Source organism: Pistacia vera, unplaced genomic scaffold, assembly GCF_008641045.1.
Source record: "Pistacia vera cultivar Batoury unplaced genomic scaffold, PisVer_v2 Contig160, whole genome shotgun sequence".
Lineage (NCBI taxonomy): Eukaryota > Viridiplantae > Streptophyta > Magnoliopsida > Sapindales > Anacardiaceae > Pistacia > Pistacia vera.
In genome coordinates, this window is record NW_022195685.1 from 1,146,862 (window position 1) to 1,205,047 (window position 58,186).

At 39.2% G+C, this 58,186-nt stretch overlaps 2 protein-coding genes and 1 pseudogene across 2 annotated transcripts; 1 reads left to right on the top strand and 2 right to left on the bottom strand.

The window, feature by feature from the left end:
- Nucleotides 1-3,874: 3,874 nt before the first annotated feature.
- On the bottom strand, nt 3,875-18,789 carry LOC116125102 (probable disease resistance protein At1g61300). Its single transcript, XM_031410825.1, has 3 exons — nt 16,796-18,789; nt 16,184-16,705; nt 3,875-4,197 (listed from the first exon to the last, which is right to left on the bottom strand). Exons 1-3 carry the CDS (start codon nt 18,780-18,782, stop codon nt 3,875-3,877), a joined length of 2,832 nt encoding a protein of 943 aa, XP_031266685.1. The 5' UTR covers nt 18,783-18,789.
- Nucleotides 18,790-22,358: 3,569 nt separating this feature from the next.
- Nucleotides 22,359-38,199, top strand: LOC116125103 (annotated as a pseudogene).
- A 464-nt stretch (nt 38,200-38,663) lies between these two features.
- Nucleotides 38,664-41,677, bottom strand: LOC116125104 (probable disease resistance protein At4g27220). Its single transcript, XM_031410826.1, has 3 exons — nt 41,649-41,677; nt 39,001-40,599; nt 38,664-38,681 (listed from the first exon to the last, which is right to left on the bottom strand). The coding sequence occupies exons 1-2, from the start codon at nt 41,675-41,677 to the stop codon at nt 39,027-39,029; spliced, it is 1,602 nt and encodes a 533-aa protein (XP_031266686.1). The 3' UTR covers nt 38,664-38,681; nt 39,001-39,026.
- Nucleotides 41,678-58,186: the final 16,509 nt, after the last annotated feature.

Sequence of the window (58,186 nt, forward strand, 5' to 3'; positions counted from 1 at the left end):
TAAAGCCATCTGGGCAGTTTGAACCCTTGTACAAAACAACCTTAAGTGTGTAGGTGCATCATCTATTATAGCTAGAATTTGCTAAATATCTTTTCTAGATTAACTATTCTCAGTCCATTATTTTTGCTTGAAAGGATGGGGAATTGCTAGTTCTTCCACTATCAGTTTATGGAGCCGTTGCTATGGCACATAGTGAAGTCTCTGAGGAGTAGTCAGCGCCATATCAGTTTTTCTTCTATCCATACGATAAAAGAAATGTGAGTGATTGTAGCTCTTTGTTAAAACCATTATTAGAACCCAACTCTTTTTACTTTATTTTATTTGTTGGTACTGTGGAATGAAATTGGTGAATAGAAGCCTAATTTTATTAATTGTATCATACAATATGTCTTATCATTGTCCTTCTTTTTCTCCATGCTCTTGGATTTCCATCTATCCAAGTTATGACTTACATTGTTATTTACCTCTTTTGTATGCTGGTCTAGGGTGGATTTCCTTCCATCCAAGTTATGACTTATACTGTCTTCTTCTGTTGGCTGGTTTGTTGTTTGTGGCGGGGTGGTGGTGGTGGGGGGTGGTTTGTGTGTGTGTGTGTGTGTGTGTGTGAAAAGGATACAATTCAGTTTTTGGGTAACATCTTTAACCTTTAATATGTTTATATAAAATGCCACAAGTTTTATTATTTCAATTTTTTGGTATGGAAGAATATTTATGCTTGTCTTGTGTCTTGTGTCCAATTTTGATACACAGATACTAGGAGTGTTCAAAAGAATCGATCTAGGGGTGTTCAAAAGAACCGATTAGAACCAAAACTGATAGTTACACGGGATTTGGTTCTGGTTCCTACCCGGAACCGGCTGTTAATGGATATGTTTTGGTTCCAAATTTTGGGAACTGTCACTGTGTGGTTTCGATTCTTACAGTTAGAAACCGGAACCGAGACCAATATGAAATAAAAACTAATATGAATATATTTATATTCATATTAGTTTTTATATTTGTGTGTGTGTGTGTGTGTGTGTGGGTTAGTAAAAACTTTTGTAGAAAAACTAATATGAATATATTTATATTTATATTTAATAACATTTAGGGGGCGTTTGGTTAGCGGTTGTGTGTGTGTGTGTGTGTGTGTGTGGGTTGGGTTAGTAAAAACTTTTGTAGAAAAACTAATATGAATATATTTATATTTATATTTAATAACATTTAAGGGGCGTTTGGTTGGCGATAATGTCAGATTATTGGGGTAATGTCATCTTATATTACTTAATTACCACGTTTGGTTGTCAAGTAATATAAGATTCCGATAATCTTCAAATACCAATAGTAGTTACTATTGATAATATTGGAGGTAATCTAATTACCTCTATTTTCTTAGGTATTCTGAGATTACCAGGGTTATCTTTTTTTGTTACAATTTTATCCCTTATTAATGAAAATTTTGGACAATAATGCTTTCATTTTAAAATAAATTTACATTAATATCCTATTTCAATTTTACCCTTGTTTAACTAAAATTTTGGACAATAATGTCCTTGTATTTAAAACAATTTATAGACCACTGTCACTCAGCCACCACCACCACTGCCACCTAGCCACCATCGTCGACAGCGGCCAACCACCACGGATCACCGCTGAAAACTCGTCAAAGTCCCTAAAAAAGAATGAGTTTCAGTGGGAGCCTCCGGGAGGCATCGATATTGTCGTTTCCGGTCATATTGATGGCCGAAAACGGCCATATCAAGCCAGATCTGGCCGAAAATGGCCAGAATGTCTGAAACGGCCATATCGAAGCCTCTTGGTCACAGTGAGTTGCTGATGGGGACTTTCAGAGACTTCTGGTGGTGGTCTGCGGTGGCGGCAGGAGGTGAGGGTGATTTCGTAATAAATTAAAGTTTTATATAAGCAAGGGTGTTTTAACTAAATCTGAAATATTGGGAGTTAAAAGAAATTATTCAAAAATTAATAATAAAAATAATATTATATTAATATTTATAAATGAGACAATTTAGTAATTTAAATAACATACCTACCAATTTATTCCCCATAACCAACCATATTAATATAACATACCCACCAACTAACCAAACACATTTTCTTAAAGATTAATCTTCCAAGGTAATCTATCTTTCCAATAATCCAATATTCCCAGTAATCTAACATTCCTGAACCAAACGTCCCCTTAAAGTAAGTTGGTTTGACTTTTGAGAATCTACATTTACAAAGTAATAGAGTTTGTAATTTTGAATTTATAATTTATAATTTTATTTTTGTCAACAGGGGGGTTATTGTAAGTTTTTAAGGGATTTTTTTACCATTTTAAAAACTTTTGGGGGCTAATTGTAATTTTATAGGGTACCCGAAACCAGAACCGTTGTTACAGGTCTCGGTTCTGAATACCCAGGAACCGGAATCGTTTGTTCCAATTCTGGGTACCTAGTAACCAGAACAATCGATTCCAATTCCGGTTCCGAATTTCAAGGAACTATCGATTCCGGTTTCTTAAAAAAATGTAAGGTACTCGAAACCGAACACCCCTAACAGATGCACGACAATGCAAAGAAAAATTCTACCAGAGATAATAACAGGGAATGTGATTCTGTCTGCAAAGCTAATTCAAGGTCAAATAAGAGTTGATATGTTCTCTTACAAAATTAAGTTTCATCTTCCATTCCATTTTTGTTTTTTTATTTGATTTTTGTTGTAATTTGTATTGATTTTCTTGGTGCAAGTTGTGTTGTTAGATTAAATGTTGTTTGTATTCATTTAACCATCTTTGGCTATTGTAGTCTTAACTCCAAACACTTTCAATGGTAAAACTTTCACATATTTGTTTCTTCATAGTACAGTGAACTAAGCAAAACACACATATCTATTTTTCATAGTAGTGAATTAAGGAAAAGACATCGATAAACAAATTTTACATTACAAAAGATAGTAATAAATATAGAAGAAAAAGACTTTGCGCAAGGAATAACTAGTTAGCTAGCCCTGCCTAGTGTAACCAATCCCACATTGGAAACGTATTGAAGAGGTCTTGGGTTTATAAATGGGAGGAATCCCTCCACCTAATAGATTAGCCTTTTGGGTGTGAAACTCCCAGTCCATGACAAGTGGTATCAAAGCAGACCCAATCCGTCTTTCGATGTCCCGCTAGGCACCCACGCAGGGGCGTCCACGTGTGATTGTGGGTCCACATGAGAGTGAGGTGGATGGGTAGGTAAGGAGCCCCACCTGTGACGAGGGCGTCACAGGATTGGGTGGGAGAGAATGTAACCAATCCCACATTGGAAGCGTATTGGGGAAGTCTTGGGCTTATAAATGGGGGAAGTTCTTTCACCTAATAGATTAGTCTTTTGGGTGTGAAACTCCCAACCCATGATACTGGGAAAATTGGAATAAGAAAAATAAAATAAGCATCAAATGATGAAGAAAAAAATAAAATAAATAAGAGATACAAAGTGAAAGTGAAAGAAAACTTACTATGAGTGTTCGTGACACTACTTAGAATGATGGCCACAATCTCTCTGTGAATTACAAATAGTTACGATAAACATTAATTTAGTAAACCAAAGTTGTTCAATAAAAATCTTGCAAAAATTCTTACACTTCTAAAGACTTTTCATAAATTGCTCTTAGTTGTTCTTTGTTCATTGATGGACTGTAAATGTTAAGCCCAAGTTATTATTAAGTGAGGCCATTTAAACTTAATTCATTTAGAATTTATTATCTAATTAAACAAAGAACCATTAATGTAAATTTTATAAATTCAATGAAGAAGAGATGAATAAGGAAAGTCGTAAAAATCAATTTAAATCATTGTTATAAAGAGATAAAATAAAAACTTAATTTTAACTAACCTTGTAATCAACTTATTTTAACTTGACTTCAGAAGGAAGGGTTCAAGGACATTCTTCGTGTTGGGATGGCTCCATTCCAGTGAATTCCAGTGCTCTATTGGACGAACTATGAGAATTTCAAGGGAGGCGGGAGGAGATGGCAGCCCATTGTCAGGTTGCGGAAACAAGGGAGAGATCGTCTTCAGCTTTGGACATTCGACTATACAAATGCTTCTAAGGGAATCACAATGGATTGCGTAACAACTCTTACAAAAGCTCCTCAATTCCGGTAGATTACTCAAAAATATAGATCTTAAATTTGGAAGAGAGAGTTTGATAGAATTCTTACTTGCTTCCTTATCTTCTTCTTCTTCATCACTTGATGTTGCTACTATTTCCACAAGTCCTGAGCAACGCCAAACTGTAATTTCTTTTAAGTTTTGTAGGTTTCGCAGCAACTTAGGTGGGAACAGTCTCTTCAATTTTGGACAAACCCATATCGAAACTCTTTTAAGACAAGAGAAGATTCCAGGTGTCATTGGTGTTGGTAATGTGGATTTAGCTCCGTCTATTTCTTCTCTAATAATTGCAATTAAATTATCCAATTCATAAAGGAATAGATGCTCAAGGGTATGAAGTTCGGTTGTGTAAGAGGACAAATAATAGAAGCACTCTATCTGTTTGCACAAATAAAGCCAGAAGATCCACCAGTCAGTTGCATCTTTTAAAGAAGAAATATCGCTTACCGTTCTCAAATCATCACAGCAATCAATGAATAGCTTCTGAATGTCAGTCGGTATCTTAATGGAGTCTCCAAAGTTTGTCAAGCCAACAATTCTTACCGCTTTTTCCCATCTTCCTACTAGAGAAGAACGCTCCAATCGTGCAGAATTAAAAGAATAGTAATTGAGGCATCTTTGTTGTTTTAGAGAAAAGTAGATGTGGTATTCTTGCAGATTTCTGAAATGAATACCTAAGCATTCCAACTTGCTCAATCTTTAAACTTCTTCTGCTTCTGCAACTGCATTATCTAACCTCAAGTATTGAAGACGGAAGAGTTTTGGTAGTATTCCAGCAGGCATCTCTTTTATACCGTATGCATAAAGATCAAGATGTCTGAGATGTACCAACATATCTAGTCCATCAGGAATGGCTGTAATACCCGTCCCACCAAGATCCAACTTCTTCAGAGCCCCAAGTTTTGCCAAAGAAGGCACATGTTCTAGAAGAGAACAACCGTTAAGCAACAATGCAGTGAGTTTTACCAAGCCAGAAATAGAATTTGGTAGATTTATGAGACTTTCACAACCAGAAAGATCAAGAACCTGTAGCTCAATCATGAGCTTAAAGACAGAGTCATCAATCTCTTCTAAAGATGAATTAACTTGCAAAAGGAAGGTCGATAGTGCTGTAAACTTAGGAAGTGTCATATCTAAGCGAAATTTTGAAATGTTGTTGAGCATTAAAGAAACCTTCTGAAGATCTTCAGTCCATTCATGCTCAGTTGGTAGCTCTCTCAATTGCATCCCAGCTTTTACCAGATATCGAGGACTCTGACTAGTAATGTACAATGCCATGTCTCTCACCAGATCATGCATCTTCACACTTTTCCCATGATCCGCGCTTTCTAATAAACAATTTTCTTCTAGTCTCTTCAAATTAGCATGGCCTTTGTTACACATAGCTTTTCTACTCTCCAATTCATCGATAAATCCTTCAATCCAATATTCTATCAACTCCTCCTTGTCAAATACAATATCTTCAGGATATAAAGCACAACATAAGAAGCAATCTTTGATTTTTGGATCTCTCAAACGATCGTAACTAAATTTCAAACGTTCAAGTACCTTATCTACCATATCCTCAACACTTCCTATACGTGCTTTCAATTCATTTAATGCATTCTCCCATATACGAGCATCACGCTCTCCTTTCATGCTGCTGGCTAGCGTAACAATTGCTAGAGTCAAACCACCACATTGCTCCACAATTAGTTTCAAAGTTGATTGTAAAGTGGGAATATCCAAAAGCTCAGATCCAACTTTGCTCAAGAATAAATCCAATGCCTCCATTTCTGAAACTTTGATTTCCTCACAACCCATGGATCGAACCACCTCCATGGAACGGGTTGTTAAAACTAATTTGCATCCATCCATTACAGCTGGTTCGGGGATTCCAACTTCCTCTAGAGAAATTTCCTTCCACACATCATCTAAAATTAGCACTTATCTCTTTTTCCCTTTCAACATCTCTTGTAACACTGCAGCCCGCATGGTGATATCATTATGTTTCAACAAATCTTCCCCCAATGCAATTGCAATGTCTTGTTGCAATTTAACAACAGCATACTCCTTGGATACGGTTGCCCAAATTACTTTATCAAACTTATTTCTTTCTTTTAAGAGCTGATTATGAATGTGTTTCATGATGGTTGTTTTACCAACCCCTCCCATTCCACAAACACCTATCTTGCATACCTTATCACCAATCAAGAGTTTCAAAATTTTTTCCCTTACACTAGCTTCACCTACCATTTCTGATGCTGGTAATTGCAATCCAATGTCATCAGGAGCATCAATTACCAAACCAGCAGGAAAAACACCTTGATCATAAACTCTTTTCACTTCTTGAATCTTTTCATCAACAAGTTTTCCTCGCCAACCACGCAAAAAATAGTTGCCTTTTCTGAATTTATCTTCAATTCTTTTTGTCTCCTCGAAGATCTTTTCTGCTTTTCTCAACCAACTTTCCACTTCTTTGTTTGTTACTTTATGATAACGAAGTTCCCCATTCAATCTTTGTTGTATAGTTTCCATGCGGATACTAAGATCCTGTCTCTCTCTTTCCAGAGAACTCAAGAATTCATTAAACTTTCTATGGTACTTCCAGTATCTACAACCGGGAGGAGCTATCCACTTTATAACTTCAATAATTGTCGCAGGATCCATTGACAATTCCCCTGCATTGTATTATATAAATGGTGATAAGGAATTATGTTTAGTAGCAGACCAAAAAAGTTTTAATTATCATATCATTTATAAGCTATAATTTTTATCTTCTTTATCTATCCAATCTAAATGAAGTCTTAAGACAATCAAAATGAACAAAGAAATTAAATATAAATAAATTAAAAAAAGAAATTGACCAGACAATGACTTAGGCAATTTTGTAGATGAATTTACAAATCTATAGGTAAAAAATAATAATAAAAGAAATAAGCTCCAACAATGACAAAATTTTAGAACATTACTTTCCAAAATCTTATTTTATAAAACAAAATCAAACAATGAATTCTGTTTTCAAGCTTCAAGTACTGGTGATTTGTCATGTTTACTAGACTAGTTAAACCTTTATCCTCTCATAATGCTGTTTGTCATGTTTAGGGCCAAAACCAATAATTTATTTTTGAGAGAATAATTCTTATACTCGAATTTTGAATGCAAGTTTAATAGTACGAAAATAGTTTGTTAATTAAATAAGAATGATACAAATAATGGTTGTCTAATGATATATGAGAGAGAACAAGATCAACAACCCCTTAAAATAATAATCCATATATTATTAGACAACCATTATTTGTATCATTCTTGTTTAATTAACTAGTTGGAGCTCCTTATGCTTTGTTTTTGTTCTTCTGAAATTTGTTTGTTTTCAATGTATTATCAACTACTTTTAAGTTGTAATTTTGGTCTGATTGAACATAATAATTTCAATGTATGTTTATATTACATTTTTATTATTATTATTATTATTTTAATGTAGACTAAATAACATATTGGCATTCAAGAATGCATAGAAATGATGACTTGAACTGTTTTTTTTTTTTTTTCCTCAATTTTCTGGTATTTTATTTTTAAGGTTTATGTTATATTTCCAAGTTTGTTTACACAAAAAATCATATAGTGACGTAGTGAGTAGTGTGGACTAATTCTTCCATATTTAAAACCTGAAAATATTTTTCAGATCAATTTTTTACTTTTAATAATTGTTGAGATGTTACTAAATACATCACTTTTATTTCATTTATCTCTATGAAACAATCTCAGTGATTAAATGGCATAAATCATAATTATGAATATTTAAAAAATGAAAGCTGAAATAAGTTAGAAAGGGGCATTACTTTAGTAGTGCTGCTATATGAAACTTTTGAAGATTGGTTGGGTGTATTTTATTAAATAAACATTTGTATGTAAGATATAAGTTAATTGTTGGTTGAGTGTTTGTATTTGTGTATTTGTTTTCTATATGCTTGCTAGTCTTAAATTTATGAGAAATTGAGTACCTTGTGAACTTTTGTGGTGAATTTAATTGAATTTGGAGTATTTGATTGTAGGGGTGTAACTGTAAAATATTAAAACTACAAAAATTGTGGGGGTGTACCTACCCGCATAGGGTAGGGTGTGGGTCCAATATTTTGGACCCGTTTAGATCGACCCCTTGGATCCATACCCGTTTGGGCCTGACACGTACCCAGTCCACCTGACCGTTTTGCTAGGTCTAGTACTAACTCAACAACGAACACCTAAAACTCCACCAATTATAAATAATAATATTCTTATCATTATCATTCAAAAAACCATTCGGAATAATAATAACAACATCTATAAGAACAAAGACAAACTTTATTCACTATGCAAACTCCCCAAAAAGGAAGAATTCACATAAGGGAAGACAATGTTCGCAAATGAAAGCATTTAAAGAAAAACCCAATCATACATTATGGGCTACATTACTTATAGATCAGCCCACTAGAGAATAAGACCCAAAAACCATATCAACAAAATTTTGAGCCTAATCAATAATAAGTCAGTCCACTTAAACATTAAACCCCTTTAATTCAGTTAGCCCATCAATTTAATTAAGCCCGCCAATTAATAAATAAAACCTAATAACCCAACAATCAACTGGGCCTCAATAAAACAGCTGGCCCTTTTAAACAATAAAACTCAACAGCCCAACTATTTCAATTAACCAAACACCATTAAGCCCATTTACATAAATCCAAACACCATTAAGTCCGATAATTTCAATTAAATCCAAACACCATTGGACCTAATTAGTTCCATTGAACCCAAACACCAATTTAATTAAATCTAAAGTCTTATATCCTCCAATATCCATCAATTCATGGACTCCATAAACATATTAAAATACATATACAATAGATAAAAGAACTTTCTTTATTATAACAATTCCACCAACAAAGGGAGTCTAACTTGAGAATTTATAAACAAGCCAAACATTTGTCTCTCACCCATTCTTTCCAGTTCCATAAAGACAACCACAGCAGACAACGCCCAAAAATTTCACCCAACAAGCAAGCTGTCCATTCTTTAGTTAACCAATTCTTATTTCCCACTCAAAACAGAATGGGTGTTTGATAGATTATCTGAAAAATGTTATTCTAAAAAAGTATTTTAAGTTGAATTGAGTTTGATTAAATCAATTTGGATCATATTATGAAAATGATAGAATATTTGAAAGGTATATCAGAGTTTGATAAAATACTAAATAGTTGTTTGATATATTTTTTTAAAATAGAATAGTTGTCCGGTACATTTTCTGAAAATGTTTAAGATTATTTTTTTAACCTCTACATTTTTTAATTTAGCTAAATATTCCCACGATCAAAGTTTAAAAATTAACTAAAGCATCCCAGCCATCCAAGAAGACAGCCAGCCACTACCACTGGACAGCAGTTGACTGCCATCGGAATGGTGTACGATCCGCTGGATCTGGCCGATTGTGCGCCGATATGGCCATTTCCGGCCAAATCTATGGCCAGAGATATTTTCGGCCAAATCTCAGCCAAAATCTAACCGTCAATAGCTAGATCTCTAGCCATAGATCTGACCGTTTCTGGCCAAGTCTGTGATGGATTTGACCAAAAACGGTCAGATCGACGCACGACCGGTCATGTGCTTTTCCAATCAAGTACAAGATATAAAAATACTTATATATACATACCAATTTAACTCCATATATATAAGAAAGAGAACCAAAATAAACCATCAAAACAAAGACAAATAACAAGCATTTTTTAGATAACAACTTTTCCCAAACTAAAGCTCAACTCAGCCAAAACATGGAAAACATCTCACTCAAAACACAACCCCACGCTTCTAAAGTTCAACCAAAGCATAAAGAAAAGACAATTTTAAACAACTTCACAATTAAGTCAAATTTCATCAGAACATTAAATTAAAAATCATAACTTCACATGCAAAATAGAGATTTAAGCTTTTGGTGGAAGATTCTGTTTGATCCACTCACCTCGCTAAGTCTTCTTCTTTCTTTCTCCCACTCTTCCTCTCGGCCCAACTCCCTTCTTCTTTTCTTTCTCTTCTTCTCTCCTCTCTTTCCTTTCTCCTTTTTCTTTCTCTTCGTTTCTCTCCCCTTTTTTCTCTCTTCTTGTGCTCCTTTTTCTTTCTTTCCTCATCTCTTCTTATTTTGAGCGAACACTATTCATCAAAATATCTGGCAAATTACCTTCAGTCCCCTCTCGTTTCGGATACTACATATACCCCCATAAAAGTTTTAATTATTTACACTAGACCGCCAAAAATCACAAAATAAAATTTGAAAAAATTCCGTAAAATTACAGAGTATTACAACTCGATCCAAATAAGGTCTGAACAGTTGGAACCAAAGCAGGAAAGAAAGCGTAAACACTGTGGTGTTCCCTTCTAAGCGACCTTGGCCGAAGAGGTCTCCCGTGAGCTTGTGTAGGTAACGCTGGGGCTGCTAAGACGCACGTTAAACAGTATGAGGAGTGGTCTCGTGTGCCATAGGCAGAAGCTTGTATCTTTGGAAAGTTAATTTAATAAGGTTGATAAAGTGGCTTGGGTAGAACTCAAGCCCAAAAGCTAGCTCAAGAGAGGAGTGAACCAAATCACTTGTATATACTATAACAGCCTACTATTGGAGTGTTGTGAGATAAATTCAACTTTTAACACTCTCCCTCACGTTTGACGTGCAAGGTCGGGGTCCAAACCCATCATCGCCCCAACCAAAGAGGGGAGAAAAACAACCGTGACTCTAATACCATGATAAAGTGAGCTTGGGTAGAACTCACTCTCAAAAGCTAGTTAGAGGGAAGAGGGAGCACAATCACTTATATATACCATAACAGCCCAATATTAGGGCGATGTGGGACAAATTCAACTTCCAACAAACAAATGAAACTGAAAAGATAGGAAAATAATGAAAAGACTATTCTACCCTTAATAAACAATAAAACAAAATAACCCTATATTTCTTACCAAATACAACTTATATAAGGATGCGAATTCTATTAGGAACATAATTAGGAGAGTCCTATTAGAAAATATGAATCTGATAATAAATAAAATATCTCATATACTAATCTGGGGGGGTGAAAACCAATTCACAGTTATGAGTGGATGTGAGAACACAAGGTATTGGATATAAATGTTTGTGCAGTTGTGTACTCTAGTATGTTTTGCTCATGAAACTATAATAAATTTTTCTTATTCATGGATGTAAGCAAATTATGTCAAACCACGTTAGATATCGTGTTCTTTGTGTGTGTGTTTTCAAGCTTACCTAAAGCCAACTGTCATTGTTTAAGCTCTAAGGGTGCGCGCTCCAAATAAAGTCTTGACAATTGGTATCAAAGCAGGAAAGTAGGCATAAGTACTACGGTGTTCCCTTCCAAAGGTAAACCATGAAAGCACATTAGGGAGGTCTTAGATCTATAAAGAGATGAGTTTCTGCATTTAATAGGTTAGTCTTTTGATTATATATATATATTAAATCTATGTTATTTATAAGAGAACTAATATATGCGATCAATCAAAGCATAAAGTCAATTTCATGTGCAACCCTCCAACAGTTTAATACTAAATGGCAAAAGTTTTCGGATTTAAAAATTCAATTAAAGATATTACAAAGAAAATAAGGTTTAGAGTTAAAATTATAAAATAAACCCTTTCACATGAGAAAACATATCAATCAAAAAGAGCCATTACTAGAAATATCTCAATTCATATCAAAAAAATAAAATAAAAGCCTAATTTTATTAATTGTATCATACACTTCTTAACATTGTCCTTTTCCTCCATCCTCTTGGATTTTCATCTATTCAAGTTATGACATATATTGTTATTTCCTTCTTCTATAGGCTGGCTTAGGGGAGCTATCTTTCCCTGAAGGGCAATTTCAGTTTTTAGGTAACATCTTTAACCTTTAATAGGTTTACATAAAATGCCACAAGGTTTATTAATTAAATTTTTTTTGGTATAGAAGAATATGTATGTTTGTCTGGTGTCCTATTTTGATACATAGATGCACTGACAGTAGGAGAAAAATTCTGCCACAGATGAAACCTGGGGATTTGATTCGATCTGCAACGCTAATTCAAGGTCAAAATCGCCTTGTTTTGTTGTTTTTGCTACCAATTACCGTACCTCTTCTGTTGTTTCCTGCTAATGCAGATTGCTATTTGATTTAGAAAAGTTTTCTCCATTGCTATTGTTTTCTCAGAAAGAACACATAATCGGAAGTATTATCTTGTTAAATTCATTTACTTCTGAAACCTTAAACTCTTCTCTTCATTCATGCCATTATTTTTTTTTCAAGTAGTTTTCTTTATTTTAATACATTTCCCTTCTGTTCTTTTCTCCTCTTGTAGAGCGGATATTATGATTCCGAATGGATAATTTTCATTCTTCCGAATTCAGATAGTAACGGATGAAAAGGATTCTATACTCGCTAGTATCCCAACGGATCTAAAGGAAAGGGGTTCTGAACTGTATGCATCACTCATTGATGGAACGTATAAGACTTTAATCTGAAAGAAGAAATTGAAATTGACTTTAGAAAAGAAAAACAACCCGATTCATATTAAATCTTCTTCTATTTGCCATGACTCATATGCCCTAACTACTGCTAGTGCTAGATTGACTGTGAAAAGATTATTATATGAAGATCTTAGTTAGGTCGTTTGACTATTACAAGCATTTTAGATATTCCTTCTACTCGTTTTGATGTGCATTTTTGGGGGTCAAGTCTACTTGGTATCCCTTTCAGATATGCAGTTGGACTAATTCATAGGTGCATGACCTGAAAACAGCATCCTATCACTGAAGAACGAAAACTTTCTTATTTCTTTTTTATTTTAATGCATCTCATTTCATGGCTTTAGTCTGCCTGGGAATAATGTCTTGACATGGCTTTAGTCTGCCTGGGAATAATGTCTTGAAAATCTAATATAAGACGCCACAAAATCTTCATTTTACAGGGTCATTTCTGAACCCACTGGAATGATATTTCAGTTTTCTCTTTTCAATAGGGTGGATTGCAAGCACTCCTAAACTCTATTAAGGATCAGGACCCAGATAAAGTATCAGTTGGCCTTGCGGCATCTCTGATACTGTTGCAGAATTGGAGTTGCTACAGGCAAGTGCAGTTGTTCTGCTAATAGCATATTACATTTCCGATGCATGAACAGCATATATATTTGATAAATGAATTGTCATAATTTCTTTAAATTTTAACCACTTCATTGATAATATTTATCTGCGATAAATTTGCCATTAAATTCAGTAATAGCAAGTAGAAATTTAATTAGGACTATGTGAGCATGTTAAATATCTCACTGATTATTGGTTACAACAGGCTCCTGGGTTGTCCTTTTTGTTGCCTGAGCAATACTTGAAATATCCAAGGTCAGTCATCTCCAAGAATGATTTGTTTATTTTTTAGTCTCTATTTCAATGAGCATTGCTATATGCATATTATGGAAACTGGTGTTATTGTAACTATTTATTCCTATACTGGAACCTTTTTAAATTACCATTCCTTTCAGTGCTAGAATTCTAATTTGTTTCTTTAGCTGCTCTGTGATAAAAAATTGACTTATTTGATTGAAACGTGATGAACTTTGTTGTGAAAGATAAGTAGACCTTTTGTTTTTATCATCTGTCCTGAAATTTGAAACTGATGCTCTTTCATTTGTAGGCTAACAGGGCGAGGAACTGTTGAACTTACCATTGAGAAAGGAGATGGTTCATCATTTTCCCCAGAAGCTGGGGGTGAACAGAGGAAAACCGCCACAATCCAGGTATGTTTGCGCGTCATTTCATTTCTTCCTTTACCTTCTCCAAAAACTTACATGTAATTATAACTAGGTAAGTAATCAAATTCTCAAAAAAAAGCTTTGTTATTGACTTGGATCTTTTTGTTGAGGATTAATCAATGGATTTCTTCTAATGTGCTGAACTTTTCCATGGAATTCTGGTAGTCCTGCTGATACCATGGTTAAAAGACAATTTTTTTTTGAATTTTTCTTTTTCTTTTCCTAACAAGGAAAGCTTAGAATTATTGGACAATACATTCTCTCTTGATAGAATAGGCAAATTTTCAGGTGATTGATGGAGCATATGACGGGACAAGACGAAGTTGCACTGAACAAGCCATTCTGACGGACAGCGGTCTTGAAAGGAATAGCGGTGATAGTGTTCCTTTGGAAATAAAGCCATCTGGGCAATTTGAACCCTTGTACAAAACAACCTTAAGTGTGCAAGTGCATCATCTATTATAGCTAGAATTTGCTGAATATCTTTTCTACATTAACTGTTCTCAATCTATGGGGAATTGCCAGTTCTTCCACTATCAGTTTATGGAGCCGTTGCTATGGCACATAGTGAAGTCTTTGAGGAGTACTCAATGCCATGTCAGTTTTTCTTCTATCTATATAATAAAAGAAATGTGAATGATTGCAGCTCTTTGTTAAAACCAGTATTAGAACCCAGCCTTTTTTTTTTTTTTTTTTAACTACATAATGAAGATGGTGAATAGAACCCTAATTCTATTAATTGTATCATACACTCTGTCTTATAATTATCCTTCTTTTTCTCCATGCTCTTGGATTTCCATCTATCCAAGTTATGACTTATATTATTATTTACTTCTTCTGTAGGCTGGTTTAGGGGGGCTATCTTTCGATGAAGGGCAATTTTAAGTTTTTGGGTTACACCTTTAATATATTTATATAAAATGCCACAAGTTTTTATTTCAATTTTTTGGCATGAAAGAATATTTATGCTTGTCTTGTGTCCTATTTTGATACACAAATACACGACAGTGGGGAGAGAAATTCTGCCACAGATAAAAACAAGGGATGTGATTGGATCCGCAAAGCTGATTCAAGGTCAAAATTGCCTTGTTTTGTCAAATGAGAGTTGACATGTTCTCTTACAAAATTAAGTTTCATCTGTCATTCCATTTTTGTTTTTTTTTAATTTGTATTGATTTTCTTGGTGCAAGCTGTGTTGTTAGATTAAATGTTGTTTGTAACTTTGTATTCGTTGACCATCTTTTGCTATTGCATTCTGACTCCAAACACTTTCAATGGTAAAACCTTCACATATTTGTTTCTTCATAGCACAGTGAATTAAGGAAAACACGCATACTTGTTTCTTCATATTACAACGAATTAAGAAAAACACATCGATAAACAAACTTTACATTGCAAAAGATGGTAATAAATATAAAAGAAAAAGAAATTGCGCAAGGAATAACTAGCCTGCTAGCCCTGCCTAGGAAAATTTAAATAAGAAAAATAAAATAAGAATTAGATGATGAAGAACAAAAAAATAAAAAATAAATGAGAGATACAAAGTGAAAGTGAAAGAAAACTTACTTTTTAAGTGTTCGTGACACTGTCTAGAATAATGGCCACAATTTCTCAGTGAATTACAAATGGCTACAATAAACATTAATTCAGTAAGTAAACCAAAGTTTTTCAAAAATAATCATGCAGAAATTCTTAAACTTCTAAAGACTTTCCATAAATTGCTCTTAATTGTTCTTTGTTTATTGATGAACTGTAAAAATGTTAAGACGAAGTTGTTATTAAGTAACTTAATTCATTGAAAACTTATTATCTTAATGTAAATTTTATAAATTCAATGAAGAAGGCATGAATAAGCAAAGTCCTAAAAAACCCATTTAAATCATTGTTATAAAGAGAGAAAATTAAAACTTAATTTTAACTGACCTTGTAATCAACTTATTATAACTTTACTGAAGGAAGCGTTCAAGGACATTCTTCGTGTTGGGATGGTCCCATTCCAGTGAATTCCACCATTCTTTTGGAAAAACTATAAGACATTAAAGGGAGGAGGGAGGAAGTGACTGCCCATTGTCAGGTTGCGGAAACAAGGGAGAGATCGTCTTCAGCTTTGGACATCCGTTTATAATAATACTTCTAAGGGAATCACAATGGATTGCGTAACAACTCTTACAGAAGCTCCTTAATTCCGGTAGAAATTGCAAATTGATAGATCTTAAATTTTGAAGAGAGAGTTTGATAGAATTCTTATCTTCTTCTTCTTCATCACTTGATGCTGCTACTATTTCCACAAGTCCTGAGCACCACGAAACATCAATTTCTTCTAAGTTTTGTAGGTTTCGCAGCAACTTAGGCCGGAACAGTCTCTTCAATTTTGGACAACTGACTATCTGAACAGTTTTAAGACAAGAGAAGATTCCAGGTGTTATTGGTGTTGGCAATGTGGATTTAGCTCCGTCTATTTCTTCTACAAGAATTGCAATTAAATTATCCAAGTACTCAAGAAACAGATACTCAAGGGTCTGAAGTGCAGTTGTGTAAGAGGACAAATAATAGAAGCACTCCATCTGTTTGCACGAATGAATCCAGCAGGTCCTCCAGTCAGTTGCATCTTTTAAAGAAGAAATATTGCTTACCCTTCCCAAATCATCACAGCCTGCAATGACTAGCCTCCGAATGTCAGTCGGTATCTTAATGGAGTCTTCAAAGTTTGCCAATCCACCAATTCCTACCGCTTTTCCCCTTCTTCCTCCTGGAAAATAATCTCCCAATCCTACAGAATTAAAATAATAGTAATTGAGGCATCTTTGTTGTTTTAGAGAAAAGTAGATGTGGTATTCTTGCAGATTTCTGAAACAAATACCCAAGGATTCCAACTTGCTCAATCTTGAAACTTCTTCTGCTTCTGCAACTGCATAATCTAACCTCAAGTATTGAAGACGGAAGAGTTTTGGTAATATTCCACCAGGCATCTCTTTTATACGGTATGCATAAAGATCAAGATATCTTAGATGTACCAACATCTCTAGTCCATCAGGAATGGCTGTAATACCCGTCCAACCAAGATCCAACTTCTTCAGAGCCCCAAGTTTTGCCAAAGAAGGCACATGTTCTAGATAACCACAACCGTTAAGCAACAATGCAGTGAGTTTTACCAAGCCAGAAATAGAATTGGGAAGATTTCTGATACTATAACAAAGAGAAAGATCAAGAACCTTAAGCTCAGTCATGAGCGTAAAGACAGAGTCATCAATCTCTTTTAAAGATGAATTATATTGCAAAAGCAAGGTCGAGAGTGCTGTAAACTTAGGAAGTGTCATATCTAAGCGAAATTTTGAAATGTTGTTGTGCATTAAAGAAACCTTCTGAAGATCTTCAATCCATTCATGCTCACTTGGTAGCTCTCTCAATTGCATCCCAGCTTTTACCAGACATCGAGGACTCTGACTAGTAATGTACAATGCCATGTCTCTCACCTGATCATGCATCTTCACACAATTCCCATGATCCGCGCTTTCTAATAAACAATTTTCTTCTAGTCTCTTATAATTAGCATGGCCTTTGTTATACATAGCTTCTCTACTCTCCAATTCCTCAATAAATCCTTCAACAATCCAATATTCTATCAACTCATCCTTGTCAATTGCAAAATCTTCAGGATATAAAGCACAATATAAGAAGCAATGTTTGATTTTTGGATCTCTCAAACGATCGTAACTAAATTTCAAACGTTCAAGTACCTTATCTATCATATCCTCAACACTTCCTATACGTGCTTTCAATTCATTTAATGCATTCTCCCATATACGAACATCACGCTCTCCATTCATGCTGCTGGCCAGCGTAACAATTGCTAGAGGCAAACCATCACATTGCTTCACAATTAGTTTCAAAGTTGATTGTAAAGTGGGAATATCCAAAAGCTCAGATCCAACTTTGCTCAAGAATAAATCAAATGCCTCCATTTCTGAAAGTGGCTCAACTTTGATTTCCTCACAACCCATGGATCGAACCACCTCTGTGGAACGGGTTGTTAAAACCAATTTGCATCCATCCATTACAGTTGGTTCGGGGATTCCAACTTCCTCTAAAGATATTTGCTTCCACACATCATCTAAAATTAGCACATATCTCTTTCTTCCTTGCAACATCTCTTGTAACACTGCAGCCCGCATGGTTATATCATTATGTTTCGACAAATCTTCCCGCAGTGCAGTTGCAATGTCTTGTTGCAATTTAACAACAGCATACTCCTTGGATACGGTTGCCCAAATTACTTTATCAAACTTATTTCTCTCTTTCAAGAGCTGATTATGAATGTGCTTCATGACGGTTGTTTTACCAACCCCTCCCATCCCACAAACACCTATCTTGCATACCCTATCACCAATCAAGAGTTTCAAAATTTTTTCTTTTACACTATCTTCACCTACCATTTCTGATGTTGGTAATGGCAATCCAATGTCATCAGGAGCATCAATTACCAAACCAGCAGGAAAAGCACCTTGATCATAAACTCTTTTCACTTCTTGAATCTTTTCATCAACAAGTTTTCCCCGCCAACCACGCAAAAAATAGTTGCCTTTTTTGAATTTATCTTCAATTCTCTGTGTCTCCTCGTTGATCTTTTTTGCTTTTCCCAACCAGCTTTCCACTTCTTTGTTTGTTACTTTATGATAACGAAGCTCCCCATTCAATCTTTGTTGTATAGTTTCCATGCGGATACTAAGATCCTGTCTCTCTCTTTCCAGAGAACTCAAGAATTCATTAAACTTTCTATGGTACTTCCAGTATCTACAACCGGGAGGAGCTATCCACTTTATAACTTCAATAATTGTCTCAGGATCCATTGACAATTCCCCTGCATTGTATTATATAAATGAAGATAATTTTATGTTCAGTAGCAGACCAAAAAAGTTTAAAATATCACATCATTTATAAGCTATAATTTTTATCTTCTATATCTATCCAATCTAAATGAAGTCTTAAGACAGTCAAAATGAACAAAGAAATTAAATATAAATAAATTAAGAAAGGAAATTGACCAGACAATGACTTAGGCAATTTTGAAGATGAATTTACAAATCTAAAAGGGGGAAAAAAAAAAAATAAGCTCCAACAATGACAAAATTTTAGAACATTACTTTCCAAAATCTTATTTTATAAAACAAAATCAAACAATTTCAAGCTTCAAGTACTGGTGACTTGTCATGTTTACCCGAGTAGTTAAACCTTTATACTCTCATAATGCTGTTAACTTGTCATGTTTAGGGCCAAAACCAATAATTTATTTCTGAGAGAGATGAAAAAAAAAAAAATGAAATAGTATTGTCTTATACTCGAATTTTGAATGCAAGTTTAATAGTACGAAAATATTTTCTTAATTAAATAAGAATGATACAAATAATGGTTGTCTAATAATATATGGATTATTATTTTAAGGGGCTGTTGATATTAATTTTGTAGAAAATAAATTATTCTTTTATCTTTATATATTAAAGGTTTTTATTTTTTATGAAAAATTATATTTACCCTTTGTTTGTTAGTATTAGACTAACGTTGTTAAGTTTAATGACGTTTTTGTTTGTTAAAATTAAAAATATCCTTGACTAAGTAGACTAAACACCCTAAGGACTAAAATAATTAATTCACATGTGAACAGATAAATTTCGTAAAACACCAATGCATCTTAATTCCAACGAGATTGAAACAATTCTGATTTGGACAAACAACCAATAACAGCCTGCAAAGTCTACAAAGGCCAGTATTGAATATTTACCAACTAAACCTGGCAAAACAGGTTCATACCCACGGGAGGACCCATACCCGTGCAAAAAAAAAGGGCACGGATCCTCCTTTACAGACCCGTTTAAAATAGACCCGTACCCAGCCCTACCTGTTTTTCTGGCGGGTGGGCCGACTTAACCTGCGAGTACGCACATAAATTAAAAAAAAAAAAATTCTATAACAATTAACACTCTATTGTCTCTATAGAGTCTAAGAGCTACAATTACGATTTAGGGATTTAGGGACTTAAAGATTTCGTTTTGGTGAGACTGAGAGTTACGATTACGAGTCGTCAGCCGTTCCTCGCTTCCGCCGTCAGCTGCACAGCCCACCATCAGTCAGTCTCCTTCTCGCATTCTAGAAACCAAGGTATTTGGGAAATGAAAACTGGGTTTACAGCACAATAGAACTGGGTTTTTAGTTGTCTATTGCAGCTTTTTATTAATACTTCCTTTCCCATTGTATGCAACTTCGTTTTGTTTGTTTGATTTGCTTTTTATCTGTTGTTAAAGCTACTTTTTTCCTAGTAATTGGTTAATTGCGTGTGGTCTACTTTTAAGTTGTAATTTTGGTTTGATTGAATTTTATTCCCTCTATCTCTATGTGTTACTGTTTGTTGTGGATGTGTGAAAAGTAGTTTAAGGGCAGTTGAGCTTAAGCGATGGTGTCTATATTTATATTTTGTTAATTAATGTTGTATGGTATAATGAATTAGTAGAATATAGTGAAGGGGTGAGTAGATTACTGGACATATAATGGCACCTTTATTGTATCTAAGATTTTTCGAGAAGTAATAATAATGATTATCAAGTAATTTAGCACAATAGTATAAACTTCATGAATCGTGAAGGAAGCAAGTATTCGTTGAGATATCATGCAACATTCATTCTTTTATCATTTGAACATAATAATTTCGATGTATGTTTATATCACAATTTTATTATTATATTTAATGCAGACTAAATAACATATTGGTATTCAAGAATGCATAGAAATGATGACTTGCACTGGTTTTTTCTCTCAATTTTCTGGTATTTTATTTTTAGGGTTCATGTTATATTTCCAAGTTTGTTTACACAAAAAATCATATAGTGACTTAGTGAGTAGTGTGGACTAATTCTTCCATATTTAAAACCTGAAAATATTTTTCAAATCAATTTTTTACTTTTAATACTTGTTGAGATGTTACTAAATACATCACTTTTATTTCATTTATCTCTATGAAACAATCTCAGTGATTAAATGACATAAATCATAATTATGAATATTTAAAAATGAAAGCTGAAATACAGGGTGAAATAAGTTAGAAAGGGGCATTACTTTGGTAGTGCTGCTATATGAAACTTTTGAAGATTGGTTGAGTGTATTTTATTTAATAAACATTTGTAAGTAAGATATAAGTCAATTGTTGGTTGAGTGTTTGTATTTGTATTCGTGTACCTTGTGAACTTTTGTGGTGAATTTAATTGAATTTGGAGTATTTGATTGTCGGGGTGTAACTGTAAAATATTAAAACTGCCGAAATTGTGGGGGTCTACCTACGGGTCCACCTGTACCCGCATAGGGTAGGGTATAAATCCAATATTTTAGACCCATTTAGATCGACCCATTGGATCTGTACCCGTTTGGGCCTGACCCGTACCCAGCCCACACCGTTTTACTAGGTCTAGTACTAATTCAACACCGAACACCTAAAACTCCACCAATTATAAATAATAATCTTCTTATCATTGTCATTCAAAAAACCATTCGGAATAATAATAATAACAACATCTATAAGAACAAACATAAACTTTATTCACTATGCAAACTCCCCAAACCGAAAGAATTCACGTAAGGGAAAACAATGTTCGCAAATGAAAGCATTTAAAGAAAAACCCAATCATACAATCTGGGCCACATTACTTACAGATCAGCCTACTAGAGAATAAGACCCAAAAACCCAATCAACATAATTTTGGGCCTTATCAATAATAAGTCAGCCCACTTAACAATTAAACCCCTTTAATTCAGTTAGCCCATTAATATAATTAAATCTACCAATTAAATTAAGCCCACCAATTAATAAATAAAACCCAATAGCCCAACAATCAACTAGCCTGAATAAAACAGCCTGCCCTTCTTAACAATAAAACCCAACAGTCCAACTATTTCAATTAATCCCAGTTACTTAAACCCAAACACCATTAAGCCCGATTATTTCAATTAAATCCAAACACCATTGGACCCAATTGCTTCCATTGAACCCAAACACCAATTTAATTAAATCCAAACCCAAGTCCTATATCCTTCAATATCCATCAATTTGTGGAATCCATTAAACATATAAAATACATATGCAATATATAAATAAAAGAACTTTCTTTATTTATAAGTTATAACAATTCCACCAACAGGGGAGTCAACTTGGGAATTTATGAACAAGACAAACATTTGTCTTTCACCCATTCTTTCCAGTTCCACCGAGACAACCACAACAGACCAACGCCCAAATTTTTTACCCAACAAGCAAGCTTTCCATTCTTTAATTAACCGATTCTTATTTCCCTTCTTAAAACACAATACAACTTCAACAACTCACATACTTTATTCATCAATTAACACTACATGAAACATGCCAAACTCTAATTTGATCACATATGCAGGTAATATAATCAAGTATATAAATACATATATATACATAGCCAAGAATTTAACTGCATATATATAAGAAAGAGAAGCAAAATAAACCCATCAAAACAAAGACAAATAACAAAACTTTCCCCAAACTCAACTCAACCGAAACATGCAAAACATCTCACTCAAAACACAAATCACACACTTCTGAAGTTTAACCGAAGCACAAAGAAAAGAGAATTTTAAACAACTTCACAATTTACTCAAATTTCATCATATCATTAAATTAAAAATCACAACTTAACATGCAAAACATAGATTTAAGCTTTTGGGGGAGGATTCAGTTTCATCCACTCACCTCACGAATTCTTCTTCTTTCTTTCTCCCACTCTTCCTCTCGGCCGAACTCTCTTCTTCTTTTCTTTCTCTTCTCTCTTTTCTTTTCTTTCTCCTTTTTCTTTCTTTTCTTTTCTCTCCCCTTTTTTCTTTCTCTTCTTGTCCTCCTATTTATTTCTTTCCTTATCTCTTCTTGTCCTTGTCCCCACTTATTTTGAGAGACACTGTTAAACAAAATATCTGGAAAATTACACTTCAGTTCCATCTCGTTTCGGATATTTCAATGTACCCCATAAAAGTTTCACTTTCTTACACATACCCCCAAAAATCACAAAATAAAATTTGTTAAAATCCCGTAAAAATACAGAGTATTACAGCTCTAACCAAATAAGGTCTGAACAGTTGGAACCAAAGCAGGAAAGAAGGTGTCAACACTGTGGTATTCCCTTCTAAATGACCTTGGCTGAAGAGATCTCTCGTGAGCTTGTGTAGGAAACTCTCAGGCCACTAAGACGCACGTTAAACGCTGTGAATGGTCTCGTATGCCATAATGTGAATTCTATTATGAATGTAATTAGGAAATATGAATTCTATTATAAATAAAATATCTCATATACCAACATAGGGGTGAGAACCAATTCACGGTTATGAGTAGATGTAAGAACACAAGGTATTGGATATAAGTGTTTATGGTGTTATGTACTCTAATATGTCATGTTCATGAAATTATAATAGATTTCTCTCATCCGTAGATGTAGGCGAGTTATGTCGATCCACGTTAGATATCGTGTTCTTTGTGTGTGTGTTTTCAAGCTTACTTAGAGCCAACTGCCATTGTTTAAGCTCTAAGGTTGCACGGTCCAAATAAGGTCTTGACAATTGGTATCAAAGTAAGAAAATAGGCATTAATACTACAGTGTTTCCTTCTAAAGATAACTCATGAAAGTGCATTAGAAAAGTCTTGGACTTATAAAGAGAGAAAATTTCTCCACCTAATAGGTTGGCCTTTTAGTTATATATATATATATATATTAAATCTTTGTTATTTGTAAGAGAATTAATATATGTGATCAACTAAAGAATAAAGTCAATTTCACGTGCAAACCTCAAGAAGTTTAGTACTAAAAGACAAAAGTTTTTGGATTTAAAAATTCAATTAAAAATATTACGAAGGAAATAAGGTTTAGAGTTAAAATTATAAAATAAACCCTTTCACATAAGCAAACATATCAATCAAAAAGAGCTATTACTAGAAATATCTCAATTCATATGAACAAATAAATAAATAAAATAAAGGTCTAATTTTTTTAATTGTATCATACACTCTTTGTTTACATTGTCCTCCTTTTTCTCCATCCTCTTGGATTTTCACCTATTTAAGTTATTTACTTCTTCTATAGCTGGCTTAGAGCGGTTGTCTATTGATGAAGGGCAATTTTAGTCTGCCTGGGAATAATGTCTTGAAAATCTAATATAAGTCCTACAAAATCTTCATTTTACAGGGTCATTGCTGAACCCACTGGAATGATATTTCAGTTTTCTTTTTTCAATAGGGTGGATTGCAAGCACTCCTAAAAAGTATCAAGGATCAAGACCCAGATAAAGTATCTGTTGGTCTTGCGGCATCTCGGGATACTGTTGCAGAATTGGAGTTGCCACAGCCAAGTGCAGTCGTTCTGCCAATAGCATATGACATTTCCAATATATGAACAACATATATATTTGATAAATGAATTGTCATCATTTCTTTAAATTTTAACCACTTCATTGAATTTGCCTATAAATTCAGTAATAGCAAGTAGAAATTTAATTAGGACTATGTGAGCATGTTAAATATCTCATTGAATATTGTTTACAACAGGCTCCTGGGTTGTACTTTTTGTTGCCTGACCAATACTTGAAATATCCAAGGTCAGTCATCTCCAAGAATGATTGGTTTATTTTTAAGTCTCTATTTCAGTGAGAATTGCTATATGCATATTACAGAAACTGATGTCATTCTAACTGTTTATTCCGATACTGGAACCTTTTTTAATTACCGTTCCTTTCAGTGCTACAATTCTAATTTGTTTCTTTAACTGCTCTGTGATAAAAAATATTGACCTATTTGATTGAAACGTGATGAACTTTGTTGTGAAACCTTTTGTTTTTATCATCTGTCCTGAAATTTGAAACTGATGCTCTTTCATTTGTCGGCTAACAAGGCGAGGAACTGTTGAACTCACCATTGAGAAAGGAGATGGTTCATCATTTTCCCCAAAAGTTGGGGGTGAACAGAGGAAAACCGCCAAAATCCAGGTATGCTAAAGAAGTTTGTTGAGTCTTATTAACTTATTCTTTTCTGTTATGATTCTAGTGGTGGGTTGCGTGAATAATATATTTTACAACACCAGAAACTGTTTCTCGCTTTGTCCCAGTTTCTCTCTCTCTCTCTTAAGCACGGACATATTTCATCTATTCTGACGAAGTTATGATATTTTGCTGGAAATGCAATATTCAGAGGCTGCTTGTTTGAAAATGTTTTTTTTTTTTTGGCGCCAAGGAAGTCTAGTTTGCTGTGCTGGACGGAGTTGGTTAAGGGGCAGCTGGATGATTTTTTTGTTGTGATGTAATTAGGTAGTTGCAGCCGGAAGTATGGCACTATGTCTTTAAATTGTGATGTATTAGTTTAACTTGTGTGGCTTAGTTTTAATTATGTAAAAAGTGTCCCTGATAGAGTGGTTGTAACAGTGGACTCTAAGCAAATATTTTGTGTAAGTTTGTTCCATGTTGTTCAATGTTGTTCAATGTATAACTCTTCTCTTCTCCGAATTCTTTTCTTTCTTTGATTAATCTGGCATTAAAACCAACAAATGGTGTCAGAGCCATTTCATCAAACCTCTAGATAGAATCAAAAATCTGATCTTCAAGCTTTGTTACCCTCCATCTTTCTTCAAATTATGTCCCAAGTCTCAAAACCTGCATCTATGGCCTCTTAGTCAGCCTCCCTTTCACCCCATGTCTTCAATGGTGAGCAGTACCATATTTGGGCTGTCAGAATGAAGGCCTATCTAAGAGGGCAAGGACTTTGATAGTATGTGGAAGAAGAGAAACAGCCTCCTCAGATGGGTCCAAATCCCACTTTGAATCAAATAAAGCTACACGAAGAGGAAATGTCAAAGGCTCTAAGGGCTTTATCCCATATTCATTCAGTTGTTACAGACTTTGTGTTTACAAGGATAATGGCATGTGAAACAGCAAAAGAAGCATGGGACAAGTTGATAGAGGAGTTCATGGGAAGTGACACAATGAGAAACATGCAAGTGATAAATTTGAGAAGGGAATTTCAGATGTTGAGAATGCAAGAAGTTGAGAAGGTAAAAGAGTATGTGGATAGACTGATGAGTGTGGTTAATAAGATCAGGTTGCTTGGAGTGGAAATGACTGACAAGATGATTGTTGAGAAAGTGCTAGTGAGTTTACCCGAGAGGTTTGAGTCAAAGATCTCTTCCCTAGAGGACTCGAAGGACCTGTCTCAGATCACTCTTACTAAGCTGGTCCATGCATTGCAAGCTCAAGAGCAAAGAAGGTTAATGAGGCTGGAGGATGCTAATGAAGGTGCTATGATGGTAGCTCAAAGAGGAAAGATTATGCAAGGGAATAATAGAAGGTATGCCGGAGATAAGAAAGGGAAAGAAAGATTAGTGGTTAGTAGGGAAAATCAAGTGGAACAAGAGGCTATCCACCATGTCCTCACTGTAAGAAAAAGAGTCATTCAAAGAACAGGTGCTAGTTTAGGCCTGGAATTCAATGTAGGGCCTGCAAACAATTTGGCCAGTGGCCACATTGAGAGGTGTGTAAGAACAAAGGAACTCAACCACCACAACAAGCACAAGCTGTAGAAGATCAACAGCAAGGCCATGAATTTGAACAGTTGTTTCAGGCTTCTTGTTACACAACTCAAGTAAACAATGAGGTTTAGCTGATAGATAGTGGCTACACCAACCACATGGCAGCAGATTTGCAGAATTTCGTCAAGCTAGATAAGTCATACAACTCCAGAGTCAAAATAGGGAATGGTGACTATATAGAGGCCAAGGGAATTGGTGATGTTGTTGTCCTAACACAGTCAGGTACAAAAATTATTTCAAATGTTTTGTATGTACCCGAAATTACTTAGAATTTATTAAGTGTTGGACAAATGCTAAAAAAGGATTATTCTCTACATTTTCAAAATCAATCATGTGTCATATTAGATAGAGAGGGAAATGAATTAATGAGTGTGAAGATGTTGGGAAAGAGCTTCCCGATTGAGTGGAAAAAATCAAAAATTCTTGCACTAACCAGTAGGCCAGAAGAGTCTGAACTTTGACACAAAAGGTTTGGTCATTTCCACTACACTAGCCTTAAAGAGCTTAGAAGTAAAGACATGGTCCTAGATTTACTTGAAATTGAAGAGAAGAAGAGCCTTTTCATAGCCTACTAGCTTGGTAAACTTAGCAGACCACCTTTTCCATCAGATCAGGCCTGGAGAGCAAGTGATAAACTCTAGCTGATCCGCACTAATGTGTGTGGTCCCATGAAAACCGAATCACTGAATGAAAGTAAGTATTTTGTATTGTTTATTGATGATTTCTCCCGGATGGCTTGGGTGTACTTCTTAAAGCAGAAGAATGAAGTGGTTGTTGTGTTTAGAAAATTCAAGCTCCTGGTGGAGAATCAAGCAGGGTTGAAGATCAAAGCCATAAGGAGTGGCAATGGGACATAATATACATCAAGTGAGTTTAGCTCAATTTGCAAAGAAGCTGGGATTATGCATCAGTTTACCACTCCCTATACCCCACAGCAAAATGGGGTTAGTGAAAGGAGAAATAGAACAATCATGGAGAAGGCAAGAGGCACAATTGTTGCCATCTCCATGATTGTTGAGAAAAAGCTTCCCAAGATGTTTTAGGCTGAAGCTGTTAATATAGGGGTTTATATCCTCAATAAACTCCCAACCAAAGCAGTTAAGAATCAAACTCCAGTTGAAGCTTGGAGTGGAGTAAAACCAGCAGTGAGCAACCTCAAGGTAGAAAACAAGAGGACAAAGTTGGATGACAAAGCTAAAGTATGAATCTTTATAGGGTACAACAATCAGTCAAAGGGCTACAGAGTTTACATTCCTGAGTCCAAGAGGATTGTAATTACAAGAGATGTAAGAGTTGATGAAACATCCGTATGGAACTGGGAAGAGAAGAGAATAGATAAAGGAATTAGGCCACGAAAAGAAGAGCCAACAAGTGACTTGATTGATGAGGCAGATTCTAATGAAGATGAGGAGTTCTCAGTTAGAGGGACTGGACCCTTAGTTGAGGTGTATGAAAGGTGCAACATGGATGTGCTTGAACCCTGGAATTTCAATGAAGCTGCAAGGTTAGAAGTATGAAGGGCTGCAATGTAGGAGTAGCTATCAATGATAAAAAAGAATAGCACCTGGGAGGTTGTTGACAGACCAAGAAATAGAAAAGTGATCCAGGTAAAGTGGATCTTCAAGAAGAAACTCAATCCTGATGGATCAGTCCACAAACACAAGGCAAGACTTGTTGTTAAGGGGTTTGCACAATAGCAAGGAGTAGACTTTTCTGATACTTTTGCACTTGTAGCCAAGCATGACACCATCAGGTTGTTACTTGCTCTAACAGCTCAGTTTGACTGGAAAATTTTCCAGTTAGATGTTAAATCAGCATTCTTGAATAGCTGGCTTAGTGAGGAAATCTATGTGGAATAGCCTGAAGACTATAAGGTTAGAGGTAAAGAGGACAAGATGTATCTATTGAAGAAGGTCTTGTATGGCCTAAAGCAGGCTCCTAGAGCTTGGAATAGCTGGATAAATGACTATCTATGCAGCTTAGGATACACTAGGAGTCCTAATGAGCACACACTCTATGTTAGGAAGACTAAAGGTGACTTGACTGTGGTCTCATTGTATATTGATGATTTACTGATTATAGGAAGCAACTCTGAAGAATTGAATTAGTTCAAGAAGGCCATGCAAAATGAATTTGAAATGACTGATGACTGATGACTTACTTCCTCGGCATGGAGTTAAATCAATCTAGAGATGGTATTTTTGTGTGCCAACAGAGGTATGCAAATGATATACTCAAGAAGTTTGGCATGGAAAGTTGTGAATCAGTGGATACTCCATTAGTTCCCAATCTGAAGTTAAGCAAAAAAGATGGTGCAGAGAAAGTGGATGAAGGTTAGTTTAGAAGTCTAATTGGATGTCTGGTGTATCTTACAGCCACTAGACCTAATCTCATGTTTGCTGCGAGTTACCTTTCTAGGTTCATGAGTAATCCAAGTGAGCTGCATTTCAGAGCAGCCAAGAGGGTATTGAGTTATGTGAAAGGGAGCACCATGCTTGGTATTTGGTTTAAGAAATCAAAAAACTTGGAGCTGCCGGGGTATACTAATAGTGACTGGGGTGGATCTCTTGATGACCTAAAGAGCATCTCTAGTTACACAAACTCGGGTGCAATTTGTTGGCTGTCAAAGAAGTAGGAGACTGTGGCTCAGTCCACAGCAGAAGCAAAGTATATTCTGCTGCAGCAGCTGTGAACCAAGTCATATGGCTAAGGAAAATCCTTGATGACTTGAAGCAAAATCAAGGAAATCCAACATTGATTTTGTGTGACAATCAGTCTACAGTTACCATGACAATCAGTTCACGGTAGAACTAAGCACATTAAGATTAAGTTTCATGCCGTGAGGGAAGCTGAACAATATGGGGAAGTTAGTTTGGTGCATTGTAGGAGGAGAAAATCATATTGCTGAAATAATGACTAAAGTCTTATCCAAAGCCAAGTTTGAAGATTTAAGGCTAAAACTTGGTGTTTCCAGCAAAAATATCAAGGAGGAGTGATGAAGTTATGATATTTTGCTGGAAATACAATATTCAGAGGCTAGTTGCTTGAAAATGTTTTTTTTTTTTTTTTTGCGCCAAGGAAGTCTAGTTTGCTATGCTGGACAAAGTTGGTTAAGGGGCAGTTGGATGATGTTTTTTGTTGTGATGTAATTAGGTAGTTGTAGCTGGAAGTATGGCACTATGTCTTTAAATTGTGATGTATTAGTTTAACTTGCGTGGCTTAGTTTTAATTATGTAAAAAGTGTCCCTGATAGAGTGGTTGTAACAGTGGACTCTAAGCAAATATTTTGTATAAGTTTGTTCCATGTTGTTCAATGTATAACTCTTCTCTTCTCCGAATTCTTTTCTTTCTTTGATTAATCTGGCATTAACACCAACATATTCTCACACACTAACTCTATTGATTGCTAGTTGCTTCTGTTATGGGTTGTCGCTCAAATTCATCGTGGTTGCATGGTAATGGTTACCTACGGGGCCAATATCTTGATTACTGTTCTCTTTTCACACTTTGACTCTTTCTTCTGCCATCAAGATCATCTCTTGAGTGATGGCTAAACACAATAACCAGACCAATCACGTATCACTCTAAATGGGCTGCACTTGTATGTAGTTATATGAATGTTATTAGATATAATATAAATTTTGGCTAATAATTAATTAATGGATTCACACTACAAGAAAAAAATACTTTCTGCAACCAATTTTTTTACAACTAGGCAAAAATGGTTACAGATACCCCACATTTAGTAACTAAATTCCAATCAGTCGGCCAAAGGGAATAAAATTCTTTAGCGTCTAAAATTAATATTTTGTGATTAATTTGATTTGTTGCCCAAAATATCACATCAGCTACTAATTTATTTAGTTGTCAATTCTTGCGCGAACACAATTGGCAACTATAATAAGGGATTCTGCAACTAAAATTATGGTTACAAAAAACAATTATTTGCAACTACTGAATAGTTGCTAAATTAGATGCAAATATTTATTAATTAATTTTTAGCTATTTTTATTAGTTATAAAATAATACAATTACCGAAATATCCAAGCTTCTAACAATAATTACAAAGGGCCCATGGTACATTTGGCAACTAATTATTTTGTGCATATTACAAATAGTTGCAAAAACTCATGTATAGCAACTAAAATGTATTTAGTTGCTAAAAGTTAATGAATTTTTTTGACCTCAACTTTCCTGGTAAAATGAAAAAATATTATTTTAATTTGTGACTAAAAGTACTGTTGCATAACTAATTAGTTAGTTGCAAATTGTCTTCTTTTGACAACTAAGATTTTAGTTGCCAAATGTATGGTAAATTTTGAGCGCCACATGTTCCCGTTTGAAATAAATTGAAATTTTGGGTATGTTATTTTTGGCAACTAAAGTTATAGTTGTTAATAGGATTTTCTTGCAACCAAAATGTTAGCCACTAAATATTGTTTATTGAAAATAATATATACTACTAGTAACCAAAATCAATTTTATTGTTTGATTCTACTTTTGCCGCCTACATTACTATCTCTTTTATTCTACTTTACCATCTCTTTGATTCTACTTTTGCCGCCAACATTACCCCATTGAAGTTAACTTTTTTTTTTTTTTTTTTTTTTTTTTTTTTTTTTTTTTTTTATGTCAAAGCTCATTCTTTTATAAATGGTATTTCAATTTTATTGTTTGATTTTCAATCCGTTTCTTCACAACATTTGCTTTAATTTGTTTAAGCATCTGTTGTTAGTGACGTTTCTAAATGGGTGGCTTTAACTTCATAATGGGTGATTTTATTTTTGTCTTCTCTTTCATCTGACATTACAATGGTTATTATAATTGCAATGAGTGCTTTAAATTCGTTTATTGTTACAAATAAACGAATGGTCTTTGATTTTATTTTTGTCTTCTCTTTCATCTGATATTACCATTTTTTCCCTAAAACTTTGCTTAACCACTATTTCACTCATTTGTACAAACCCTTATAGTCAACCTTCTTCCGGCACTGGAACAATAGTTCTAGTTTCTACCACTCTAGTTCAGTAGACAACGACTTGCTCACTGACTCTAGCGCTTATTCCATGCCTATTTCGACGGAGACTGTTAACTTCGGTGAGTTTTGGCGAGGCGTATCCCGAACACCCAAATGTAAGGGTGTTTAGAAAAATATAGAAAATGAACCTAACCGGGAACCGAACCAGTTTTTCATTTATTTGGGAAACCATTCGATTGTGGTCCACAAAAATACAAAAAATTGAATTTCCAATTTAAAAAAAAAAATTTAAAAAGTAAACAATTTTTCCTTAAAATTTAAACAGTAAACAAATTGAAAAGTCCCTAAATCCTTACAATTAAAGGAAAACAAAACCCCAAACCTGGATTTAGGGTAAAAAAAAAAAAAAAAAAGTGAACAATTTTGCACAGATATTTTTGAAAATTAAAATAAAAAAGATAGTAAACCCAATTATACAAAACAATAACACTACGGACACCGAAAAAGTTGTACCGAATTTTTGTACCGGCCTACGTGTAACGCGCGTTTGAATTTTTTTACAATTTTTTTCTAGTGAACGGCCGTCCATCACATTTGGACGACCGTTCACTCACATGGACGCTCATCCATATTATATCGACAGACGTCCATATACAAGGGACGGGCGTCCCCATTTAAAGGACGCCCGTCCCTGATTAAAATACGATTAAAAAATTTGTAAAACATTAGGGACGGCAGTCCATCCATTATGGACGGCCGTCCATTAATTTTGGATGGACGCCCGTCTTTCACCCAAATATGAAAAAATAAAATTATAAACATTTGGGACGACCGTCCATTACGTTTGGACGGGCGTCCATTATGTTTGGACAGGCGTCCATTCGTAATGGATGCCCGTCCATACTTAAAAAAAAAAAATTCTAAACATGATACTGCTTCTTCTTCTTCCTTTCGGAAATGTTCCATTTTCTTTCTCTTGGAATAACGGCGCCATGCAGCTTGGATGAAGCATGTGGCCCATGTCCTCCACTGTTATAAGTAGAACCTGAAGGTGTGCTGAACCTGTCTACTGTGAAGGCGTCTGAATTGAGTGGCCGCAAATTTTAACTTTTCAGCGACAGAGCAAAAGCCTGAACCTCTCTCATAGCCTTCATCGTTCAGGTAGAGGATGGGAGGTTAATGCTAGATTTGGGTTCCAATGCCCAGGTCAAAAGCTCCTCACCACAGAAGTCTCTTTCTTTCAGAAAACAACACAAAGGAGAGAGTTTTAAGAGCTTCTATTTCTGAGGCGCAAGTGAAGGCCAAGGAAGATAGCGCTTCCAATGCTAATAATTATAATAATAATAATGTATTCTTGCCTTAATCAGTATTGAGTATGGAGATGTACAGGTCCATATGCATATCTGCATGCATTTACTTAAAAGTCTGATTAGTTAAAAGTCGTGGGCAGTTATTAGATGATCAGAGAAGAAGAAGAAGAAGAGAAGCAAAAGTGGAGAAGTTGAGCAGTTTTTTTTTTTTTAAAAAAGTATGGACAGGCGAATGGACGCCCGTCCAAACATAAGGGACAGGCGTCCATTCGTAATGGATGCCCGTCCAAACGTAATGGACGGCCGTCTATTGTATTTTATTTATAGACGGGCGTCCTTTAAATGAGGACGTCCGTCCCTTGTATATGGACGCTCGTTCATATAATATGAACGCCCGTCCATGTGAGTGAACGGTCGTCCAAATTTGATGGATGACCGTTCACTAGAAAAAAATTGTTAAAAAAGTCAGAAATATGTTACAAGTAGGCCAGTATAAAATTTCTGTACAGATTTTTTGGTGTCCCCAGCTTTATTGTATACAAAATCCCCGAACTAATTTTACCCTAAAACGCAAAACACTCTCCACTTGTACACTCCGTTCGCATCTTCTTCTCCACTTTTCCCCTCAAATCAAGACTTCTCCAGTTGCCACTGCAACACCTCTCCACTGATTGGATCTCTCTCTCACACTTACCACCCACACGAGCGCCTAAAGACTCCAAACCCAAACAATCTATCACGCAATCACACTCTCCAGTCTCCAGGAACTTTGTTTCCCGGCTAGAAACCCAGCTTCGTCGCGCCACGACCACGGCGACACCATCTAAACTCAAACCCATAACACGCTCTTCGATTTAGGTAAGGATTCGTTTCTTGTCTTTTTCAATTTGACGTCGTCTGGTTAATATTGTTATGTTTTGTTACTGATTTTTGTTTCATCGTGTAGGAATAAGCCACTTCTCTTTTGTAAATCAAAATCCGACGAAACTAAACAGGTGAGGATTGTTCGATTTAGTTATTCCATCATGGAGTTTTACTGTTATTCCTTGTTTTGGTTGTGAATGAAGAACATGATACATGTAGCTTCCTTTACAATCAACTTTTGAGTGTTTAGGAAAATTTCCCGAAGCTGATGTATTTTCATGTATTGGCATTGCATTTTGACATAATAATTAGTTCTCAATGATACTTGAATTTTTTTTTGATAACTTGTGAATTGGTGCCAAATTCTGGATCTGCTAGTTCATTATCTTTTCTAAATAGAACCATATTGATACTGGTTTATTGGCCATTATCATGCTTTAGATGTTGTGAGTAGTATCTATAAGCTATGTTATTTCTAAGGGATGTAAGCAGTAAACTAATCAGATTGGGCAAATATAATCTGTTGATGGAGGCTTCTTTGTCTATATGTTTAGACTTAGAGCACTTGTCTATGCTAATGATGTCATTTACAGGAAAATAAGCATCAACTGAAACTCATGCATGTGCCCAAGTTATTCTTAAAAGTTGTTCTGTTACATAAATCTGCAATATGGATTACAGTTATGGTTCAGTAAAATTTATGGACTTTTCCAATCCATATACTATCCGCCAAAATTCCATCTATTTTCTTTTGTGTTTTCATTTTTGTCTGAAGTGTAACAGAGAGGATTTACCTTTATGCCTGATCCTTAGAAAAATCAGAGAAACTAGTACAGAAAGCATTAGGCAAAACACTTGAAGATTGTGTGATTTGAATCTGCTGTAGGTCAAATTATTTTGTTCATTCTTGATGTTGTTGACAGGGCTTTGGCACTTGGTACTAAAAAACGTGTGCATGGATACCCACTGCTGTTTTGCAGTGCTTCAGAGCATGAGATATATTAATTTTAGTTTGCATTCCTCTGTTTACAGGGAATGGTGTTTGATCTTAAGAAAGGATCAATCCTATATATTGATCTTGTAAAATCTAGTTCCCGACCTAAGCGCTCAAGAACAGGTCTGTAGCTTGTTGAATATCTTCCCTTAAAATTTGATTTGATTTCTGTTATATATTTTGGTTGTTCGGTGACGTCATGTGTACTCGTTGGTTATTACTATTAAATGATGAATGGAGTGGCTCAAATAAGAAGGCAAGAGCATCCTCCACATTTTCAAGGGGTTCTTCTGACTCTGGTGGGTGGATTGCCTAGATTTAATTAGTTTGTGTCAGATTACCTTGTGGTTGCTTGTTTAAACAGTTTCTTTTCTTGGCTCACTTTAGGCCTATTAATAATGTTTGTAATCTCTCTCTTGCTCTCATTCATTTGTTTTATATGAGCTGGCTGGTGCTTGTCTAATCTCTCACTTGGACTACAAATTAATTACTTAGTCACACGAAGGACACATCCTTATAGATGCTCACATTGCACATGTTTTGCACGCTTGGGCACTAGCAGGTTTTGGCAGCGTTCACATGCCTGGAATGGGTTATTCTGCTTACAAAATGATTGGTTATCCGCCTACACAAAGGTCATCTGCATTACTTAAGCACAACTTTCATTACTTAGAAGTGATTACTTCTAGATCAATTAGCACATACTTTTACTTTCAAGTGATTGCTTCTAGCGGAAAGGTCAAGGTCCTAGTAAAAGCGGTTACTACATGCCCTGTTTGCAGAAGTTGGAGTGTAGCATCTGCCTTTTTGATTTTCAGTTCTTCATGTATCTCCAACTGATGAAACGTCTTCCTCATCTGTTAGTGCTATTTCATGAACCTCAACTAGTGACACTTGAGATGCTAACAATATTGATGGTTAGTTTTTTGTTATATGGGCAGCAAATATTTTGACATGGGGGTAGGACCATCTTTTTGGACTTTTTAGGATTGCTTGCATATATCCTTTTAGATGGTGTACATGGGGTGAACATTTTGTTTGTTAGTTATGCACCGATAGATAGCCACTGATGAAAATGTGGGGTGCATACTTTATTTTTTGGTTATGCATAGTAAGAATAGTGCATTTTGGATTTTTATTGCTCATCATGCATAAAAGTCCATGTATGGACTCTATATATATATATGAAAATATGATATTTGATGTTCGTGATCAGATTTTTATATTGTGTCAATTATTTTGTTGATGTTGAATGTATAAACTAGGTCATTTACAAAGAGCAAAAATTATGCTCTTGAATGTTAACCAATTAGCTATTAAATTATTAGTTGTAGGAATAATATAGCATCATGGACTAATAAATAATATCTAACTAAAATAATTAGTTTCCAAAACTCATATACAATCGGTTACTATATTTTTTAGATGCAAAAAATTCATTTTAATGATTAAACATTAGTTACAAAATGTAAGAAACCAAATTGGGTGTATACATTTTCTCACTAAAAATGAAATGTTTTTGCCACTAATTATTTTCTCACAAAAAAACACATTTTGCAACTAATTTCATAGTAGTAAAAAGTAATTTATCATATTTGGATTCTACATTCAGTATCTAAAATGATTGAAATTAACCTTTAAATTTTTGTCATTAAAAGATACATTCTTTCACTAATAAAATAATCGTAAAAAAGTTATATGAATTTACCTTTACACCTTCAGCGTCTAATTTTCGTGGCATTTGTGACAAATTATTAGTTACTATAAGGCATATTTTGCAACTAATTGATTAGTCACGATGCAATTTTACTAAATTACTCTTGCACATTTAACGTCTAAGCAGAGGGACTTTTTCAACCAGCAATTAGCGACCAATTTGCTAGTCGTAAAAAAAAAAAATTTCGCGTCTAACCTACTTTTTAGACGCTCATACTTTCTACGACAATGATTTTGCAATTACGTGACGACTACGAAATTTAGACTTGGAATGCATTTAGTGTCTAAGTTTTATTAACGGTGTCTAATTTTGTTAGATGCGGAAAACCAATTTTCTTGTAGTGTCAGGTTGTTCTAGATGGGTATTCAGCACCACTAATGGTTGGGAATATCGCAAAACTAGTAAGGTAGTTGAACTTCACCTTGGCCTCATTATGCTCTCTGTACATGAATCACATAATCTTGATTTTCCATTCTTTATCCTATGCGTTCTATTTTTGTCCTTGTTATAATTAAATGATGCATCATAATAATGAATATAGAGGAAATTTACAATTGCATTTGATCTGATAAACAATGGATAAAATGCTTTGACTCATTAACTACACAAGACCAAATTGGTAAATTTTCAAAGAATACAACTTGCTCAAAAACAGTAAAAGAAAATGAAATTTGTTGTCGCGTCATTTCATTTCTTCCTTTAGCTTCTCCAAAAACTTACGTGTAATTATAACTGGGAAAGTAATCAAATTCTCATAACAAAGCTTTGTTATTGACTTAGATCTTTTTGTTGAGGATTAATCAATGGATTTCTTCTAATGTGCTAAACGATGTTTTTTGAAATTTTATTGTTCTTTTCCTTGAATGGAAAGCTTAGAATTATTGGACTATACATTCTCTCTTGATAAATAGGCAAAGCTATTTGACAAATTTTCAGGTGATTGATGGAGCATATGACAAGACAAGACTTAGTTGCACTGAACAAGCCATTCTGACAGACAGCAGTCTTGAAAAGAACAGCGGTTATAGTGTTCCTTTGGAAATAAAGTTATCTGGGCAATTTGTACAAAACAACCTTAAGCGTGCAGGTGCATCATCTATTATAGCTAGAATTTGCTTAATATTTCTAGATTAACTATTCTCAGTCTATTATTTTTGCTTCAAAGGATGGGGAATTGCCAATTCTTCGACTATCAATTTATGGAGCCATTGCTATGGCACATAGTGAAGTCCGTGACGAGTTCTCAGCGCCATATCAGTTTTTCTTCTATCTATATGATAAAAGAAATGTGAGTGATTGTAGCTCTTTGTTAAAATCAATATTATAACCGAGCTCTTTTTTTTATTATTTTTTTTTACTACAGATTGAAGATGGTGAATAGAAGCCTAATTTTTTTACTTGTATCATACACTCTTGTCTTATCATTATCCTTCTTTTTCTCCATGCTCTTGGATTTCCATCTATCCAAGTTATGACTTATATTGTTATTTACTTCTTCTGTAGGCTGGTTTAGGGGGCTATCTTTTGATGAAGGGCAATTTTCAGTTTTTGGGTAATATCCTTAACCTTTAATATGTTTATATAAAATGCCACAAGTTTTGTTATTTCAATTTTTTGGTATGGTAGAATATTTATGTTTGTCTTGTATCCTATTTTGATACACAGATACACAACAATGGGGAGAGAAATTCTACCACAAATAAAAACAAGGGATGTGATTCATTCCGTAAAGCTAATTCGGTCAAGATCGCCTTGTTTTGCCAAATGAGAGTTGATATGTTCTCTTACAAAATTAAGTTTCATCTTCCATTCTCTTTTTTTTTGTAAGTTGTTAGATTAAATGTTGTTTGTATTCGTTTGACCATCTTTTGCTATTGCATTCTGACTCCAAACACTTTCAATGGTAAAACCTTCACATATTTGCTTCTTCATAGTTCAATGAATTAAGGAAAACACACATACTTGTTTCTTCATGGTACAGTAAATTGAAGAAAACACATCGATAAACAAACTTTACATTACAAAAGATGGTAATAAATATAGAAGAAAAAGACTTTGCGCAAGGAATATCTAGCCAACCAGCCCTGCCTGGAAAATTTAAATAAGAAAAATAAAATAAGCATCAGATGATAAAAGAACAAAAATAAATAAATAAATAAATAAGAGATACAAAGGGAAAGTGAAAGAAAACTTACTTTTAAGTCTTCATGACACTGTCTAGAATAATGGCCACAATTTCTCTGTGAATTACAAATAGCTACAATAAAAATTAATTCAGTAAGTAAACCAAAGTTGTTTAAAAGTAATCTTGCAGAAATTCTTACACTTCTAAAGACTTTTCATAAATTGCTCTTAATTGTTCTTTGTTCATTGATGAACGGTAAAAATGCTAAGACGAAGTTGTTATTAAGTGAGTCCGTTTAAACTTAATTCATTTTAAACTTATTATCTAATTAAACAATGAACCATTAATGTAAATTTTATAAATTCAATGAAGAAGAGATGAATAAGCAAAGTCTTAAAAAACCCATTTAAATCATTGTTATAAAGAGAATAAATACTTAATTTTAACTAACCTTGTAATCAACTTATTTTAACTTGACTACTCAAGGAAGCGTTCAAGGACATTCTTCGTGTTGGGATGGTCCCATTCCAGTGAATTCCAGAATTCTTTTGGATAAACTGCAAGACTTTCAAGGGAGGCGGGAGGAAATGGCTGCCCATTGTCAGGTTGCGGAAACAAGGGAGAGATCGTCTTCAGCTTTGGACATCCCTCTATACAGATGCTTCTAAGGGAATCACAATGGATTGCGTAACAACTCTTACATAAGCTCCTCAATTCCGGTAGAAATTGCAAAGCGATAGATCTTAAATTTGGAAGAGAGAGTTTGACAGAATTCTTACTTGCTTCCTTATCTTCTTCTTCTTCATCACTTGATGCTTCTACTATTTCCACAAGTCCTGAGCAATTCCAAGCTTCAATTTCTTCTAAGTTTTGTAGGTTTCGCAGCAACTTCTGCGGGAACAGTCTCTTCAATTTTGGACAACTCTCTATCAAAACAGTTTTAAGACAAGAGAAGATTCCAGGTGTTATTGGTGTTGGTAATGTGGATTCAGCTCCGTCTATTTCTTCTCCTAGTATTGCAATTAAATTATCCAAATACTCGAGAAACAGATACTCAAGGGTCTGAAGTGCAGTTGTGTAAGAGGACAAATAATAGAAGCACTCCATCTGTTTGCACGAATAAATCCAGCAGGTCCTCAGGTCAGTTGCATCCTTTAAAGAAGAAATATCGCTTACCCTTCCCAAATCATCACAGCCTGCAATGACTAGCCTCCGAATGTCAGTCAGTATCTTAATGGAGTCTCCAAAGTTTGTCAATCCACCAATTCCTACCGCTTTTCCCCTTCTTCTTTCTAGAAAATAATATCCCAATCCTACAGAATTAAAAGAATAGTAATTGAGGCATCTTTGTTGTTTTAGAGAAAAGTAGATGTGGTATTCTTGCAGATTTCTGAAACGAATACCCAAGCATTCCAACTTGCTTAATCTTGAAACTTCTTCTGCTTCTGCAACTGCATTATCTAACCTCAAGTATTGAAGACGGAAGAGTTTTGGTAATATTCCACCAGGCATCTCTCTTATACCGTATGCATAAAGATCAAGATATCTGAGATGTACCAACATCTCTAGTCCATCAGGAATGGCTGTAATACCCGTATAACCAAGATCCAACTTCTTCAGAGCCCCAAGTTTTGCCAAAGAAGGCACATGTGCTAGATTACCACAATGATTAAGCAACAATGCAGTGAGTTTTACCAAGCCAGAAATAGAATTGGGCAGATTTCTGATATTATAACAATAAGAAAGATCAAGAACCTTAAGCTCAGTCATGAGCGTAAAGACACAGTCATCAATCTCTTCTAAACATCCATTATGTTGCAAAAGCAAGGTCGAGAGTGCTGTAAACTTAGGAAGTGTCATATCTAAGTGAAATTTTGAAATGCAGTTGCGCATTAAAGAAACCTTCTGAAGACCTTCAGTCCGTTCATGCTCAGTTGGTAGCTCTCTCAATTGCATCCCAGCTTTTACCAGATATCGAGGACTCTGACTAGTAATGTGCACTGCCATGTCTCTCACCAGATCATGCATCTTCACACAATCCCTGTTGATGCTAAATTTTTACACCAACGAATTTTTACGTGTATAATGTTGATTGGCTGTTCGATACACGCGAAAATGAAATATATGAAAAGTGAAGTAACTGTAGAGGGAGTTTTTTAAGTGGTTCGGATGCTAAGGTAGCAAGTCCTACGTCCACTGATTTGTATTGATATTAGTGGATGTCAGATCGCAGTCGCGAGCTGACTTACATCAGACGAAAAAGTCAAAGAAAAGTTTACAAGAGAGAGAGATTTCTTTTTCTATATGAAAAATGGCCGAATCCCCTTAATGAAGGGGTCTTCCTTATTTTATACTAAGCCGAAGCGTATAATCATCACTAAATCCATGGTTTGGTGTGCTTGTCAGGAGGTAATCCGGCTTTACGTCCCATTTCCCTTTTTCCAAGCTGACATCGCACGACTTGTTGCAGGAAAAAGGACGCGTGTGGGCTCCACATCACTTGGCAGGTTTGACGTGTGCGTGCTACTCTGACGGGAGCAGGTCGCCCTTCACGTGACTTTCCCACGTCAGCCCTTTATTTCCTTGGGCATAACAGAAGCCCCCTAGTTTTTAAGGTTCGAGGGTCGGACCTTGGAAACTAAGTTACGTCGGAGTTTTTGCTCGCTCCGACCTGAGCGGGATGAGCTCGGTACAGAATTCTGGCGAACACGATCCCACGCTGTTCCCTGTCGGAGCGACCTGACAATCTCCACCTTAGCGACCTGGATATGAGGGGCGCTCCTCTGTACAAATTCAACGAACCTGGTTTCATGCTGTCACGCGGTCTGTGCGCGATAAAGCTTGTCAGGCACATTAAATGCCCCGCGTGCTGAGCTGGCACCGTTTGGCAGCGTTAGTGGAGCAGCGTAACCGAAACGACGACCATTATCGCGTCATTTAATGCGACGTGGGGCGCATTTAATGCGGAGAGAGAGAGTGGGCTGTCGTTTCAGTTTCAAAGGGTGATAACCGTCGATTCGCAATCCATATAAAAACTAGCCATTTTTCTGATGAGGCCACTGAAATTTCTTTCGCTTCAAGTGATTAACCTTCACGCACCAGAGACTATTTTCTTTCGGCCGGCGCATTTCAGGCAACCTAGACGAACTTCGGCCTTAGCTTCGCATCCCAGAGAGTAAGGTTCTTTTTCCCTTCCTTTTTTTTTTTGCACTGGTTTGGTTGGGTAATGGCGTTGGGTCTTTCGGCGTTTCACCGGAGACGCGACGCCGTCATTGGATTCGGGTCGTGGATGGCGGCTCGAGTCTCCCATAGATTCTAAGACGTTTCATACCATTACTCGGGACGAACACAAAGGCCCTAATGACCGTGTCTGTCGATGTTGCAGACTGGAATGGAACCGTCAACATCAAGACCCGAGGAAGGAGCCAGCTCGTCCTCGCGGGAAGTCCCCGAGGACGCAGCCCTTGATGTCTACTCGGTTCTTACTTCCGAGGAGTTTGATAGAATAAAGACGCAGTATGATATTCGCGCAGAGGTGTTCCTCGACCATACCAGATCGTCACGGTGCCCAGACAATGGCCTCGCCGCGATCTCAGAGGAGATCTTCAAGGGTGGAGGGAGGATTCCCTTCCATCCTTTCATCAGGTCGGTCCTGGATCATTTCGGGATCGCACCGATGCAACTGACGCCAAACGCGTATGTCATCGCTGTCGCGATGTACATCGCGTGCTGCGAGAGCGACTTGGGAGAGCCAACGGCGGTAGAGCTCGGTGTCGCCTACTACCTTAAGAAGAGTAGGGACAAGGACTCGTACTACCTATCTCNTCGTATGTAAAATGGCCGAATCCCCTTAATGAAGGGGTCTTCCCTATTTTATACTGAACTGAAATGTATAATCATTGCTAAATCCGTGGTTTGGTGTGATTGTCAGTGTATAATCAGGCTTTATGTCCCATTTCCCTTTTTCCAAGCTGACATCGCACGACTTGTGGCAGGAGAAAGGACGCGTGTGGGCTCCACATCACTTGGCAGGTCTGACGTGTGCGTGTTGCTCTGACGGGAGCAGGTCGCCCTTCACGTGACTCTTCCCACGTCAGCCCTTTATTTTCTTAGGCATAACAGAAGCCCCCTAGTTTTTAAGGTTCGAAGGTCGGACCTTGGAAACTAAGTTACGCCGAAGCTTACTCGCCCCGACCTGAACGGGAAGAGCTCGGTACAGGACTCTGGCGAACACGACCTCATGCAGTCCTCAGTCAGAGCGACCTGGCAATCTCCACCTTAGCAACCTGGATATGAGGGGCGCTCCTCTGTGCAGGTTCAACGAACCTGGTTTCACGCTGCCATGCGGTCTGCGCGCGCTACAGCATGTCAGGCACATTAAATGCTCTGCGTGCTGAGCTGGCACCGTTTGGCAATGTTAGTGGCACAACGTAACCGAAACGAGGGCCATTACTGCGTCAGTTAATGCGACGTGGGGCGCATTTAATGCGGGGAGAGAGAGAGTGGGCTGTCGTTTCAGCTCCAAAGGGTGGTAACCGTCGATTCGCAATCCCCATATAAAAACTTACTTTTCTGATGAAGCCACCGAAACTTTTTTTCGCTTCAAACAGAAAACCTTCGCACGCCAGAAGCAACTTTCGTCCGATCGGCATTTTTCAGGCAATCTGAACGGATTTCGGCATCAGCCTCACGTCTCAGAGAGTAAGGTTTTCCTTCTTCCTTTTCTTTCCCTCCTTTTTTTTTTTTTTGTTTTGTTTGTTGGTGGAATAGTGGCGTTGGGTCTCTCGGCGTTTCACCGGAGACACGACGCCGCCCTTGGATTCGAGCCGTGGACGGCGGCTCGAGTCGTTGATAGATTTTTAGGCGTCCTGTCAACACTCGGGACGAACACGAAGGCCCTAATGACCGTGTCTGTCGATGTTGCAGACTGGAATGGAACCGTCCACATCCAGACCCGAGGAAGGAGCCAGCTCGTCCTCGCGGGAAGTCCCCGAGGACGCAGCCCTTGACGTTTACTCGGTTCTTACTTCCGAGGAGTATAATAGAATAAAGACGCAGTACGATATTCGCGCAGAAGTGTTCCTCGACCATACCAGACCGTCGCGGCGCCCAGACACTGGCCTCGCCGCGATCTCAGAGGAGATCTTCAAGGGTGGGGGGAGGATTCCCTTCCATCCTTTCATCAGGTCGGTCCTGGATCATTTCGGGATCGCACCGATGCAATTGACGCCAAACGCGTATGTCATCGCTGTCGCGATGTACATCGCGTGCTGCGAGAGCGGCTTAGGGGAGCCAACTGCGGTAGAGCTCGGTGTCGCCTACTACCTTAAGAAGAGTAGGGATAAGGACTCATACTACCTATCTCGGCGACCTACCATTACCGCGGGGATACATAATTACCCCAGCAATGCGGGGGCCTACGAGTCAAAGTTCTTCTTTTTCATGTACAACGGCTATTGCCGTTTTCAAGAACCAAGTAGGTTTTCTTATTGAGTCTATTATCTGCTCGTCTGATCCATAATAATGACCTGATGTGTTTTACAGTTAACAGAACGACCCATCAGTCGCTACTCGCTGACCCGGATAGGCTCGTAAATTTCGGAGTATTAGACGAAGATAGTCGCGACGCGAGGAAGCTCGTAACAACCGCGAACTTGCGGAAGTACGGTTTTTTCAGCGACCGGGCATCTTTAGAACCGCTTGAAGGTAAGTTACTGGTTTCTTTCTGGTCGTTAAATGATTTCGTTTACTAACGACCTCGAGTGCAGGAACGATGCCCCCAAAGGAGTCCGGGCAGTCCCGTCGAGCACCGTTTGTCTTTCCTCGATCGAGGGAAGAGAGGGAGGCTGACGCTGCTCGTGCTGTCCCGGCACAGCCGGTGCGAACAGTCCCGGCTCCCCAGCCCCGGCCTGCTGCGCAAGGGGCAACCAGGTCGGGACAGGCTGCTCAGGCACCGACTACTCGCCCTAAGCGAAAGGCTCCGGCCCAGAAGTCAAAGAAGAGAAAGCAAATTCAGCCTGACGAGTCGGAGACCGAATCTGAGGAAGAGCCTCTTAGGTCGCGTCAGGGGTCCCGGAGGTCGGGTAAGGAGCCTGTGAGCGAGGCAGGTGCAACGGACGCACCTGTTCTAGATTCATTGGGGAGTCTGCCCGAGTACCTGCAGCCGATCGTTTATGGCCTGCTCGATTGCGAGTTATCGGAGTCATACAATGAATTTGCAGATACGGGCGACGACCTGCTGGCTACGTCGTTTCAGCATCTGAGCAAGGTAAATTGACCGTTCTTGGAAATTCCAATCCGATTTGTTTCTAAACGATATTCTGCTCGCAGGGATTACTTGCGATGAGGATGTCCATGGAGAAGACGCGTCTGGGAGACGCAAAGGGAACTAGCGACCTCGAAGAGGAGGTCGCGAAGCTGAAGCAGAGCTTAGAGTCCGTCGAGGCTGAAAGAGCACAAGCGTTCGAAGCGGCGGACAGGTATCTGCACCAAAAGGATGCCGCCCTGCGATAAGTGGATTTCCAGAAGGCTGAGCTCGACCGTCGTGCAGAAGAGAACAAAGAGCTTCAGAGGACGACCGCCCGTCTCACCAAGGAGGTCAGCGAAAAGGACCAAGAACTGCGGGCGACTTTCGAACGGGCTCAGCGAGCTGAAGAAGCTAATGGGGCCTTTGAACAGGAAAGGCTGGCTCTTGATGCCGAACTTCAAGAGAGTCGGGAGAGGGTCGCTGCACTAACTGCGGAGATGCAGAATCAGGCTGGGGGGTTGGAGGAGAAGGCCGCGGACTGGGCGATCGGGTCCATCTACGTCCTTCGCGCAAAGAATCCTGACTTGGACTTTTCCGACCTCCCGAACCTCTGGCAGGCGACCTTGCGGACCATGGCCAAGGAAGACCAGGCTGCCGCGGCCGCCCAGGAACCCGACCAGGGGGCCGACCAGGCTGGCGGCTCCAGCTCGAAGGATCTTCCCGACCAGCCTTAGCGTTTAGGGAGTCGCTCTTTCTGTACTCGGGTCAAACTTTTGTATATGACTTTTTGCAATTGAAGTTTACTTTTTATAATATGCACTATTTACAATTGTGGTCCAATATAGCGATTACATTATAATTTTGACATGCGAACAGAAAACATCGAATGCCTTTTAAGTAAAACAAAGTAATGCTCGAAAAAAGAAATATCAAAAACCACACGAGCTGAGTTTGGATTACTGATAGTATGGCCGAAGGTGCTCGGCGTTCCAACGCTCGGGTAACCTTGGAGCCGTTCAATCTCTGGAGTGGTAGCTCCCTGGTCTGATCACTTTGTCGATGGTATGGGCCTTCCAGTTAGGCCCTAGCACCCCCACACTGGTTCTCTGGCCCCGAGGAGAACTTCCTTTAGCACCAGGTCTCCGACACTGGAAGTCTCTTCGCTTCACCTTCGAGTCAAAAGAAACCTTTTGCTCGCTGCTGGTAGGCTGCTATTTAGCGAAGCCTTGCTGACGTTCTTCAATTAGATCCAAAACTTGCTCTCAAAAGTGCTTCGTTGTCGTCCTCGTTGTACAGGTCCCTCGAAGAGAACGTGCCCGACCTCGACAAGGGATATGGCTTCACAGCCATATGCTAATGAAAACGGGGTTTCCGAGGTGGAGGTCCTTGGAGTTGTTCCTGTATGCCAAAACTTCGGGGAGGTCGTCAGCCCAATTTCCCTTGGGCTCGAGCTTGGCCTTCAGAGTGTGCTTGATGGTCTTGTTGAGACTTCAACTGGGCATTCGCTTGCGGCCTGGCGACTGAGGCAATAATTTCTTGTGGTGCCCAGATCGTTGCAGAACTGCTTAACTCTCATTATCGAATTGCTTTCCATTACTGAAATGAGGGTGTGGGGAATTCCGTAGCGGCACACTATGTCTTGAAAACGAAGTCTTTTAACTTCCTGGTCGTAAGCGGCCAGTGCTCGGCTTCGACACCCAGTTTGTAAAGAATCCACCGCGACTACGGCGTACTTGACCCTCCCTTTCCAAGGATGGGGGCCGATAAGGGCGATCCCACATGGAAAAGGCAGGGGCTTGACATAGTAACCAGCTCGTTGAGAGGGTGCCGCGCGGATGTTCGCGAACCGCTGGCATTGATCGCACTTCTTAACAAGATGGCACTTCTTGGATTTTGGGCCAGTAATATCCCTGAGAACAATTGCTCGCGAGGGATCGAGCTGCCGTGTGGTGCCACAGATCCCTCATGAATTTCCCGCATGATGTAGTCTGCTTCTTCAAGGGATACACATCGGAGGAGAGGGGCGCTGAATCCTCTCCTGATAGCGATCCCGATGAGTGTGTGAAACGGGCAGACCTTACTGTAGGACTCTAGCCTGAACCTTGTCGTTAGGTAAGGTCCCGTCCTTGAGGTATTGTGTAATGGGAGTCATCAGGAATCTGACTGAACCTCGTTCATGGCTATGTTCGGTCGAGCTGATGGACGGAGCGTCGACAAAACGAACAGGAATACATCAGGGGCTCGGAAGTTAATGATGAGGCTATTTCGCCAAGGCGTCGCTATAGAGTTGCTCTCTCTGGGGATCTGAACGATTTTAAAGTGTCTGAACGACCACCCAAAGAGAGGCCTTAGCTTTTCAAATAGCGGACCATGTTCCCTTCTTTGGCTTGGTACTCTCTGGTTTGGTTGACGACCAGCATGGGTCGCTTGTAGATAATGATCGTGGTTGCCACCATTTCTTTCGCGAGCCGCAACCCAGGAGCAGGGTTCGTATTCGGACTCATTGTTGGCGCCTTAAACCCGAAATGGAGAATTCCAATGGAACTCGAGCCCCTTCGGGGCTCACCAGAGGAGGACCGCACCTGCCTTTTCCGTTTGATGACCCGTCGACGTAGAGGTTCCAGGTCGATAGGTTTGAATGTTTCTTGCCCGACTTCGCTGGACTGCTGCTCTGTTTGGGAGATAGGAGAACTACGAGATGAAGTCTGCAACAGCCTGCCCTTTGATGGTCGACCTGGGCATATACTGTAGGTCGAACTGGCTCAGCCTGGCCCATTTTGAGCAATTTTCTGAGGCCTCTGGCTTCTGGAGGACCTGCCTGAGGGGGTAACTCGTCATTACATTGATCGTGGCATGGAAGTAAGGTCAAAACTTCCTGGACGCGATCAGCAGGGCGGAAAGCTAATCGTCCATTTCCGGAGACGCATCTCGGCGTCCGATAGACGTTTACTTGCGTAATAAACCGGCCACTGAGTTTTTCCTCTTCCCGATATTAATGCTGCACTGACCGCGAACTGAGACACGGACAGGTAGACGGAGCAGGATTTCCCGTGGAAGAGGTTTGGTGAGAAGGGGTGGCTTCCAGAGATGCGCTTTTTATTCTGGAATGCTTGCTCGCATTCGGAAGTCCATTCGAATTTCTTATTGGCCTTCAGAACGTTGAAGAATGGTAAACAAGCGGTCGGTTAGCTTGATATGAAGCGACTGAGCGCCGCTATTCGCCCGTTCAACTCATGACTGCTTTTTGCACGGTCGGCTCTTCATTTCGCGACAGCGTGAATCTTTTCGGGGTTCACTTCTATGCCGTGGTTAACCATATATCCAGGAATTTGCCTGACGATACCCCGAATGAACATTTGAGAGGGTTCAGTTTATCTATAGAGTCGGAGTAGTCAAACATTTCTGCGGAGGTGCTTGATATGTTCAGAGGCACTGGGACTAACTAGCATGTGTCTACATAGACCTCCATTGTCCTCCCGATCTGGTCGGAGAACTTCGGTTGACCAACTTGATAGGTCGCACCCGCATTTTTGAGGCCGAAGGGCATTACCTGTAGCAGTATAGCACCTCATCCGTTATGAAGGTCGTATGCTCCTCATTGGCTTAGCATCGGATTTGATTGTATCCCGAGTATGCGTCCATGAAATAACAGCTCGTGCCCCGAGGTGGCGTCAACGAGCTGGTCGATTCTCGAAGGGGGAAAACTGTCTTTCGGACAAGCCTTGTTCAGGTCACTGAAGTTACGCAGGTCCGCCACTTACCATTCGGCTTCTTTACCAAGAACGGATTAGCGACCCAGGTCGGGTAGAGAGTTCGCGAATAGATCCATTTCGGAGAAGGTTCTCACTTCGGATTTTAACGCGGCGTATCGCTCTGGATCCATCGCCCTTCTCTTTGGCGCACCGGCTTAGCTTCATTGCTGACGTTCAAGGGAATGGCAGAATAACAACGGGCTGATACGACATGTAGCATGCGCACCAGGCGAACACATCAATGTCTCTCTCAAGAAGTTCACCAGCTCGGAAGCGAGCTGGGGGATCGAGACAGCTCCCGATCTTTAGTATTCGGCTCGGCTCTTTGGATCAACAGATACTTCAGAGGCCTCAACGGACGCTCCGGGGGGACTTCTGAATTCGTGGATCTATATTATCTTCCGCCGGACCGGGCTGTGGCTCGATTCGGCTGATCGTCATGGCCTGACGGGGCGTGGCACCGCGAAAGCTCTTTCTTTGTCGGCCATTTGGACGCTTTATATAGCATTCGCGTGATGCACTTTGCTACCCCGCTTACCTCCCGATCCCCGACGGGTTGGGAGGAACTTCATCTTGAGATGATAGATGGAAGTAACTGCCTTAAAGGTTCTCAGTAGGGGTCGCCCTAGGATTCCATGAAGGCGATGGGCAGTTACGACCAGGAACTCTGTAACTCAGTCACCTCGTCGTAATCGCCGAGCGTGACTGGGAGCTGAATTGTTCCGTGGGGATTAGGTGATCCCCTGTAAAAACAGTATAGAGGCATCGAGGCTGGCTTAAGGTCGGCCTCGACACAGGTTCTTCTATCGAAAGCTGACTTGAACAGAATGTTCACAGCGCTCCGTTGTCACAAGCATCCTGCAGACGTTATGACATCCGATCAGGGGGGGGGTGATACCAGAGCGTCCTCGTGGCGATGGTGCAAGCGAGCTGCCTCCTTCTGCAGAAGGTGATTGGTTCTTTCCTGGCTTTCTGAGGTCGCTGCGATGTGCTCATGACGCTGATCGGGTCATGATGCGCTTCTCGAGCATACCTGTCCTGCGCCCGTGTGTTTCCAGCGAGGTGTGGACCTCCGAAAATCAGGTTCCACTGCTGTACCCCTGCGCTTCCGTCTTGTTCTTTCGCTCCCCTGGTTTTCTTTGGGGAGTCGTTCAATGTACTCCTTGAAATGCCCCTTCTTGATAAGTTTTCAATAGCCTGTTTAGGGCTCGGCACTCGTCAGGTGATGCCCGTATCCCGGTGATACCGACAGTATTTCTTGCTGTTCCTGGCCTTGCGGGAGTCTTCAGGGTTCTGGTTCACGAGAGGCGGCTTCCCGGATTTGTCGAGGATCAGATATGGACACATTCAGCGGGGGTATTGGGCCCTGTCGCGGTCGTGACGGGGGACAGGAGCATAGGACTTTTTCTGCGTAGCGGGGTTTCTTCCCTTTCGCTGATGTCATTGTCTCCTTGCGATCAGCTGCCTGTTATCTCCCCGAACTGACGTACACGCTGGAGGTGCCGTGATCGCGACGGGAAGTGCCGCCAGGGAATTCTCTATTCGGAGATACTTTTCCGCCAAGTTGTAGAATCTGGGTGAGGGAAATATCGTCCTCAGCCGCAGTTCCTTCCACAGGTCGGTTTGCGGGCGAACTCGGCTATTATAAGAGTTCGGATGGAATCTTCTGGGGCGTGAGCACTTGTTGAGTTCCCTGTGGAAGCGGTCAACGTAAGACTGCAGGGATTCATCTCTTTCTTGCCTTATGTTGCTGAGGTAGCTCAAAGGCATTGAAAATTCCGATTGGCTTGGAAATGCCGCAGGGAACATCGTGCTCATCTGAGGCCACGAGCTGATCGAACCCGTTGGGAGCGACCTTAGCCACGTTTGGCGTGAGAAGTCAGCGTCACAGCCAAACATCGGCATTTCGCGAGGTCCAGAACCTGGTGGAGCTCCATCAGGTCGTTGAACGTACAAGTGATCCTGGGGTCATGGTTTCCATCAAACGGCCGCATGTTGGCATTCTGAACCCTGGTGGTAGTGAGGCAGCTAGCACTTCAGGGGGAAAACGGGGATGTGGAGACGACCTGTGCTGCTCGTTTTGCTGTCCCCAACCTGTCCAGAGCTCGTGCAGCTCCTCAATTTGCGGTAATGGAGCCAATTGGGGGTGATTTTTCACCGTGCGAGCCCTCCCTTCTCGGTTGCGGTTCAGGACAGTCCAGAGATCAGATTCCTCCTCACCGGCGCATTTCCGGCCGCACTCGACACAGCTGACTATGGGCATGTGAGGACGAGGGTTGTGAGAGGCACTTTCACGACCCTCGCGGTGGAAGAACCGCCCCGCGAGGGGTGTAACCTTCGCGAACGATCGGGATTGCTCTGCTGGTGGCGACGGGACCACCATGCCCAGCATTTTGCTCGGGTTTGCTTGCATCGTGGCGTGGGACAGCTCGGGGTCCACCTATCTCGCCAAGTCTCAGCTTTGCTGATACTCTGCTAGGGGCACCCTGGTGTTCGCCGGCCCTTGGAGCCCGTAGGATATTTTTTGCCACTGTTTACCTTGCGCTTACGCGCTGCAGTGCTGCGGCAAGGGCTATCGCCCTTTGCCGCGCTTTCGCGCGACCTGTAGGCGTTTTTTGGCGGTTGTACGGCTCTGGCTGTCGTGGATGACATGCCTTGGTCTAGACGGTCCAACCTTGGTTGACTGTCTGGAGAGTATTATCAAACCTCTCCAGGTAATCCTGATGGCAGGGTCAGTTGCGGGGCTGTTGGGATATTCCCAGCAGCATTTTGTGAGATTAAAGGTTCGTTGGAAGGGGTGTCCCTTGGGCCGAGGGACTCTGCTGCATGTGGTTCCCTTGCTCAGGTTCGGATTGGCGGCCATTGTAGCTTAAGACCAGTAAGTCAAAGATTTCCTGATGAAGGGTAGACAAAATCAGCCCTCCTTTCTAGCGCCAAACTGTTGATGGTCGATCTCTGCACCAACGAATTTTTACGTATATAATATCACGTGACTGTTGATGTACGTGGAAATAGAATGAAAGAAAATAAATAGCTGTGTAGAGGGAATTTTAAGTGGTTCGGATGCTAAGATAGCAAGTCCTACGCCACTGATTTGTATGATATTAGGGGTGTCAGGTCGCGGTCGAGTGGACTTACAACAGACGAAAAAGTCAAAGCAAAGTTTTACAAGAGAGAAATTTCGTTTCGTTCCCTTTTATGTAAAATGGCCGATCCCCTAATGAAGGGGTCTTCCCTATTTTATACTGAATGAAAAGTATAATCATTGCTAAATCCGTGGTTTGGTGTGATTGTCAGTGTATAATCAGGCTTTATGTCCCATTTCCCTTTTTCCAAGCTGACATCGCACACGATTGTGGCAGGAGAAGGACGCGTGTGGGCTCCACATAACTTGGCAGTCTGACGTGTGCGTGTTGCTGACGAGGGCAGGTCGCCCTTCACGTGACTCTTCCCACGTCAGGCCTTTATTTTCTTAGGCAAACAGAAGCCCTAGTTTTTAAGGTTCGAAGGTCGGACCTTGGAAACTAAGTTACGTTGAGTTTACTCGCTCCGACCTGAACGGGAAGAGTCGGTACAGAATTTGGTGAACGCGACCTCATGCAGTCCTTAGTCGAAGCGAACTGACAATCTCCACCTTAGGACCTGGATCTGAGGGGCGCTCCTCTGTACAGGTTCAACGAAACTGGTTTCACGCTGCCATGCGGCCTGCGCGCGCTAAAGCATGTCAGGACCATTAAATGCTCTGCGTGCTGAGCTGGCACCGTTTGGCAGTGTTAGTGGCGCAGCGTAACCGAAACGAGGGCCATTACTGCGTCAGTTAATGCGAGGGGGCGCATTTAATGCGGGTGAGAGGAGAGTGGGCTGTCGTTTCAGTTCCACAGGTGGTAACCGTCGATTCGCAATCCCCATATAAAAAACTCACTTTCTGATGAAGCCACCGAAACTTTTTTCACTTCAAACAGAAAACCTTCGCACGCCTGAAGCAACTTTGGTCCGATCGGCATTTTTCAGGCAATCTAGACGGATTTCGGCATCAGCCTCAGTCCCAGAGAGTAAGGTTTTCCTTCTTCTCTCTTCTCTTTTTTTTTTTTTTTTTTTTTTTTTTTTTGTTTTGTTTTGTTGGTGGAATAGTGGCGTTGGGTCTCTCGGCGTTTCACCGGAGACACGACGCCGCCCTTGGATTCGAGCCGTGGACGGCGGCTCGAGTCGTTGATAGGTTTTAGGCGTCCTGTCAGCACTCGGGACGAACCGAAGGCCCTAATGACCGTGTCTGTCGATGTTGCAGACTGGAATGGAACCGTCCAATCCAGACCGAGGAAGGAGCCAGCTCGTCCTCGCGGGAAGTCCCCGAGGACGCAGCCCTTGACGTTACTCGGTTTACTTCCCGAGGAGTATAATAGAATAAAGACGCAGTACGATATTCGCGCAGAAGAGAAGGTTCCTCGACCATACCAGACCGACGGCGCCCAGACACTGGGCTCGCCGCGATCTCAGAGGAGATCTTCAAGGGGGGGGGAGGATTCCCTTCCATCCTTTCATGGTCGGTCCTGGATCATTTCGGGATCGCACACGATGCAATATGACGCCAAACGCGTATGTCATCGCTTCGCGATGTACCACGCGTGCGCGCGAGGAGCGGCTTAGGGGAGCCAACTGCGGTAGAGCCGGTGTCGCCTACTACTTAGAAGAGTAGGGATAAGGATCATACTAACTATCTGGAGACGACTACATTACCGCGGGGATACATAATTACCCAGCAATGCGGGGGCCTACGAGTCAAAGTTCTTCTTTTCATGTACAACGGCTATTGCCGTTTTCAAGAACCAAGTAGGTTTTTATTGAGTCTATATCTGCGTTCTGATCCTAATAACGACCTGATGTGTTTTACAATTAACAGAAACGACCCATCAGTCGCTACTCGCTGACCCGGATAGGCTCGTAAATTTCGGAGTATTAGACGAAGATAGTCGCGACGCGAGGAAGCTCGTAACAACCGCGAACTTGCGGAAGTACAGTTTTTTCAGCGACGGGCATCTTTAGAACGCTGAAGGTAAGTTACTGGTTTCTTTCTGGTCGTTAAATGATTTCGTTTACAACGACCTCGAGTGCAGGAACGATGCCCCCAAAGGAGTCCGGGCAGTCCCGTCGAGCACGTTTGTCTTCCTCGATCGGGGAGAGAGAGGGAGGCTGACGCTGCTCGTGCTGTCCCGGCACAGCCGGTGCGAACAGTCCCGGCTCCCCAGCCCCGGCCTGCTGCGCAAGGGGGCAACCAGGTCGGGACAGGCTGCTCAGGCACGACTACTCGCCCTAAGCGAAAGGCTCGGCCCAGAAGTCAAAGAAGAGAAAGCAAATTCAGCCTGACGAGTCGGAGACCGAATCTGAGGAGAGCTCTTAGGTCGCGTCAGGGGTCCCGGAGGTCGGGGGAAGGAGCCTGTGAGCGAGGCAGGTGAACGGACGCACCTGTTCTAGATTCATTGGGGAGTCTGCCGAGTACCTGCAGCCATCGTTTATGGCCTGCTCGATTGCGAGTTATCGGAGTCATACAATGAATTTGCAGATACGGGCGACGACTGCTGGCTACGTCGTTTCAGCATCTGAGCAAGGTAAATGACGTTCTTGGAAATTCCAATCCGATTTGTTTCAAACGTAGCTGCTGCAGGGATACTTGCGATGAGGATGTCCATGGAGGAAGACGCGTCTGGAGACGCAAAGGGAACTAGCGACCTCGAAGAGGGGTCGCGAAGCTGAAGCAGAGCTTAGAGTCCGTCGAGGCTGAAAGAGCACAAGCGTTCGAAGCGGCGGACAGGTATCTGCACCAAGGATGCGCCCTGCGATCAGTGGACAAAAAATTCCTATATATGAACAGAAGAACCTGGAAAACTCAGAATAGACAAAAATCCCACCAATTTAGTATCACAGGAATGTGTGTACACATCCTTTTTTTTTGGATAACTTCTGTAACTCCGAAACTGCTACCGCAAAAGTATCTTCGTTATGCCAAGGAGAAAGTTTTGGACACTATAATAAGCCGGGTGAGAAACTTAAAATAAATGAAGAAAGAACATTTTCCAACAATGTTTCTTTCAAATAGGTCAACAGAAATGAGTATGGTGTGATGCAATAACATTGCAATTGACCAAATGGTTGCTAACCTTCATGCTAACTTGTTTGAGTGCTGTTCTTATTAGAGCTTAATTTGAACGGTTTGATCAGTGAGATTTGTTAGCTTAATTTGTTAGTAAATTCAGTATGACACGGAGAAGACACCCAGAAAAACTTGTGAGGGAGACACATCACCACTCACTGTGTTAATGATGTAAGAAACTAAGTTATTCATATGTTGTTAAAGCCAAGGATTGTTTTGAATAGTAGGATGACTCACAGTAATCTTGAAATCATATTGTTGATGCTCGATCTTGCACCAACGATTTTACGTATATATCACAGTGACGTTTGATGTAGTGAAAATAGAATGAAAGAAAAATAAAATAGCTGTAGAGGGAATTTTTAAGTGGTTCGGATGCTAAGATAGCAAGTCCTACGTCCACTGATTTGTATTGATATTAGTGGGTGTCAGGTCCGCGGTCGCGAGCTGACTTACAACACAGACGAAAAAGTCAAAGCAAAGTTTTACAAGAGAGAAATTTCTGGTTCGTTCCCTTTTTATGTAAAATGGCCGAATCCCCTTAATGAAGGGTCTTCCCATTTTATACTGAACTGAAAAGTATAATCATTGCTAAATCCGTGGTTTGGTGTGATTGTCAGTGTATAATCAGGCTTTATGTCCCATTTCCCTTTTTCCAAGCTGACATCGCACGACTTGTGGCAGGAGAAAGGACGCGTGTGGGCTCCACATCACTTGGCAGGTCTGACGTGTGCGTGTTGCTCTGACGAGGACAGGTCGCCCTTCACGTGACTCTTCCCACGTCAGGCCTTTATTTCCTTAGGCATAACACATATAATAACAATAGAACTATAAAAAGCAAATCACTCCTTGTTGATCACGAACCTACTAAGAAAAAGAAGAAAAGGAGAAAGAAGACTCTAGTAAAGGGCCCAGTTTTCTTTGAATTTTCCAACTTCTTGTGATGGAAGGAAATACCCTCCTGTTATATTCCATTAGTAATTTCTGTTAAATACTGTATATATTGGTTGTAAAGTCGAAAATATCCTTTCTTCTTCCTCTCTTTTCTTCCCTACTCCTCAACACCAAAATCTGCCACCCTTGTCCCTCCGCCCGCCAGCTCGCCGCCACCAACAGCCTCACCACATGCACTTGCCGTCAACTTCACTCCCAGTCGCAAAGTTTTCCATTGCCGCCGATTTCGCGAAATTGACTAGAGTTTTGTGGGGTTGATTGATGGATGCATTGTTTTTTGTGGATTGTGTTGTGTTTTGATTGATTTTTGGAGTGTGCTTTGTTATTGAGTTGGTGTTTGAATTGAGAAGGCCTAATAGCCACCTATCGTCGTCGACCACCACCCGCAACTCTCCCACCATCTCCTGCCCCCCACCTGTTTAATTATGATCACTTTGCAAATGTGCCTCCCACTACCCTGGTGAAGATCACACACTCAATCTTCAATGCCAATGAGGGGGTAAATGGGAACAAGGCTCACTAAAAGATTCTGGTTAGTAAGATTGCATCTTTCCAGCAGTTCATAAAGCATAATTTTGATGCAAGTGATCATGGGACATCAAGCTTCCCAGTTACTGTGGTGCATTGCATAGGGATATTAAATGTTAGAATTATAAACATCGTAGACATGCGGGAAACCTTTTAGTGAGGAAGCTTGATGGTGTTGGGAACTTTGGTCAGGTGGAGCTCATTCCAATTGACCATGGCCTAAGCTTGCCAGAAACTTTGGAGGATCCCTATTTTGAGTGGATCCATTGGCCTCAGGCTTCGATTCTGTTTTAAGATGATGAACTTTGATTACATTAGGAAACTTGATCCTGTTCGTGACTCTGAAATGCTGCGAAGGGGGCTCTCGATGATCCGAGAGGCTTGTCTGCGAGTGTTGGTTCTCTGCACAATTTTCCTAAAGAAAGCTATTGAATTTGGTCTTTGTCTTGTTGAAACTGGTGAGATGATGAGTGGGGAATTTCGTGCTGGGAAAGAGGAACCTAGTGAACTAGAGATTATTTGCATTGAAGCAAAGTGATTGAGAGAGAAGTGTTTTCACCCCAGGCAAATATGGGAGATGATGAGTTCCAATTTGATATAGATTGCGAGAAAACAGAGTTTGACTTTGAGGAAAAGATTTAGTTTCAGTCTCTTTTCTCTATCGGCAATGGCGAAGGAGAGAGGAGAATAGAGGTGGCGAAGGAAGAGACTATTCTACCCTTACTTAAATGGGACTTTTGACCAACTTACCCTCTTTCATAACAAAAATTTACTAACAAATGTGGATGGTAAAATTGTATTTTGAAAATTTTTAAGTGGAAAAGTGTCATTAGGCCAAACCTTGGGTGGGAAAAGGTCGTTTACTCTTTTTTTTTTTTTCTCCTTCACATTTCATCGGCCGTTATTTAACGGCGCGCTCTATTTATCAATTAATACTCTTCTAATTCACTTTAACATGTGTATTATAGATTATTCTAATTTTTTAAAAGATATCTTCTTTTGTTATTTTCTTGTTATCTTTGGGTGTATTTGGTTTATTGTTTTTATCCATATTCTCAATCCTATTCTTCAAATGTTGTTTGGCACGTTATTCTCAAAATATTAGTCTTTTTTTTTTAATTACTTTTAGACCTCATAAGTTTATTAATTTTATTAAATAACCCCCAGAAAAAAAGTTTAAAAACTAACAAAAACACCTCCACCCACAATACTTGCCAGATTTCGACAACCACCATTAGTGGTAGCCGAAATCTGTTACAACAGTCACACGACCATCGAAAATGGTCGGTAATGGCTAGATATGACCTTTTTCGATCAGATCCGTGGCGGATCTAGCCGGAAAAGGCCAAATCTGGCTGTCAGCGATGGCCAGATTTGACAGACAATGACAACCATATCTTTAGCCATCGCTGACGGTCAAAGTTGGCCTTTTTCGACCGTCGAATGCCACATCCGGCCTTAGATCTGGCATTTTCCAGCCAGATCCGTGGTGGATATGGCCAGAAAAGGCCATATCGATCGAATACCGGTCAAATCCGACCGGTATTTGTGGTTATCCTATTTTCTGGCCAGATTCCGGTGGTGGTGGCCGGAATCTGACATTTTGGGTTTAGGGGTGTTTTTGTCATTTTATAATATTTTAATATATTGGGGTGTTTATTAAATTAGTAAACTTTGGAGGCTTTTTCATAAATTTTTAAATTTTATCTCGTAATATTTCCCTATCTAACTATCTAATACTATCCCCAAAATCCTATCTAAAATAATAAACCAAACGCACCCTTTGACTTCCAAGACCATATTTATTATTTGAATAATATATATCTATTTATATAATTTCCCAACTTTTTAACTGAAATTATAATTATAAATATTTATAGAAGCAATATTCAGTCAACGTGGCTTTAAATTTTAAGATTCTGTTACTGTTATAACCTCATTCAACAGTACCCATTTTGTGTACACAGGAAGCCTAGCGTCAAGCGTGTAGTGAAAGCATAAGTCTTCCCCA

What these genes read in the sequence shown, in the direction of transcription:
- LOC116125102 (XM_031410825.1), bottom strand. Translation starts at nt 18,782, where the DNA reads ATGGATCCTGAGACAATTATTGAAGTTATAAAGTGGATAGCTCCTCCC. An exon ending in GAGCAAGTTGGAATCCTTGG is followed by an intron (nt 16,706 to 16,795) that starts GTATTTGTTTCA and finishes TTAATTCTGTAG; the next exon opens with GATTGGGAGATTATTTTCCA. An exon ending in AAGTGATGAAGAAGAAGAAG is followed by an intron (nt 4,198 to 16,183) that starts ATAAGAATTCTA and finishes AAGAAGAAGAAG; the next exon opens with ATAAGGAAGCAAGTAAGAAT.
- LOC116125104 (XM_031410826.1), bottom strand. Translation starts at nt 41,677, where the DNA reads ATGCGCCGGCCGAAAGAAAATAGTCTCTG. An exon ending in CCGAAAGAAAATAGTCTCTG is followed by an intron (nt 40,600 to 41,648) that starts GTGCGTGAAGGT and finishes GTAAAAATTTAG; the next exon opens with CATCAACAGGGATTGTGTGA.